This window comes from Oncorhynchus nerka, linkage group LG2 (genome assembly GCF_034236695.1).
Source record: "Oncorhynchus nerka isolate Pitt River linkage group LG2, Oner_Uvic_2.0, whole genome shotgun sequence".
NCBI lineage: Eukaryota > Metazoa > Chordata > Actinopteri > Salmoniformes > Salmonidae > Oncorhynchus > Oncorhynchus nerka.
Genome location: NC_088397.1, coordinates 56,523,346 through 56,595,434, shown reverse-complemented (window position 1 = coordinate 56,595,434; position 72,089 = coordinate 56,523,346).

Below are 72,089 nucleotides of genomic sequence, written 5' to 3'. Positions count from 1 at the left end.
TGGGATAGTTCACTCGACTAACTTATGGTGCTTTCAAGACAATTGTGAACTCTGAAAAATTCTAGGTAAAATCATGATGTCAATGATCTTCAGGTCGGAAAGTCGGAGCTAGAGGAAGAGGCCCAAGTTCCCGAGTTGGATGACCATTAAAAAACGATTTTTTCCCATTCTGAGCTAATTTTTTCCAGAGTTCCCAGTTGTCTTGAACTCACAGAAGTCAGAAGTCGTACATTTCCCAGTCCCCAGTTTTTTTTTTTACGAGGCATCAGATTGTAACTTTGGTACCTCAGGGTTGCCAGTTCAGACCCCCTTTCCAGGGGTTTTATTTTTATTTAGCGTATAAACTTCTCTTGTTTGCCCCCCCATTTCCTAATAAATCCCCCAACATAGTAATATTTCCTGCATCATATCCCCCCACGATAACATCCCCCATTTCTACCCCCCATGGACTTGAAAACCCCCAACAAATTAAATGAACTCTCCCACAAACCCACCTAAAATGGTTTCATCCCTGTTTAGCTTTTGCGCTACATTTAGGCTAGGCTGTAGGCTTGTATTTTGTGTGATGATCTGTGGGGTGAAAACATTTTATTTGTGATTAGTCAAAAAACGACTTGTCAAATCATGTGCTGCGGTTCTTTTATACACGGTAACAAGTACATCAACGATTTGTAATATGCTGAAAAGTGGCTGAACTAATTGAATATTTTTCAGGCAATGACCTTGTCTTATAGTGATTGGCATTCTGGGATTAGGGAGTTTTCACCAAGTCAAACAAACAAACATGGCTGCCATCATGAAGAATTTATCTGCTGTTAGTTTAGCTGACACTCATTTATTTTATAAACAACATTACATTAGTCTCTTAGTGCTCACCAGAGATGTGGTACATTGTAAACTAGTCTAGCTGTTAGATCGATGAAGTTTGCATTTATCTTTTACAATGAAAGGTACAATTGAGGAATACATTTTAAGTCCTTTATTTTCCATCAGTACAAAAAGGTTTTACAGTAGATGCTGTTCAGACAACAATTCTGCTTAGACGTGTTTGTTGCGTCATACGTTCTGTTGCTACTATTCCAATCACATATTTGAGATTGTACACTGCAGGGACCACTCAACAATGATCACAAATACGTGATTGTATGCGTCAAAGGGTTAAGAAGCGCAGTTTGGCGTGTCATTTTCCGGAGGAAGCATGACTCGACCTTCACCTCTCCCTAGCACGTTGGGAATAGCTTGGAATTTGGCAGTAATAACGACATTTGGCAGTAATAATTTAAAAAAAGAAATATGCAAGATATTACCGTTGAAACTGCAAAATGTTTTATCCGCTCCATGGTAAAATGTGTAGTATTGCATGTAATCAACACTGAACACACTAAAATGTAATGCCTGCGAGGTGGGATGCCCATAAGGCGATGTCCAAAAGGCTAGAGGCGGCACTGCTTGAGTGTATGTGAGAAGGCTGTGTCAAGGTCACCTTAGCCTGTAATGATGTTTACAGCAGACAAAACCAGACCTCGCTGACAATAGCCAACACAATGGCCATCAGCTAGACTCACTGTTTGTTAGTGTCACTCTAGATACCTCTTTCTATCTCTATGCATTTTCTCTAAAAAGTAAGTAGTAAGTAGTTGAAAAGTTGGCAATTAGCTCAAATGCTAAAGTTGTCCGTGATGATGTTTGAACTCCCGTGATGAGCCTTTGGGTTGCTAGACATTCGTGTTATATGCCACCCACCCTTTTTTATTTTTTGCTTTAGGTAAACATCTGTCTTATGTAACCATACTAAATGGTTTGTCTCTGACTTATGTACAGCATAATAAGAAATGCTCTGAGACCAGTTTGCTCTCTCTTTCTCTCTCTCCGTCTCTACCACTCTACCTCACTCTCCATTCCTGACTCGGCCTGACACTCTGTCTGTCTCTGTTGGATTATTGACAGAGAGATAATGGGATAAGGGCCACAGATTGCACATTCTCAATACAATTATTTCCAATACAAATAATGTTCTTTTGGGCAGAGAACAGGGGTATTACAGTAACGGGCACTCACAGTGGCAAATCAGAGGAAATCTGATACTGTCCTCAGTTACACAACCGAAAGAGACTAGCTGCAGGCTTGTTTTTGAACAGATGGGGCTTAAAGGCTGCCTACCTGAACATCAAATGAAAACTGAAAGTATCTACAGTATGTGTAAAGCCTACTAGTTACACATGGTTTAGTTTTAAAACAATTGTTGATTGAGTACATACAGTATTATTAGTTCAATCATCTACAAATACTGAAAACCTATTTGGTAAAAATCCTCTACCTAGACAAAATACCCCTGCTCTCATTGCATGTGCTGGGAGAGTGTTAAAAAGGTTATTTTTAGTGAGGTTTTTTTAGGTGATGGAAATTTCTATGGAAAATCTGAATTCCTGCTGGAGTTGGAGAAAAAGCTTTAAGTCATGATTTAAGTGCTGCAGCCATTAATGCATGAACCACCTATTTGACACCAGAGCCAAGTTTAATCCCCTTTTACTTAAAAGTGGTGATTTTAATAACTACACTTTAAAACATATTCTTGATACAGATGATGAACTTGGAGGGCTTTACATTTTTTATAAGGGAGGTTTAGAGGGGATTTTTTTTATTCTTAATGAGCACCAATGGATTAAAGAGAATCCTTCAGAGATCCATTTGGAATAATGGTGCAATACGTGTTGAAATTACCTGCCATAAAGTTGTCATGCATTCTCATCTAAGAATCCAGTATGGTGAAAAAGACGAACATTCCCCACATTCCCCACAGCTCAAACTTTTCCATTAGGTAAAACTAGAAATGAAATTATGATTCAGAAATAATAACATCCGAGTGAAGTAAAACGAGCCATTGAATGTCCCCAAGGATGTTCTTTAGCTCTTTCCTGAATGCATCATGTCACAGAATGATGTCTATACATTATTCCTACTTCAAAAAGCTTTGCCAAGAAATAACACAATGGAAAGTGATTTTGAATCTGATCATATTCTCAAATGGGAAGTGAGAGCATTTGCATTACAGTCAGGGATCACTTGCACCCATTAATTTAGAGGGGGCACAAAGTAAATTGATGGGGGAAGGCTGGGCTGGAGGGGGGACGGTAAATTCAGAGAATTTAGCATTTTTCAAACACCTGAAACAGCTTTTTCCTGCAATCCAGAGCAATAATCATTATGCCTAATTACAATAACAATATGTACATTTCCTGCATAGGTTATCTAAGCATACCTCTTTACCTGTTCAGTTGTCATTTTAATTAATGATGTACATTGATTCTTTAATAACTTTTTGCCATAGGAGTGTAGTACAACTGCCACACTGGTATACACGCAGTGGCCAGTTTATTAGGTACACTACCCCATTCACAAAAATCATTCGCTCCTACAGGCAGTGAGTCACGTGACAGTGGCTTGCTACAGTGCATTCGGAAAGTATTCAGACCCCTTGATTATTTCCCAGTTTGTTATGTTACAGCCTTATTCTTAAATGGATTACAACATTTTTTTTATCAACAATCTACACACAACACCCCATAATGACAAAGAAAAAAAAGTACCTCCAGGCTCTGATCAGGCCCTACACCCAAACAAGGGCACTGCGTTCATCCACCTCTGGCCTGCTCGCCTCCCTACCACTGAGGAAGTACAGTTCCCGCTCAGCCCAGTCAAAACTGTTCGCTGCTCTGGCCCCCCAATGGTGGAACAAACTCCCTCACGACGCCAGGACAGCGGAGTCAATCACCACCTTCCGGAGACACCTGAAACCCCACCTCTTTAAGGAATACCTAGGATAGGATAAAGTAATCCCTCTCACCCCCCCCCCCTTAAAAGATTTAGATGCACTACTGTTCCACTGGATGTCATAAGGTGAATGCACCAATTTGTAAGTCGCTCTGGATAAGAGCGTCTGCTAAATGACTTAAATGTAAATGTAAAAAAACGTTTTTTTTTAATGTAGGCAATTGTTGTTTAACTGAAATATCATATTTACATAATTATACAAGCCCTTTACTCAGTACTTAGTTGAAGCACCTTTGATAGTGATTACAGCCTCAAGTCTTCTTGGGTATAACGCTACAAGCTTGGCACACCTGTATTTGGGGAGTTTCTTCCATTCTTCTATGCAAATCCTCTCAAGCTCTGTCAGGTTGGATGGGGAGCGTCGCTGCACAGATATTTTCTGGTCTCTCCATATATGTTCGATCGGGTTCAAATCTGGGCTCTGGCTGGGCCACTCAAGGACATTCAGAAACTTGTCCCGAAGCCACTCCTGAGTTTTCTTGGCTGTGTGCTTAGGGTCATTGTCCTGTTGGAAGGTGAACATTCACCCCAGTCTGAGGTCCTGAGGACTCTGGACCAGGTTTTCATCAAGGATCTCTCTGTACTTTGCTCCGTTCATCTTTCTCTCGACCCTGACTAGTCTCCCAGTCACTGCCACTTAAAAACATCCCCACAGCATGATGCTGCACTCACTATGCTTCACCTTAGGGATGGTGCCAGGTTTCTTCCAGATTTGATACTTGGTAGTCAAGCCAAAGAGTTCAATCTTGGTTTCATTAGACCAGATAATCTAGTTTCACATAGTCTGAGAGTCTTTAGGTGTCTTTTGGCAAACTCCAAGCAGGCTGTTATGTGCCTTTTACTGAGGAGTGGCTTCCGTCTGGCCACTCCACCATAAAGGCCTGAGATGGTTGTCCTTCCGGAAGTTTCTCCCATCTCCACAGAGGAACTATGGAGCTCTGTCAGAGTGACCATCGGGTTCTTGGTCACCTCCCTGACCAAGGCCCTTCTCCCCCGATTGCTCAGTTTGGCCGGGCGGCCAGCTCTAGGAAGAGTCTTGGTGGTTCCAAACTTCTTTCATTTAAGAATAATGGAGGCCACTGTGTTCTTGGACCTTCAATGCTGCGGAAATGTTTTGGTATCCTTCCCCAGATCTGTGCCTCAACCAAATGTTGTTTTGGAGCTCAACGGACAATTCCTTCAACCTCATGACCTGGTTTTTGCTCTGACATGCACTGTCAACTGTGGGACCTTATATAGACAGGTGTGTGCCTTTCCAAATCATGTCCAATCAATTGAATTGACTACAAGTGGACTCCAATCAAGTTGTAGAAACCTCTCAAGGATGATCAATGGAAACAGGATGCACCTGAGCTCAATTCCGAGTCTCATAGCAAAGGGTCTGAATACTTATGTAAATAAGTTATTTTTGTTTAATTTTTATTTATTTATTTGCAAACATGTAAAAAAAACGGTTTTCACTTTGTCATTATGGGGTACTGTGTGTAGATTGATGAAGATTTGTATTTATTTAATCCATTTTACAATAAGGATGTAAAGTAACAAAATGTGGAAAAAGTCAATGCATCTCAATACTTTCTGAATGCACTGTATATAAAACAGGCTGACAGGAATCGAGGCATTCCGTTACTGTTCGATTGAATGATAGAATGGGCAAAACAAGTGACCTAAGTGACTTTGAGCGTGGTACGATCGTCGGTGTGAGGCGTGCCTGTTCCAGTATCTCAGAAACGGCAAGCCTCCTGGGCTTTTCACGCACGACAGTGTCTAGCGTTTACAGAGAATGGTGTGAAATACAAAAAACATCCAGTCAGCAGCAGTCCTGTGGGCAAAAACAGCTCTTTGATGAGAGGTCGAAGGAGAATGGCAAGAACCGTGCAAGCTAACAGTACAACAGTAGCGTGCAGAATAGAATCTTGGAATGCACAACTAATCTGTCCTTCTCGCAAATGGGCTAGTGCAGCAGACGACCACACCAGGTTCCACTCATATCAGCTTAAAACAAGAAGAAGTGGCTCCGGTGGGCATGTGATCACCAACACTGGACAATTGAGTAGCGGAAAAACATTGCCTGATCCAACGAATCCCAGTTCCTGTTGCATCATGCTGATGGCAGAGTCAGTATTTGGCATAAGCAGCATGAGTCCATGGCCCATCCTGCCTGGTGCCAAAGGTACAGGCTGGTGCTGTTGGTGTAATGGTGTGTGGAATGTTTTCCTAGCACACATTAGGTCCCTTTGTACCAATTGAGCAATGTTTCCATGCCCTGGAGGACTTTTCCGGAGGCAAATGGGTGTATCTAGTAAACTGGCCACTGAGTGTATAGTATCATAACCCAAAATAAAGGAATGTTTGTATTTTCTAAAGTCTAGTAACCTTCCTAGTAGGCATGCTAGCTAAGATAGTTAGACAAGCCACTCTAACTTGATTGATAACCTGAAATGGCTTGGTAGCTAGTTGAGGTTGGGAGATTGGGAACTTATCTAGCTGGCTAGTTAAATCTAACTTCAAAAAATTGCTAGGTGGCTAGTATTACAGAGAAAGAACAAATTATTGTGTTTTATTTATTTATCAAGAAGGAATCAATAGGCTACACAGCGTGATCCAATTTCCTCAAGCAAGTCCTGCCCATCACTCGACACTGTCTCTCCTCCTCCACTCAGGATCCTTTCTACACACGTCTTTTCTCCGTGGTGCACCTTGGAAGGAACAACTTATAGGGAGAATGAGGGGGGGTCTCTGTGCCTGGTCCAATTAGTGTACCCTCCTCCTCAAAATACCACTGACAGATCTTTTTATAAATGATAATGATAAAACATGGGCTTAAAAATTAGATGAATACTTCAGGATTTTAGCAATTAAGCTCTTTATCTACTTCCCCAGGGTCAGATGAACTTATGGATACAATTTTTATGTCACTGCGTGCAATTGCTAACCAGCGTTAGCACAATGACTCGAAGTCTATGGCAGCACGGTAGTTGATTCTATAGACTTCCAGTCATTGTGCTAATGCTAGCTTGCATTGGCTCACGAAACTAATGCTAGTTTGCATTGGCAATTTCTCGCATGGAATAGCCTTCATTTCTCAGAACAAGAATAGACTGATGAGTTTCAAAAGGAAGTCCTTTATTCTGGCCATTTTGAGCTTGTAATCAAACCCAGAAATGCTGATGCTCCAGATACTTAACTAGTCTAAAGAAGGCCAGTTGTATTGGTTCTTTCATCAGGACAACAGTTTTCAGCTGCGCTAACATAATTGCAAAAGGGTTTTCTAATGTTAAAATGATAAACTTGGATTAGCTAACACAATGTGTCATTGGAACACAGGAGTGGTGGTTCCATTAAAAATCAGCCGTTTCCAGATACAATAGTCATTTACAACATTAACAATGTCTGCACTGTATTTCTGATCAATTTGTTGTTATTTCAATGGACAAAAAATGTGATTTTCATTCAATAACAGGGACATTTCGAAGTGACCCCAAACTTTTGAATGGTGGTGTATATTAGTGTTTTATTTTTCATGATTTTTTCTTTTACAAATGTTAGAATTTTCTTTGAGTGGTGTGAATTCTTTCTGAGGCACTCTACTATTACTGATGTGGAATTCTCTTGAGCCGAATACTGTTGGTACAATCCAGGAATAAATGGCAGATTGTGTCAACGTAACCTGTTGGAACAATCAAACAGAACAATGGTGCACTGAGGCTGTTGTCTAAGAGGTTATTCAAGAGGGCAAAATCCCCCCAGGATTCCCAGGCGTGGGAGTTGCATTAGTCTGGCACATCCGCCAGGGATGAGTAATTACCCAGACATGGCGGAGGAAAATGATTAATATTCCCATTGGAGAATAGACCGGATCCACACAGTATCCCCATCATCTCAGGAATAAAGGCGGGACGGGAGCAGCCCATTCCGGTCAACACACACAGAGAGAAACACACATGCAACACACATGTCACACACTCCAGCAACTAATAATAAGTTAACATTCTAAATCTAGGAGATATATAACAAATTCATTAGTATTCACTTTAGTCTCTGACGGATTGCATTGGTTAATAATAGCTTTGGACAATGTCATCTTTCTCAATGCAAGTTTCTGTCAATAGACAGAGAGCAGCTCTCCACAGGGGGATGTACTGTAGACTAATCAAAATGAGTCAGGCCGCATTGGTGGTCCTTGGGTAAATTATAGATTAATTTACAGTATGAGGTATGACAATTTAGGATTATTATTTGAGCTCCTGAATGGGAGATAGGGAAGCGATTTCTACAGACATTCCAACACATATGGGCGAACATGTCTTAATCCAAATCTCTATATATTAACCCCCGCTTCACATTCTGCTAAAAATAATTTTAAAAAACTGCTGCCTGTGTGAAACAAACAGTGCTGGTTGACAATCTGGAAAAGTGTAATTCATGACTATAAAACTCCTAAATATTACAGTGATAATTCAATGTTTCCCAGAAAGGCATGAAAACATGATGCCAATTATGATTTCAAAATGCACTAAGTGGGTGATAATCACCCCTGTTAGGGCCCTTGCAGTAAACATTTCGAGAGCCCTCAAAATGTATAACAATAATCAGTGGTTAGTAAAACAGTTTTTTTTTTTTACAATTTTTAATTAGTTCTGCTGTGCAAAACACAACCTACAAGACCTGATCGTGTGCACATAACTCTGACTACATTAATGACAATGGCCAATTTGTTAAAATTTCTCATGGACTAAAGGCAGGCAGTTGTAATCAGTAGTTTATTCCTAAGGGTAACAGGCTTGATTTGCCTCAAAACTAGCCGCCTTATGTTTTCATTTGCAGGCCAAGTCAAATAAAACATTGAGGAAGGTTAAGATCCACTGCTACAAGGGGCTGAAGTCCAAATCAAACATCTGTTAACTGGGTCTACCACAGCGCCGTGGCTAGGCCTGGATCCACCAGAGCTAGTTAAAGAAACAGCTCCCTCTGGACAGGCAGGGGATTCGAGACCAGCTGTGCAGTAGTTAGCACTGACCATGGAGAGTGTGGTATAGCACCACCATCATTCAGATGGAGATTGAACATGCTATAGCACCCACCCTATCATACGATTCATTAATACCTTCCAATTTCCTGTTATATGCAACATCAGATATGTATCCACATTTCATCCACGTTTCCTTTGTGAGAGTATGTTATATCAGAGCCTGTTACTAAGATACGAGGCTTGGCAAAACAGCACTGTCACCAGTGAGAGCACCAGCAAATGACAGTAATGCATTCAAACTGTTAAGCGCAAAAGGGCAGTGCTATAGGATATTATGGTTGCCTGGGATGCCTTTTACCTGCCAGGAGGTTAATTCTATGCCATGCGGAGGGAAGACTAATGCTACATAAGACACCATTACAGCCAGGGAGCAGGAGGGAGATATGTCAAAAGAGTTGTTTAACATAAAAAGCAGGTATGCATGTCGATTGGTTTCAATACTGCACACGGTTGGAATCAACAGTGGTTGTGAATGGTCCAGGAAAAGCAGTTGAAGAATGGTTCATTTTTTAATCTCAAGTAGTTAAAAACAAATGTGATTCGATAATGAAAAAGAGAGTATTATTCTCCCTCCTATATACAGTATGTGTTGTGTAACTAATTAAAATAAATAGTTATAATGTAATAAAGAATACTAATAATAACAATGATAATAATAATAATAGATAATAGCAATAATTATTATTATTAATAATAATAACATTAATAAATAACAATAATGACTGAACAGCATGATCATTAAACAGGTGCACCTTGTACTGGGAACAATAAAATGCCACTCTAAAATGTGCAGTTTTGTTACACAACACAATGCCACAGATGTCTCAAGTGTTGAGGGAGAGTGCAATTGGCATGCTGACTGCAGGAATATCTACCAGAGCTCTTGCCAGAGATTTGAATGTTAATTTCTCTCAGTGTTTTAGAGATTTAGGCAGTACGTCAAACCGGCCTCACAACCGCAGACCACGTGTAACCACGACCAGCCCAGGACCTCCACATCCGCTTCTTCACCCGTGGAATCGTCTGACACCAGCCACCCGGACAGCTGATGAAACTGTGGGTTTGAACAACCAAATAATTTCTACGCAAACTTTCCAAAATGGTCTCAGGGACGTTCATGTTCATCCTCATCGTCCTCACCAGGGTCTTGGCCTGACTGCGGTTTTGCATCATAACCGACTTCAGTGTGCAAATGCTCACCTTCGATGGTCACGGGACCGCTGGAGAAGTATGCTCTTCACAGATGAATCCCGGTTTCGACTGTACTGGACAGATGGCAGGCATCATCGTTGTGAACAGAGTACCTCATTGTGGCAGTGGGGTTATGGTATGGGCAGGCAAAAGCTACAGACAACGAACACAGTTGCATTTTATCGATTGGAAATTTGAGTGCACAGAAATCCTGCGGCCCATTGTCATGCCATTCATCTGCCACCATCACCTCATGTTTCAGCATTATATTGCACAGTCCCATGACACAAGGATCGGTACACAATTCTTGGAAGCTAAAAATGGCCCAGTTCTTCCATAGCCTACATACTCATCCGACATGTCTCCCATTGAGAATGTTTGGGATGCTCAGGATTGCCGTCTACGACAGTGTGTTCCAGTTCCACCAATATCCAGCGACTTTACACAGCCATTCAAGAGGAGTGGGACAACATTCCACAGGCCTCAATCAACAGAGAGATAACCTGGCCGCACATTTTAATTCATGGGCAATAAAGATAAAACACCAGGCAAAAACCTAGGTGTTACTTTAGATTCTGAACAAAATTTCAAATCACTCATTAGGAATGTGACCAAAATAACTTTTTATGACCTGAGGAACACTGACAAGGTGCGGACGTTTCTCTGTCAGGCTGATACAGAGACACTCATACATGCTTTTATTACAATCGGGCTTGATTACTGTAATGCTCTCCTGTCAGTTCTACCCAAAAAAGCCATTGGTCAAATGCAAAACATACAGAATGCTGCAGCACGGGTACTGACCGAGACCATATGGAGAGCACATATTACACTGGTTTTAAGGTAGCTGAAATGGCTGCCTGTGAGTTTTAGAATTATTGGTTTTTAATCAATCCACAATTGTGCAACCCAATACATGTAAGATATGCCTTAAGTTATGTACCCAGTAGGTCCCTCAGGTTCTCATGCACTGGCTTTTTAACTATCCCAAAGCCTAGGACCAAAAGGTATGGAGAGGAAGTCTTTAGTTATTATGTCCCCCAGCCTCTGGAATAGCCTGCCAGAGAACCCGAGGGACTGAAACTGTGGACATATTTATTAGAGATATTAAAACATGTTTTTAGCTTTGCTTTTCCTTAGGGTGCTTTTTAGTGTTTCAGTTTTTGTCATTATTTTGTTTTCTATCTTATTTTTCATGTGTAGTAAATATTTCAGCTTTTTTTGTATAGTTTTGTATGTTTTTTCCTGTGAAGCACATTGTGTTGCATTCCATGTCTGAAATGTGCTGTATAATTAAAGCTAGGTTTGATTTGAACAGCCTGATCAACTCTATGCGAAGGAGATGAGTCATGCTTCATGAGGAAAATAATGGTCACACTAGATAGTGACTAATCCATAGATTAGGGTTAGATTAGAATTCATTTATTTAAAACTGACCTACCCAGTCAAATCTTTGAAATTCTTGCATTTTGCGTTTGTATTTTTTTCAGTGTAAATAATTTGGTAGGAGATTTGTCCTATTTCACACATACAATTATAAACAATGAATGTTTTATATAAAAAGTAACACAATAAAAGAACAACAACGAGGCTATATGGAGGGGGTACTGGTACTGAGTCAAGGGACCTAAAATAGAGCTTTTCTGAGTTAAGAGAAAATTCATTAGTTAAATTTCAATAGTTAAAGCTTACAGAGGAACTGATGGAGAAACATGACATAACTAGCTGGGACATCACAGGGTCCCGAGAAAGATGGCTGCCCACTGTGATGACCACTAGTTTGGGGAAAGCTAAACATGTGAAGAATGGCGATGACCTCAGACACATGGATTGACATCCAGGACAGACACCCAGTTCCAGAAGGATTCATCTGGAAGATGGAGAGCAGCAGTGGTCAGGCAGTGATGTAGTGCTATTATTTTAGGTGAGGGAGTGTGCAAAACAATATGTCATAATTTCCTCAATCAAAGTGTGTAGCCAATTGAACCTATCATTACAGAATACGTCCACACATACTCTTTCAATAAAAAATCACTCAAACACCAAGTTAGACATAGGCTACCTAATTTCTAAATAGGCCATCATCACTGTCAATCATGAACGATAATTTTTCATGTTTTACCGGGGAAATGTCCGAAATGCATCTCCATGCCAATCATTTGATTGATCTCAATGAGTTACATGGGAATATACATTTAGATCTTCTTGAATTACTGTTTTGTGAGTGAATTAGAGCAGATGGTGTTAACAAACTATTAGCCTTTCTTGTATTTTGTCTCTATCAAAGAATATATCCTGCCCAGTGGTACGCTCTGTTGAGTTTTGGTGCATGAGGGAAAAAAGTGGGACTATTTAGCTTCAGTTCACTATCCTAAAATCTCATTAGAAATGAGGAGTTGTTTTTTGTGTACTAAGAACTATCTACTATTCTATGCTATTTTATTTGTTTCTGTTAAGTAAAATGCTAATGAATCATTGTGATCTTACGAGACATTGATTCAGCTTTGATCTTACTTTACTAAACAAGCACCTCTGTGAAAAGTGATAAACTTCTATTTGTAATAATAGTAATGTCACACTGATCTGTTTCACCGGTCTTTGTGATTGTCTCCACCCCCATCCAGGTGCGGCCCATTTCCCCCATTATGCCCTGTGTATTTATACCTGTGATATCTGTTTGTCTGTTGCCAGTTCATCTGGTTTGTCAAGTCAACCAGCGTTTTTGTTTCAGCTTCTGCTTTTCCCAGTCTCTCTTTTTCTCACCCTGCTGGTTTTGACCCTTGCCTGTCCTGATTCTGAGCCCGCCTGCTTGACCACTCTGCCTGCCCATGACTCTGAGCCTGCCTGTCGACCTGTACCTTTGCCCCACCTCTAGATTATTGACCTCTGCCTACCCTGACCCTGAGCCTGCCTGCCATCCGGTACCGTTGCCCCACCTCCGGTTTACTGACCCCTGCCTGCCTTGACGTGTCTATTGCCTGCCCCGGTTGGATAACTAAACCATTGCTGATTCAACGTTGGCTGCGTCTTACCTTCATGCCTGATAGTACGAGCTGGCCTTGACTGACCCAGCAGACCCGGGTCAGCTGCGCAATGCCACCTCCTCCCAAGGAGCCTCTATTGGTTGGCACAAGGAATTGCTTTGTGGTGTTATGGAGGGGGTCCAAACGTTGGCTGAGCTTCATGACCGGGTGTTGAACATGCTGCTGGAGCAATTTTGCGGGTTGTCTGGGGGGCAGCTTGCCCCGGTGGTAACCCCACTGCCCCTCAGTAACTTGCTGGTTAGCAGAGTCACCCCACCGGCCACTCCACCTTCCCGGGAGCCCTGTTTACCTCCCCCGGAATGCTTTAATGGAGAGCCGCGCACCTGTCGGTCGTTTTTAGCTTAGTGTGCCCTCATTTTCGATCTTCAGCCATCCTCCAACTCCTCGGATTCCTCCAAGATAGCCTACCTCATCACGCTAATGTCTGGGAGGGCTTTCACCTGGGCTACCACCGTATGGGAACAACAGCCGGTCATGTGCGTGAGCCTGGAGGGGTTCGTGGGAGAGGTGAGGAAAGCTTTTGATGCCCCGTTCTCTCAGAGAGAAGCTGCCCGGAAGCAAATTCAGCTCCGGCAGGACGCCCGCAGAGTGGCCGACTCTGCAGTGGATTTCCACAAGTTGGCAGCGGAGAGTGCATGGAACCAAGAAGCACTGTTCGACATGTTCCTGCAAGGCGTCTCAGAGGAGGTTAAGGATGAGCTTGCTGCTCGGGAGTTACCCACGGATCTGGACTCCCTCATCGCTTTGACCTTCCACATCGATGGGCGATTGCGGGAATGATGGATGGGAAGGAATTTCGATTTTGCTCGCACGTCCAGGATTCCACCTCTTCTCCGAGTCATTCCGGAAGTCCCCGATGGTCCCGTTGTCGAGAGCACCCGAGGTTTACCGACCTTCCTCGAGAGTCACTGAAGACGGCCGAGGCATTGTTTCCCGAGCCTATTCAATTAGGTCAAGCTGGGCTGTCGCCAGTGGAACGGCAACACAGGAACAACACAAGGAGCTGTCTGTATTGCAGGATTGTTGGTCATTTTGTGTCCTCTTGCCCGGTAAAAGACCAGGATCACTAGTAGGAGCGAGTACTCTGGTGGGCCATATGGAGAACTTTTCTGCTTCCCTTACTCACACCCCTTTTCATGTCATTCTGCTGTGGGAAACCAGTCCAAATCTCTCCAGGTCCTCATTGACTTTGGGGCCGATGAGAGCTTTTTGGACGCCACACTGGCTTCCGAGCTGAACTTCCCCACTCAGCCCTCTCCATTCCCATGGAGTTTAGAGCGCTGGATGGGCGCTCTATAGGTCGGGTCACCCATAACACCACTCCCATCAACCTACAAGTGTCAGGAAATAAATAAGTGATGAGTATGACTATCAAAGGCTACAGATCATGATGAGATGTCATTTTTAGCAATTGGAGCGCCCTTAGTGGTGCTGAAAGGACAGCATTGATTGAAGAAAGTGAACCAACTTGTGGTGCTGAAGAATAAATGAAGAATAGCTCTGCCATTTGGCCAGTTAAGGAACAAACAACAATCATTTACAGTACGCCTATAGCCTATAGCTTAATGTATATACAAGTACATATAGCTTAATATCATTGCACTGTTTGTGAGAAGAGCTTAATTGAGAGTAGGCATTTCATTGTGTATTGTGTATCATAAATAAACTCTCATTTGATAAGCTTGTACTCATGATTACAATACACCCTATTACAGAATAAAAGAAAACAGAGAGAAAATATGGAAAATACGGAGGTTTTGGTAATTTTCTCTAGTTGCGCCATGATTAGCTCAGTGTTCTGTCACTCGTGGGGACACTACATCACCGCCAAGTCTAAGGGTAGACCTCGAAAATTCAAGCCCCTTGGGTGCTGCCATAGAGTTACATTAGAAGTGCCCATCCAAGAAGGCTCAAGGTCATTGGCCAGATAAAATGATGCCCAATCACGTTATATCTACAGTAGCTTTGATTGGACTGATACTTTTGTAACGATCTTCGTCTTCATCGGATGAGGAGTAGGAAGCATCAGACCAAAACGCAGCGTGGTAAGTGTCCATGATATTTATTATAACAGAACATGAAAATACTTAATAACAAAGTGAATGTAAGAAATGAACACCGAAACAGTCCTGAAAGGTGAAAACACAAAACAGGAAACAACTACCCACAAACACCAGGTGGGAAAGGCTACCTAAGTATGGTTCTCAATCAGAGACAACGATAGACAGCTGCCTCTGATTGGGAACCATACCAGGCCAAACACATAGAAAAGAAAACATAGAAAAACTCACGCCCCGACCAAACCAAAATAGAGACATAAAAAAGTCAGGGCGTGACAACCTTCAAAATCTTAGCTAGCATTCATCATCATGAATCATGTCGACAATCTACTGGCAAATCATTTTTAATCCTTGTCATATGAAGAGAAATAATGAAAATAAATTATAGATCAAACATATCTGTGCTCTTTGGCCATTAGACATAAACATAACACAACAAGTTGGAAATTGCTAATTCAACAATGAGTGGTTTGGAAGGAATCAGTGACAGTGGCTAACTGCAATCATTGCTAGAAATCACAAGCCTGATGTCAATGAAGCATTATTTGTGCCGCACTCAAAACAACTGTTAACTCAGAACTGCGAAAACTTGACTTCAGTAAGTTCAAGACCACTGGGAATTCCGGAAAAAAACGACCTTTGAACTCGGAAATATGTTTTGAATGGTCATCCAACTCAGAATTATAAGTAGGGAGCTTGGGTATCTTTCTAGAGCTACGACCTGATGATCATTGACGTCATCATGATTCGACCTTGTTTTTTTCAGAGTTCCCAGTTGTCTTGAAAGCACCATAAATCAAGATGAATGGCAGATGTTGATGAGCACAGCAAGGTGAGTTCAAAAATGTATTGTATGCTGTTGCATAAATTATGTAACATGCCAGGGAGATATGTATACTGTAGCTAAGAAAGTAATACTGGGTGTATGTTGTGTAGTATGCTGTTATGTGCCTCACCCTAATAATTTGGCCTATTTACCCCTTTTAATTTTGTCTACTGTTCTGACTTGGTGGTGCACATGTAGCCTATAACCTGTTTCAGGGAAATTGAATCATCAAATTTTGGAAGAGCTTTCATTGTCTGCTTATATGCCCCCTCCCTATATTTATCCTATGGTTGTGACTTGGTGTACAGAGAGAACACGGCCCATGTTCTGAATCCTGTCACTGTACATTTCAAAAGTGCTAAACAAATACTTATATTGACTACGTCCGTCCTAGCTCGCTCATTAATGTCTTCATCGAAATTACGAAGGACCTCTCATTCGCTTGTCGTCTCCTTATGCCATAGTTTGTACATCTCAATTGTCATTAGAAACCACATTTGTTTAATATCAGCTATGTTTTTTTAAGGCAGTAAATGAGGCTGAATGAACTGATTCGCTGCAAGACAAGGTTCCACTGATAGCCAGGTGTAGCAGCGGTAGGATGTTGGGACTGCTGTTGGGACAGCTTTATGTAGGCCCTAACAGTTTGTGGGCACCAATTGTCACCGTTATAGTGCAATTAATGTATTGCTTAGTGTTGCGTTGTGTCGTGGCTTTGCTGGAATTCATCCCACTTATTGATTATTTTTTGCCCCACCAAGATGTACATGCTAAAATCGCCACTTGTCTCAACCAATGGCCAATGTTGGCTAAATATTCCAACCAGGACTACAGCAACTTCCAGAGAGTGTCAGGCTCCTTGGGCTTTGAGGTGGCCACTCTGGTTTGGGTGTCCTTGGCAGAACGGTGTTGCCGTAAACAAGTGGTCACATACAGTATATCGTTCTGGATTCCACTACGCAAGAGGGGTTCTGTATTGTTTCATGAACATCCAGGCAGACACAAGGTGAATTTGGATCCCACTTTGGCCAAATTGATTGTAGCCTATAGTTTGTCATCATTCTCGCACTGCCAGAGAGAAGACAAGGAAGAAACCCAGCCAGGTCACTTGTGATACAAGTCAGTATTCGACATCCATCCATGTCTGAGAATGTCGGGAGATTATGTGGAAACCGGCCACTACGGGCAACAGCAAGCACTGTTATCTTCAAGTAGATTTAATTTGTAATAGGTCATCATGGACGGAGATGGCAGTTGGGCACAAGAATCTGCTTCTGATTCCAAATGTTGCAAGTTTGAATCCAGTGATGTTTTTGTTTTAAGCCTATCCCAAACCAAGACAAAGGAGATGATTGTGGACTACAGGAAAAAGAGGACCGAGCATGCGCCCATTCTCATTGACGTGACTGCGGTGGAGCAGGTGAGAGCATCAAGTTCCTTGGTGTCCACATCACCAACAAACTAACATGGTCCAAGCACACCTTGACAGTCTTGAAGTGGGCACGACAAAACCTATACCCCTCAGGAGACAGAAAATATTTGTCATGGGTGCTCAGATCTACAGATCTGTTCTACAGCTGCACCATCGAGAGCATCTTGACTGGTTGCATCACTGCCTGGTATGGCAACTGCTTGGCCTCCGACTGCAAGGCACTACAGAGGGTAGTACGAATGGCCCAGTACATCACTGGGGCCAAGCTTCCTGCCATGCAGTACCTCTATACCAGGCGGTGTCAGAGGAAGGCCCTAAAAATGGTCAAAGACTCCAGCCACCCTAGTCATAGACTGTTCTCTCCTCTGTTCTCTCCGTACCCAGGGGGCCAAGTCTAGGTCCAAGAGGCTTCTAAACAGCTTCTACCCCCAAGCCATAAGACTCCTGAACATCTAGTCAAATGGCTACTCAGACTATTTGCATTGCCCCCCCCCCCTCCACATCACTGCCACTCTGTTGTCATCTATGCATAGTCACTTTAATTAACTCTACCTACATGTACATACTACCTCAACTAACCGGTAAATATTGTTATTTTTTACTGCTGCTCTCTAATAATTTGTTACTTTCCTCTTATTCATATTTTTTGTGCAACTGCACTGTTGGTTAGGGATTCGTAAGTAAGCATTTCACTGTAAGGTCTACAACTCTTGTATTCGGCACATGTGACTAATGAAATTTGATTTGATTTGAAACTGTATGCCTAACCTTAAGACTTTGGAGTTAACCTCTTAAGTCGACCCTCTACTTTTTTGAACATTTTGTTAAAAATCGCGCAACATTTCAGCGCCCTGCTACTCATGCCAGGAATATAGTACGTTCATATGGTTAGAATGTGTGGATAGGAAACCCTCGGACGTTTTTAAAACTGGTTAAATCACGACTGTGGCTATAACATAACGTGCGTTACATCGGAAAGCGCAGGAAAACCTGATCACAGAAAATGGAAATAAATATCCTTGCGCCACTTCCAGCAATTGTTAACAGTGAGCCGAATTAGATAAGACCGAGCATTCAACTCCCACAGCATCCCCATGTTGTCTAGAGTCTTGTGAATTGAATCATCTTTGATTCTTGGTTGAACCGAAACAGGGGCACCACTTACCTCCGGTCTCCGCCCAGATCATTCCGGAAGAGCTCTCTCGTGAAATTTTTTCCAAGACGACAGCTAATGATTTTTACATCGCCTAAGGATGATTTTTATCGCTTATTAACGTTTACTAATACCTAAAGTAGCATTACAAACGTATTTCGAAGTGTTTTGTGAAAGTTTATCGTCTACTTTTTGAATTTTAAAAAATGACGTTACGTTGTGAAATCGCTGTTTTTTTCGTTTATCACACAGTCTACATATAACGATATCTTGGCTTTATATGGCCCGATTTAATCGAAATAAAGACCCAATAGTGTTTATGGGACATCTAGGAGTGCCAACAAAGAAGATGGTGAAAGGTAATGACTGTTTTCTATTTTATTGTGCGGTTTGTGTAACGCCGAAATGCTAATTATTTTGTTTACGTCCCCTGCTGTGCTTTTGTGTTGTAGTGTATTGGTGCATGCTATCAGATAATAGCTTCTCATGCTGTCGCCGAAAAGCATTTTAAAAATCTGACTTGTTGCCTGGATTCACAACGAGTGTAGCTTTAATTTGATACCCTGCATGTGTATTTTAATGAACTTTTAATTTTTAACTAATACTATTAGCATTTAGCGTAGCGCATTTGCATTTCCAGAGCTCTAGTTGGGACGCAAGCGTCCCAAGTAGAAGCAAGAGGTTAATGCCTGAACTTAACCTTAACCTTAAAATTTTGGATGGCAATGCCTAAATGTAACCTTAAACACTGAGAAATCTGACTTTTGGAACAACTTCTAAATTTTACTTTTGAGAAAAATGTATGAACGTCTAATTCTGAAGTGAGACTGTGCGAACTGGTAGCAGCAAACATCTTCTAAACTGCTATTCATATTTATTTGGTTCATCATTCTATTGTTTTTCATTGAATTTTAGTGGAAATTAAATATAATTTATTTAGAGATTATCAGAATCCATTTTCCAGAAATAGATTAATAAACTCTGTGTATTCTCAAATTGAAAAAAGTGGAAAAAAACTACACCCCTGCTGCCAGGGCCTAGGACTTTGGCACTAAAATAATCACTGTTGGCCCCATGTGATTACTATCATATCTCTGTTGAGCATTCTGAATTAACTGTGTTTATTCAGCAACTGCATCAGAAAATGGGGGTAGGTCAGTGATAGTGGAATTCTAAATTCCTTTATGTTTTATTGCCAAAACCAATTTGCACTAATTTCTAATTCATTAATGAATTGTAAGTTCATTAATTATGCATGAAGTAGATTGAGACCAGTCTTAAAAGCCAAAAGTAACAGCGTTTATTACAAGAGAGTACTGACCCAAAATACAAAGAACATTACATTTTAAAGAAAGAGAACATAAAATGACGTCATCAGTTTCACACCCTCTCCCAGCCTTACAATAGCGTAGTATTCAGTCCTAGAGATTTATTTTCTCCCCTCATAAAACTACATTCCAACCTGTCTAAAAGATATACTTCTCTCCACTAATGGAATCCAACCAAAACATTCTTATCTGTCTGAAAAACTATCTTATCCCTCCGCCTTAAACTCCCCAGGAGGCACAGACAATTAATTCGTTCTGCTTACATTTTCAGTAACAGGTCAAACAAAAACTCATACTTTTCATATCATAACATAATAGTATTAGAATAAATGGTTCTAATCAATAATGTATACATAATTAATCATTTCAACTATAATTTCCTCGAACAATCCTCCCTTTGATCAAATATTATACATTCAATTCTACATCTAGTTTTATTTAATCATAAAAAATAAAAGTATAAACGAACTTAACTAACCTTTTTATAGAGGTTTATCAGATTCTTCACACATCATTAATCAAATCTAACCTTAACATGTTATAAAGGTCTACAGCAATCGTGAGGGCGAACAGACACACACACGTTGTTCAATCCATCCTGAGGGAAAGAGAGAGAAACTTCACAGCGCGCATTGGGTAAACTTTTTTTTTGCATGACCGAGACCTTTCGGCACGCTGAACGTCTCGTGAGCGCGCGATTCTCACAGTTATACGCCTCATCGAAAGCGGGCTTCGCGCTGAAGACGTAGAAACTGTTTCCATGGTTATAACTGCTTGGTAAGTGTGTATACGATGACGTCAAAGTGGTGGCAACTTTTTCCATTACAAGAGAGACTTTGGGAGAATGCATGCCCTGACACTTCTGCTTTACATAGAGACAAAATTTAAACGGTTTTAGAAGCTTTAGAGTGTTTCCTATTCGATAATATTTTTTATATGCATATATTAGCAACTTTTGACAAAAATGTATCATGTTTTATATGGGTACCGAATTCCTCCAGAAGGGGCAGTATTCAGGGCTAGCCCCAACAGGTTAAAACCTCTTGGGGCTACTAGTTCCCATTTGGGAACCCCCCCCCACCCCCCCTGAGCTGTAATGTGGCGCAGGGAACGCAAGAAATAATCCTAAAAATATTTAACCTCCACAGATTAGCAAGAAAAATGGCTCAAATGAAAGATAAACAAGTTGTTTATCTACCCAGCAAGTCAGATTTCTAAAATGTTTTTTACGGCGAAAACATAGCACATATTTATGTCCAACCACCACTGCAGACATACCTCATTAGCATAGCCAAGTAGGAAAAAATATGCAATCAACAAACGCAGGATTAAAAGAAAAATCATTTCACTAACCTTTTGAAATCTTCATCAGATGACAGTAATATAACATGTTACACAGTACATTCATTTTTTTTCAATAATCTGCAATATATATCCATAAATCTCTGTTTACAATTATGCATCGTTCAAAAAATGCTACTGCAATGTCAGGAGAAATAAAATAGCTCCGGCAGATAACGTCAGCTAACAAGGAATACACATCATAAACTTTGACTAAATATGCATGTTTTACATATGTATGGCAAGATAAACTTCTTCTAAATGCAATCGCTGTGTTACATTTATTTTTAACGTTCCATTTTGCGTTCACTAGGCTATAATAGGGATTAGGCGCTCCCATTTAGCATAATGACTCCTCTATCTTGGAGTCGACAGAAACCCAAAATGAACACATAAATATTCCCTTACCGTTGCTGTTCTTCCATCAGAAGACCTGGAAGGGTTAATACTCACCAAGTTAGCGTTCAGTTTTCAAGTCTGTGTCTTTCGGTTCTCAAACTAGCCACATTTCGGTCGAAATGTATGCAAATTTCAAGTGGATGCGCACCAAAACGTCGAAAGTATACATTATATGTCGAGTAAACTTGTCAAACTATGTTTATAATTAAGCCTTAACTCCAACTGGTTTTAAACCTACATCAGAATCATAACTCCTTTTTCAGGATTTTTGCCACAATCTTTATTAAAAAACAGTTTAATCATTGAAACAAATTACAATCTAATTCACCTTCATCTCAACACTATTCTCATCAAACATAAATTCCCCACAAATGACAGATCCAGATTCATCCACTTCCTCTGTAGACATGCCTTCAGTCCTCCACGGGTCAGAACCTGGAATCGGCCCATAACGCACCATCTGTAGTGTCATTGATCTCTCCAGAGTCCTGGAAACAATAACTTTCATACATACACGCAATCAACCACGTACGTACAAAACTAACACAGTCATACAGGTGAAAAAAGCCCATAACACCACATTTTTCCATAAATACTGTCAACCCAATTTAGTTCAGAGAAGTATCCACCCCAGAGTTTCTGCCAACCCGTGAGCCAGGGTGGTCAAAACAGCTGAGGCTTCGGACACTGATTCGTCCGGAGCTGTGCTACCTGGGATGTAAGACATGGTCCCGATTACCACGCCCACTTCCTCCTTTTATCCAATGCAATTCTATTCTGTCAGGTCTTCCAGCTGGTTGCTTCAGTCTGTTCTACAAAACCTTTAATAACACTTCTGGTAACTATAATTAATCCAGTCTACATTCTTATTGAGAGTAGACCACCAGAAAATGCTTGACTCCAATCCTGCTAGTATCTGATTTCTTGCCTTGAACTCATCCGGCACACCTCGTGGAACCCCAATGTTATCAATATATACTCTGTCGTCAAAAGACCCAGATGGAGCTTCTCTTCTCTCTCGTTTGTCTAACTTCATGTCTTGGTGTTGTATGAGTGTAAAAGGCATTCCTAACCAGTCCAATCAGTCGGCAATACTGGCCACAAACTCATTCCCCCACACAACCACCAGATGGCGACACTGGCCCATTTTATTTTATTGAAATCCCCAGAGTTCAACCAGCCTGTCAATTCAGACATGGTCTCGTCAGTGGTCATATTCTCTGTACTAACTTGGTTCCTGGGGATATAAATAGTGCAAATCAATACAACTGTCATTATCTGGCATTCCTGCTTTCATGAACAGCTTTACCATACATGCCATTCCCTTAGGGGAATTAATTCCGTTCAGTGGGAAAGGGATAGTTGTTAACTGGGGTTTAGCGTTCGCACAGGCATAACATTCTTCTTTAGCCACTGATCTGGCCATATATTGAATCCATTCCAACCATAAGTTGGACTCCCCAAACCCAGTCTCCACCTCTATAACTTCTTTAACTGCCTTGCAGAACAACAGATTTTTGTCAGCTCAGGGATTCAATCCAGCAACCTTTTGGTTACTGGCCCAACACTCTAACCACTAGGCTACCTGCCACCACCATTGAGTGGGACTGGTTAACTTCTTGGATATAGGGGGCGCTATTTTAATTTTTGGATGAAAAACGTTCCCGTTTTAAACAACATATTTTGTCACGAAAAGATGCTCGACTATGCATATAATTGACAGCTTTGGAAAGAAAACACTCTGACGTTTCCAAAACTCCAAATATATTGTCTGTGAGTGCCACAGAACTGATGTTATAGAAAAAACCCAGATAAACATCCAATCCGGAAGTGCCGCATTTTTTGAAACCGCCTCATGCCAATGACTCCTTATATGGCTGTGAAGGAGCTAAGAGTCAGCTTACTTTTTCCACGTTTTCCCCAAGATGTCTGCAGCATTGTGACGTATTTGTAGGCATATCATTGGAAGATTGACTATAAGAGACTACATCTACCAGGTGGTCGCTTGGTGTCCTCCGTCGCAATTATTGCGTAATCTCCAGCTGCAGTATTTTTCCGTTCGCTTCTGATGAGAAGCCAACTGCCACCACTGATAGATTATCGAATAGATATGTGAAAAACACCTTGAGGATTGATTCTAAACAACGTTTGCCATGTTTCTGTCGATATTATGGAGCTAATTTGGAAAAAAGTTTGGCGTTGTAAGTGACTGCATTTTCCGGTATTTTTCTTAGCCAAACGTGATGAACAAAATGGAGCTATTTCGTCTACACAAATAATCTTTTGGGAAAAAATGAACATTCTCTATCTAACTAAGAGTCTCGTCATTGAAAACATCCGAAGTTCTTCAAAGGTAAATTATTTTATTTGAATGCTTTTCTTGTTTTTGTGAAAATGTTGCTTGCTGAATGCTAAGCTTAATGCTATGCTAGGCTATCAATACTCTTACACAAATGCTTGTGTAGCTTTGGTTGAAAAGCATATTTTGAAAATCTGAGATGACAGTGTTGTTAACAAAAGGCTAAGCTTGTGTTTGAATATATTTATTTCATTTCATTTGAGATTTTCATGAATAGGAAACGTTGCGTTATGGTAATGAGCATGTTGGCTATGATTACGCTCCCGGATGCGGGATTGCTCGACGCAAGTTAACCGTGATGTCATTGAGGCCCCAGTAGTCGAGCGCAGAGTTTTGTACTTCTTCTCCACAAAGAAGAACCCTGCGCTGGCGGAAGAGGCAGAAGGATGGATACCCACTGCAGCCAGGGAGTCCTCGACGTACGTTTACATAACTTTGGTCTCCAGACCCGACAGTGAATGCAGCTGTACCCGGGGTGATGTAGTGCCTAGGAGACGGTCGATCTCGTGGTCAAAGAGTCGATGCAGAGAAAGTGACGTGGCCTGGGCCTTGCTGAAAACCTCTTAGAGATCCTGGTACTCCGCGGGAACGGCGGAAAGGTCCAAGGCTTCTTCCGAGCCCACAGGAAGACGTCCCATGGGCAGGCTGCGCCGACTTCAGGCAATGGGCGTGGCAAAACGAGCTCCAGCCCATGATAGTATTAGCAGTCCAGTTGATAAGAGGATTGTGGCACTGGAGCCAAGAAAACACAATACCATGGGAACCTGTCGAGACTTGGTGAGCATAAACTATATAGACTGTGGTTTCCGGACACTTGCAGGTGGATATCAGTAGTATTGTGGGTAACCCTGCATATAGAGCGCCCATCCAGTGCTCTAACTTCCAGGGGACTGGAGAGGGGCTGAGTGGGTATGCCCAGCTCAGACACCAGGGTCGCGTCCATTAATCTCTCGTCGGCCCCAGAGTCAATGAGAACCCGGAGAGATTTAGACTGGTCGCTCCACAGCAGGATGGCATGGAGAGGGGTGCGAGTAAGGAGCCAAGTTGCATCGGCTCCGAAAAAGGCGAGTCAGCAGACTTCGGAGACTCTCCGGACGTAAACGCCGGGGACTTCCGGAGTTCCTCGGAGGCAAGGTGGGATCCTTGGGCGATCAATTGGGACCGGAATCAGACCTTCTCTCCCTTTTAAGTTCCTGTAGCTGCCCATCAATCCTGATGGCCAAGGAGATGAGCGAATCGAGATCCGTAGGCAGCTCCTGAGCTCGTCCTTTACCTCCTCCGATAATACACAAAGGAATGTGTCGAACAGGGATTCCGGGTTCCAGGCAATCTCCACAGCCAACGTGCGGAAATTAACTGCATAGTCCCCAACACCGCGGGAGTCTTGGCGAAGCTGGAGTAACTTCTGGCAGCCTCACAGATAATCCGCGGAATTGCTCCAAGCAATGTATTCAAGGCACAGTCATGCCGTTCTGCCAAGGTCTGGAATCCGTAAGACTTCGAAGTAGCTCCTTGTGTCTCCCAACGGTGGCTCCTTGGGAGGAAATGACGTTGCGGAGCCGGTCCGAGTCTTCTAGGTCAGTTCATTCTAGCAGACCCTAGGATAAGACCCAGATGCAGACAGTTCAAAGTAACAAGAGTGTATTACAAAAACAGGGAACAGGCAAACGACAGGTCAAGGGCAGGCAGAGGTCAGTAATCCAAGTTACCGAATGGCAGGCAGGCTCAGGGTAAGGGCAGGCAGAATTGTCAAAACCGGGAAAACTAGAAAACAGGGACTAGAGACAAAAAGAGCGCCCCCTATATCCAAGAAGTTAAGAACCGCTACCCGCTACCATTGATCGCCTCGGCTTTCGAGCAGCTCCAGGGGGCACTATCTTCTCTAACTTAGACCTGCGGAACGCCTACCACCTGGAACGGATACGGACGGTGACGAGTTGAAGACAGCCTTCAACACTGCTAGCGGACACTATGAATACCTGGTGATGCCATTCGTTTTGACCAATGCTCTTGCTCTGTTCCAGGCCCTGGTTAACTTCTTGGTGACAGGGGGCAGTATTTTCAAGTCCGGAAGAAATGCATGCCCAAATTCAACTGCCTGCTACTCATCCCCAGAAGATAAGATATGCATATTATTAGTAGATTTGGACACTCTGAAGTGTTTGAATTATGTCTGTGAGTATAACAGAACTTATTTAGCAGGTGAAACCACGATGACAAACCATTCAGATTTTTTTTTGAGGTCACTCTCTTTTCAATGGGCTTTCATTGGAAATCCAGATTTCTAAGGGAACTTCTTGCAGTTCCTATCGCTTCCACTGGATGTCAACCGTCTTTAGAAATTGGTTTAGGATTTTCCTTTGTGTAATGAAGAAGTACGGCCATCTTGAATGAGGGTAACTTGAAGTGTACTGTTAGATAGAGGAGCGTGACCAGAAAGCTAGCTACAGTTTGTTTTCCTCCTGTATTGAACACAGATCATCCCGTCTTCAATTTTATCGATTATTTACATTAAAAAAATACCTAAAGTTGTATTACAAAAGTAGTTTGAAATGTAATGGCAAAGTTTACAGGTAACTTTTGAGATATTTTGTAGTTACATTGCGCAAGTTGGAACCGGTGTTTTTCTGGATCAAACGTGCCAAATAAATTGACATTTTGGATATACATCGACGGAATTAATCGAACAAAAGGACCATTTGTGATGTTTATGGGACATATTGGAGTGCCAACAAAAGAAGCTCGTCAAAGGCATGAATTATATTTTTATTTCTACGTTTTGTGTCGCGCCTGCATGGTTGAAATATGCTTCTCTCGCATTTTCAATGGCTTTTGTCCAGATTTTGACGAATGCTCCTGCTGTGTTCCAGGCCCTGGTTAACTTCGTATGGTATAGGGGACGCTTGCGTCCCACTTGGCCAAAAACCAGGGAAAATGCAGCGCCGCAAATTCAAAAAATGTAATTCAAATTCAAAAACTTTCATTAAGTCACACATGTAAGATACTCAATTAAAGCTACACTCGTTGTGAATCCAGCCAACATGTCAGATTTTAAAAAGGCTTTTCAGCGAAAGCATAAGAAGCTATTATCTGATGATAGCACAACAGTAAACAAAGAGGGTAGCATATTTCAATCCTGCAGGCGCTACACAAAACGCAGAAATAAAATATAAAACATGCCTTACCTTTGACAAGCTTATTTTGTTGGTACTCCAATATGTCCCATAAACATCACAATTGGTCCTTTTGTTCGATTAATTCTGTCCATATATATCCAAAATGTTAATTTATTTGAAAAAACTGCTTCCAAAATGCGCAACATCACTACAAAATATTTCAAAAGTTGCCTATAAACTTTGCCAAAATATTTCAAACTACTTTTGTAATACAACTTTAGGTATTTTTAAGCGTTAATAATCGATCAAATTGAAGACGGGTCTATTTGTTTTCAATAGAGGACGAGAGGAAACTAACGCTACTTTTCAAGTCTTGGCCATCTCTCAACAGCGTTACCCTTTTCCAGGATGGCCCTACTTCTTCATTGCACAAATGAATAACCTCAACCAAATTCCAAAGACTGGTGACCTCCAGTGGAAGCGGTAGGAACTGGAAAAAAGTTCCTAAGTTCCTAAGAAATATCATTTGCCAATGAGAACAGTGAACATTGAAAAGAACAGTGAACAGACAGAGACCTAAAAAGAAAATCTGAACAGTTTGTCCTCGGGGTTTTGCCTGCTACATAAGTTCTGTTATACTCACAGACATGATTCAAACGGTTTTAGAAACTTCAGAGTGTCTTCTATCCAAATCTACTAATCATATGCATATCTTATATTCTTGGCATGAGTAGAAGGAAGTTGAAATTATTTGTCTACCTCGACAACATCCTCATATTTTCCCGCTCGGCTCAAAAACAAATTCTCCAAGTCCTCCAGCATCTCCTGGAGAACCAGCTGTCTGTCACAGGCCGAAAAATGTGAGTTCCATTGCCCCACCATCTCCTTCCTTGGATACGTCATCGCTGCTGGGAATGCCCAGATGGATCCAGGAAAGATGAGAGTGGTGGTGGATTGGCCCCAACTCACGCCCAGAGAGCAGATGCAGTTTCTTAGGATTTGCCCATTTCTTTTGCCCCCAGCTGCTGACATTTCTGGACCTTAAGCACTGCTTGACCACAGCTCCCATATTGATCCATCCGGGCCCGTTCTGTCAGTTCGTGGTGGAGGTAGACGCTTCGGATGTTGTAGTGGTAGCCATCCTCTCCCAGCATTCTGCCCTGGACCTTAAGCTGCATCCCTGCGCGGCCTTCTCCCATTGCCTTAATGCCACGGAGAGGAATTATGTTGTGGGGAATTGAGAACTACTTCTGATGAAAATGGCCTTGGAGGAGTGGAGACACTGGTTAGAGGGGGCTGTACTTCCATTCATGGTGTGAATGGATCACAAGAACCTGGAATATCTCCGCACATCAAAGCGTCTCAACTCCAGGCAAGCTCAATGGGCCCTGTTGTTCACCTGTTTCAACTTCACCATCTCCTATCTCCTAGGGTCTAACAATGTTAAGCCGGAGACAATGTCACAACGCTTTTGCAACGATTCTACACCTCCCTGGGGGGGCTCAACTAACCAGATGTTTGTCCCAGACGCTACCTGCTCCCCGGTCCTGGAATGGGCTCATTCCGCAAGGCTTGCCTGCCAACCTGGCTCCTGTCGTAACCCATTTGTGCGACAACGCTTTTGGTGGCCCGCCATGGTTCCGGACATCTCCACATTCGTCACCGCCTGCAATGTCTATGCTTAGAAGAAGACTCCTTGCAATCTCCGGCTGGCCTGTTTCAACCTTTTCCTGTCCCTCACCGTCCCTGGTCACATATATCTCTGGACTTCGTCACTGGTCTCCCTTTGTCTGATGTCAACACCACTATCCTCACGTGGTGGACAGGTTTTCCAAAGCCACCCATTTCATTCCCCTCCCAACTCATGGTGCAGCATGTCTTCCGGATCCATGGACTTCCGGTGAATATGGTTTCTAACCGTGGTACTCAGTTCTCGTCCCAGTTATGGAAGGTGTTCTGCACACTCATTGGGCCGTCGGGCCAGCCTGTCCTCCGTGTTTCATCCCCAAGCTAACAGCCAGTTGGAGCATGCCAATCAGGACCTGGAGACGACTCTCAGTGCCTCGTTTCTGCCAACCCCACCACCTGGAGCCAGCAACTTGTGTGGGTGGAGTGTGCCCGGAACACTCTTCCCTGCTCAGCCACTGGGCTCTCACCCTTAGAATGCTCCATGGGTTATCAGCCCCCACTCCCAGAGCAAGAGGTCAACATACCCTCTGCCCAGATGTTTGTCCGTCGCTGTTGGCGTACCTGGAAAAGAGCTCGGTCCGCTCTTCTCAAGACCACCTCCAGGTATCGCCGACAGGCGGACCACCTCCGAACCCTGGCTCCCCGCTATCGTCTTGGGCAGAGGGTATGGCTGGCTACTAGGATCTGTATCTCCGGGTAGAGTCCTACAAACCTTCCCCCGTTTTATTGTCTCTTTCCCAATTTCCAAGATCCTTAGCCCCTCTGCTGTTCGTCTTCTGTTGCCCCACACCATCCGTATACATCCCACGTTTCATGTATCAAGGAGTACACCTCTGTCTCCTCTTTCCTCTTTTCTCTCGAGTCTCTGTTTTCTAATTTTCTTGGTTTTGACCATTCTGATCGCCCTGACTATGAGCCTGCCTGCCGTTCTGTACCTTTCGGACTCTGCTCTAGATTAAAGACCTCCGCTTGCTCTTGACCTGTTGTTTGCCTGCTCCCAGTTTTTGTAATACACTTTTGTTACTTCAAACTGTCTGCATCTGAGTCTTATCCTGAGGTCTGATATGTTGTGTATTTCATTATGTTTGTTTAATGTCTGACTTTTGTCAACGGTGTTGTTATAAGCAGTTGTGTAGTTGTACACTTGTGTTGCCTACTTGGCAATAATAATGTGCATGTTTGTGAAGAAACAAATGTGGTGTTTTCTGGTCACATTTATTCTGTGTTATCTGTTAAATGATGCAACATGATTCCACAAATTTTCACTTAAATATGTAGGGATATTTTTGCAGTATTATTGCAGAAAAATGTTGGCCCAGCCACTTTTACTTATAACCAGCCACACAGCCATTTCTGCCTACGCCGCTACAGAGACGATGACCAGAGAGACATTGAACAGAGCAAACAACCTCTTGGCTGAACCTGTCTAGACCAGTGTCCTCTACATGCAGTCATCAGCAAGAGAACAAGACAACAGTAGCAACACAAATGTTGCTGTTTGCTTTATCTGTAACCAACCTGCTTACATCCCCTGAAGAAAGACAGAGGGAGGAAAATCAATGCTCCAGGCCAATTATATTGTCAAAGAGATGCAATAAATGTACTTACCTTCAACCTCGCTGGCTTCTCACGATCCCAGGGTCTGGTAATTGGAGAAAGGAGGGATGGAAGGAGGGATTAAAGGAGGAGAAGATGACAAGATGATGAGTTTCATTACAAAAGGACATGACAGCATAGGTTGAATTATATGAGTTCCTTTGTTACCTCACCAACTCAAAGATGCCTGTAATCAAACACATTGGCCGTCGGGTGGGATACTGCAGATCTGAATATAATGTTAGATATATGTGAGCAGAAACACAGAGGTTGTCAGTCTGTTATAATACTGCTACAATACTGCTTCTTCTCAATAAGGGACATAGGACTTGGGTCCATGAATGTATGCTTTACTGTCAATGTATTATTTGTTCTGGTATTGATTGAAACACCTCTAAATAAAGATGTTTCAAAGTAAATTGAAACGTTATCGTAATGACTACAAAATACAAACAAAAAACTAACATACATAGCTATTTTTAGACAACTCGTGGTGCAATGTTTGAGTGTAATCCCGAATGATTGCCATGAAAAATTAAAATAGGATTTGGTTCAGCAGTTGGGCAAATAAAATATTTACTCTCACCTACTATAATGTTTTTATAATTCACAATGCATCATGATTAATTTATTGTTTTGAGGTTCTATACGACATATCAAAGCATAAAGGCCTTGGATAAAAGCTAACCATTTTGGAAAGGAAATGTTGAGGAATAGAAAGATAATCTTGGAATAACACTATTTGCTTAGCCCTTTAAACTTGTACATGTATACAGGTTAAAAATGGCAGATTTGGGCACTGATAAGTGCCTAAAATGGAACGTAGTGGCTGTACAGTAGCATGCTAAAAATTTCCTCAGAGCTTAGGCTTCATAGTGCTGTATGTGTTTTGACTGACAGACAAAGCATGAAATTGCCCCCATCTCTCCCGCTAATTGGTAATTGGGCAACTTTTGCATGTTTTTTGTTGTCTGACGTGAGGGAAATGCTGTACATTAAGAGGACTATGTATTCTGAAAGATTAAACATTGAAGATTATAATAAATACCACTTTGATGTCATACAAGCAAGCCAAACACCCATGAGTCCAAATGTGCACTTCACATTTCCATATCATAAAACTCATGTTAGTCAAAATTTATGGCCACTATGATGACATGGCGTCGTAGAGAATGTTCTGAACAGAATGAGCCTATATTTGTCTATTGTGAAGAGAATTCACAGCGGAACACGCACCTGAATGCACGGACCTGAATGCACACGTTAATACTTTCCATGCGCACCAAACTTACCATATGTTTCTCTGAATTGCCATGTGAAAGCCTAACAATAAGATCGTATTTTATAACTAAGCTACTAATGTTGGCAGTAGAACAAACGTTCAATTGATGCCCACCTGACCCAGACTGTGATTTATTATGGGTAATTGTGTGATGACAGGGACTCAAAACAACTACAAGGGTGCTTGCTCTAGTTCCTCAAAAGAGCTCAAAAAAGCACCTTATAGGTGAAGACTCTTCGTTGAGTCATAAAGGTGCATTTAAATTACTTAGGAACTGTGCACACTTTGAAGAGGTGTGTGGCCACTTGAAGACACCAGTTAGTCCTCTCTCTCAAACCGTTGTAATTGTTGTTGTCTTATGTTGCACCTAGTGCAAGAATATTCTTATAAAGTTACTGAATGTATCCAGAGCATTTTCAGATTTACTTATCAAACAAATGTGGCGAAAAGTACAGTAAAAGTAAAATGCACATAAAATCACCAGTGTAATGTTTGGATCCAGTAGTGTGTCAGGTGAACTGTGTCCTCAACTTTGACCTAATAATTTCCCCATGATTTCCAAACTATTCAATTTCAATTGATATAAGAAATCCCGCTACACCCTCCGACGAACCATCAAACAAGCAAAGCGTCAACACAGGACACAAGATCGAATTCTACTACACTGGCTCTGACGCTCATCAAATGTGGCAGGGCTTACAAACTATCATGGATTACAAAGGGAACCCCAGCAGAGAGCTGTGACGTGAACCTACCAGACGAGCTAAATGCATTCTATGCTCACTTTGAAGGAAGCAACACTGAACCATGCACGAGAGCACCAGCTGTTCCGGACGACTGTGCGATCACGCTCTCTGTAGCCCATGTGAGTAACACCTAACAGGTTAACATTCACAAGGCCGCAGGGCAAGATGGATTGCCAGGACGCGTACTCAGAGAATGCACTGACCCGCTGGCAAGTGTCTTCACTGACATTTTGAACCTCTCCCTGACTCAGTCTCTAATATCTATGTGTTTCAAGCAGACCACCATAATCCCTGTGCTCAAGAACGCCAAGGTAATGTGTCTAATTGACTACCGCCCTGTAGCACTCACATCTGTAGTCATGAACTGCAAATGAAAGGCTGGTCATGGCTCACATTAACACCATCATCCCAGAAACCCTAGACCCACTCCAATTCGCATATCACCCAATCAGATCCACAGCTGGTGAAATTTCTATTTTCCTGACCATGCTGTTCATAGACTACAGATCAGAGTTCAACACTATAGTGCCCTCCAAGCTCATCACTAAGCTCATCACTGAACAACTCCCTCTGCAACACATCCGCCAACACATGACCCTCAACACAGGGGCCACTCTAGGGTGCGTGCTTAGTCCCATCCTGTCCTCCCTGTTCACCCACGACTGCGTGGCCTCGTACAACTCCAACACCATCATCAAGTTTGCTGATGACACGACGGTGGCGGGCCTGATCACCAATGACAATGAGAGGAGGTCAGAGACCTGACAGTGTGGTGCCATCCCTATCAAGCTGCACCATTGAGAGCATATTGACTGGCTGCATGACCGCTTGGTATGGCAGCTGCTCAGCATCAGACAGCAAGTGCTTACAACCCAGTACATCATTGGGGCTGAACTCCCTGCCATCCAGGACCTCTATTTTATTTTTGTTTTATTTCACCTTTATTTAACTAGGCAAGTCAGTTAAGAAGAAATTCTTATTTACAATGACTGCCTACCCCAGCCAAACCCTCCCCTAATCCAGACAACGCTGAGCCAATTGTGCGCCACCCTATGGGACTTCCGATCACGGCCGGTTGTGCACTGAGATGCAGTGCCTTAGACCGCTGTGCCAGTCGGTGTCAGAAGAAGGCCCTAAGTCATAGACTGTTCTCTCTGCTACCGTTCTCTCTGGGACCAAAAGGCTCCTGAACAGCTTCTACCCCCAAGCCATAAGACTGCTAAATAGTTAGTGTGTAGTTAACCAATAGCTAGCCGGACTATCTGCATTGACCTTTTTTCATTAACTCTTTTTGAATCTATGCACACACATTGGACTCTACCAACACACTCACACATAATTACACTGACACTCAAATACATATACACACACACACATTACACAAACTCACAGGCACGCAATCACCACACACACACTTCCACATTCATCCCATATACTGCTGCTATTGTCTATTATCTATCCTATTGCCTCGTTACTTTACCCCCAACCTACAGTATAAGTACATATCTACCTAAATTTCTCATACCCATGCACATCGAATGGGCAATGGTACCCCATGTATATAGCCAAGCAACAGTACCATTGATCATTGTGTATTTATTCCTCGTGCTACAATGCTTATTTTTATATTATTATTATATTTTGTTATTGGTTTCTGCATTGTTGGTAAGCATTTCACAATAGCCCATGTCTACCTGGAATAATGATCAGAGGGAATGGAAAGAAATGACGATGATAGAAAGGAAAATACATGTCAAATAAAGCCATTGATCCGCAAAATAAATTGTAAACTAGTTAGGTGATGTGACCTTTCCCTGGATGCCTGGACCCTATTTCTCTTCCTGTCTCTCAAACTCAGAGTACATTTTTTGTGAAAGGGACGACGAATGCTTCTTTTACCGTGTAAAGGACTAATCATATTGGGGGAGTGTTGATTGAACACATGCCCAAATACCCTCAGTCTCTCCTCTACTTAAAGAGGACACAGTTGAGCTAAAGCGAATATCCATTTATCACGACATCTATGTAGCCGCCCGGCGGGCAGTGAGAGATGAGAGCTGGCAATACAGCTGACGGACTGGCAAAGGCCTGCTATTACCCAAGAACAGGCCCCTGTCTCCCCAATGAGCTTCCCCCTGCCTTCCCTTGCCTTGCTTTGCCTTCTCAAGCTGATTGTCGCATAGGTGACAATGAGGCGCAGGGCGACTGATAGTGACGGTAATTAAAAGGGTTGATTAAATTGACGGAAGGAGGGCACCCAGGGAAAGAACAACATTCAGCAGAGAGAGGGAGGGATAGAGAGGCAGAGTGGTAAAAGCAGGAATCATGTCAGATCACCCCTCAAGTTAATGGGAGAGCCAGATAAATACTTTTTCCTCAAGTCACTTCAATTGGGGCAAAATCTTTAGAGGGCTGCCATCACAGAAGACCTAGAAAACTGTAAATCTGCGGGAATGTTGGTTGCCCATTCCATTCAATGCCCACAAGGTAGTAACAATGTAAATCTGAACATTTGAGGGTGATGCTTTCCAAGTGTCTATTGCATTTGACAACTCAACAACTTGAATTTAAATCAATTGCAAAGCCAATATTAGCCCTAATTAAAAGTGATGCGTTTGTTTTTGGCTTCCGTTTTCAGAAGCTGGACAGATCTTAGAGTTAAATTAATTTGACATTGTGTCTTTTATGTCCAAATACAAACTGACACTACCGTTACAATTTTTTTCAGTTCTATTTATTCATTCATTACACCCATACAGAACATCTGATGTGATAACTCAAAATGAAAATATATTGTTGATTCTTCTGCTTGTAGTAAATAAATTAGATCAAGGGAAGTGCCAGTCGCTGTATGCTTGTAGTATTATACCAATGACAGTAAGTGCTTTGTGAGAGTCCTTTTGGCACACAAAGCACTATGGTACATTTCCATACTAATCTCTCTGTACATATGCCCCGGCATACACAATGTTAGCACAGCAGCTTTTAACCCTTTTTTTTACAGATGGAAGGAGAAGAAACAGCAGGATAACTTTTAGACTAGTACCAACAAAACTCAACCCAAACCAGCATAAGTCACACTGGACAGTGGGTCACCTTGATCCAACTTCCAGTCACATAAATGATGTGATGTCAAACTTAAGAACTTCTGTCAAAGATTATTTCAGGCCCGGTACCATCGCTGGGCCGCTTCTGTGAAAGATTCAGCAGGCTACTGGCATTACATACTTGGCTAACACACTACTGTAGCTCTGCTGGCATAACATGTATTGGTCACTTTTAAACCTTTTGGAAGATGCTCTACAGGAATGACGGAGTCCATCCAAATCATCTTAGCTCCTGGACCTTGTCCGCACATTTCAAGGCTGTGGTGAGACAATGACCCAAGCCCTGCTCAGATGATCACTACCATTGTGTCACTGAGTTGTCATAGTGCTGCTGGAAATGTACATTGTCCCAGGGTCATTGGCAGTTATAATGTAAGCAACCTCATTTATGTCCCTCTAACATGCCTGAATACCTCTGAAGGTTGTACAGCTATTGTATGCAATAATAATAACAAACGTGAGTTATACTGTTAGCCCTGAGGCAGTTTGTCCTAGTAGGAAGTCTACTGTGTGCTGCTCACCCTCCACTATCATCTCAAACACAAATACCTCTATCATGTCTACTTCTGATAATCCTCCCAGTAAAGCAATAAAAATCCCAAATGCAGCCTAAGAAACAAGGTTCATGAAATCGATAACTTGCTAGTAAGAGATAACATTCATTCATATATATATATAAATATAAGGACTATCTCTGAAACTCACTTAGATAATACCTTTGATGATACAAAATCCTGTAAAGCTTGGAGAGGATATCATGTCAAATGCTGTTGAAGTAATATGGCTACAGGTACACCTGCCTCACCTTAAGCCCATTCTTCTGGGAAGCTGCTATAGACAGAAAGGCCTTTCATCAAGCTGCCTACTCAAGAAAAAATGTCAAATTGTAACCAGTGCCTGCAACCTGGTTCAGGATGTCAGTCAACCTACCAGGATATTTACAAACATCACAGGAATTAAATCATCCACATGTATTGATCTTTACTAATGCTGCAGAAATCTGCTCTAAAGCAGTATCCAAATCAATTGGATGTAGTGATCATAATATTGTAGCCATATCTAAGAAAACCAAAGTTCCAAAGGCTGGGCCTAAAAAAGGGTATCGGAGGTCGTATAATACGTTTTCTAGTGTTTCTACGTTGAAGATGTAAAATGTGCTGGTCTGTGGTGTGTAATGAGGAGCAACCAGACACTGCACTTGACACATTTATGAAATTGCTTATTCCAGTTATTAATAAGCATGCTCCCATGAAGAAAATGACTCTAAAGACTGTTAAATCCCTGTGGATTGATGTTGAATTGAACATTTGTTTGGTTGAGAGGGATGAGTCAAAAGGAATGGCAAATATATCTCCCTGCACAGCCGATTGCCAAGCATACTGTAAATTGAGAGATATCATGTGACTAAACTGAACAAAAAAGAAAACAACGTGCTCTGAAAGAAAGATTAATTATGTAAAGAATGATAGTAAAAAGCTTTGGAGCCTCTTAAATTACATATTGGGCAAAAAGGCAAACTCGACTTCATCGTTCATTGAATCAGATGGCTCATTTATCACAAAACCCACTGATTTTTCCAACTACTTTGATTATTTTTGTCATTGGCAAGGTTAGCCAACTTGGACATGACGTGGTAAAAACAAACTCAGAACCTTCCAAATTGTGTCATTTTGAATTCTGTAAAGTGAGTGTGGAATAGGTGAAACCATTATTGTTGTCTATCAACAATGACAAGCCACCTGGGTCTGAAAACTTAAATGGAAAATTAGTGAGGATAATAGCAGATGATATTGCCACTCCTATTTGCCATCTCTTCAGTCTAAGCCTACAGGAAAGTGTGTGCCCTCAGGCCAAGAATAGCAAAGCAGCCGCACTGTCTCAAACAACCGACCATCACCCTATAACTAACCTTTAGTAAACTTTTAGAAAAAATTGTGTTTGAACAGATACAATGCTATTTCACAGTAAACAAATTATCAACAGATTTTCAGCACGCATATTTTTTTATTTTATTTTACTAGGCAAGTCAGTTAAGAACAAATTCTTATTTTCAATGACGGCATAGGAACGGGTGGGTTAACTGCCTGTTCAGGGGCAGAACGACAGATTTGTACCTTGTCAGCTCAGGGATTTGAACTTGCAACCTTTCGGTTACTAGTCCAACGCTCTAACCACTAGGCTACCCTGCCTAGGGAAGGGCATTCAACATGTATGACACTTGCACAAATGACTAATGATTGGCTGAGAGAAGTTGATAATAAAAATATTGTGGAAGCTGTTTTATTAGATTTCAGTGCAGCTTTTGACATTATCGATCATAATCTGCTGATGGAAAAACGTATGTGTTATGGCTTTACATCCTCTATGATATTGTGGATCGAGAGTTAACTGTCTAACAGAACACAGGGTGTTCTTTAATGGAAGCCTCTCCAACATAATTCAGGTAGAGTCAGACATTCCCCAGGGCAGCTGTCTAAGCCCCTTACTTTTTTCAATCTTTACTAATGACCTGCCATTGGCTCTGAGTAAAGCCTGTGTGTCTACAAGGTACTAATCTGTCGTTCTGCCCCTGAAAAGGCAGTTAACCCACTGTTCCTAGGCCGTCATTGAAAATAAGAATTTGTTCTTAACTGACTTGCCTGGTTAAATAAAGGTAAAAATTAAAAAATGACTCATCTCATATGTATACACTGTACTCCATACCCATCTACTACATCTTGCCTATGGCAATCGCTCATCCATATATTTATATGTACATATTGTTATTCATTCCTTTACACTTGTGTGTATAAGAGTCTCTGAAATTGTTAGATTACTTGTTAGATATTACTGCATGGTCGGAACTATAAGCACAAGCATTTCGCTACACTCGCATTAACATCTCCTAACCATGTGTGTATGTGACCAATAAAATTGGATTTGATTTGATTTATTAGCGCGCACTCCACTAACTGGCAAGCCATTTCACACCGGTTACACATACCCCTCAAGACATGCCACCAGAAGTCACTTCACAGTCCAGAAGAGACTATGGGAGGTGCACAATACTACAGAGAGCCATGACTACATGGAACTCTATCCACATCAACTAACTCATGCAAGCAATAAAATCTGATTAAAAGAAACAGATCAAAATACATGTTATGGAACAGCAGGGACTGTGAAGAGACACACGCAGGCACAGACACATGCATACACACACACGATAACATATGCACTATACACACATGTACATATGGATTTTGTGTTGTAGATGTGTGGTAGTAGAATAGTGGCCTAAGGCCACATACTTAACATGTTGTGGAATCTGTTGTGAAATGTATTGTAATGTTTAAAAATTGTATATCTGCCTTAATTCTGCTGGACCCCAGAAAGAGTAGCTGCTGTCTTGGTAGTAACTAATGGGGGTCCATAATAAATACAAATACAGTCATTATTGCTCATCCTTATGAAGGGTGTCAATAATTTCAGACCCCACTGTTTATCAGTGTGTGACGGCATTCCTCCTCCTCTTCTGAGTAGCACCGAATCGCAGCGTGGTAAGTGTCCATAACGTTTATTTACAGACATAAACTGAACACTACAAAACAATAAATGTGAACCGAACGAAACCGAAACAGTACCGTGTGGCAACCAACACTCACACGGAAACAAACACCCACAACTCAAAAGTGAAACTCAGGCTACCTATGTATGATTCTCAATCAGAGACAACTAACGACACCTGCCTCTAATTGAGAACCATACTAGGCTGAACTCAAAACCCCAACATAGAAAAACACACATAGACTGCCCACCCCAACTCACGCCCTGACCATACTAAATAAAGACAAAACAAAGGAAATAAAGGACAGAACGTGACACAGTGCATTCGTTACAACTTAACCATTACAAAATGTATATTCAATCAAATAAGCCTCACGAAGCAAATTAGCAATAGAACATTTTGTTGGCCAATCTTGACGCTCTCTCATTGACCATACAAAAATTCCTAAATGGTCTAATTTTCAAGGACAGATTTTGGGCAGAGTAAACCCTCTCCCTTTGCCTCTTTCTCTCTGCTTCTATAGATGAAGGTTGTTTGAAAACTTGTTCCTCTACATTATAGAGTCTACAAGCTGTGAATGGCAATCTACACATTCCAAGTAGTAGGGCACAAGTCTGGGGACAGTCAAATGTGTTGTGTCATTTACTTCAAAGCTACTGTAGACCTATCCATACCCCATCAGAAAGAAAGGCTGTAAATTCAAAGCGTAGTGGTGATAATTCTGTATGATCTACTTGCATTATAATCCAATTAATCGAAAACTGTATTCTGGCTCTTCTCCATGTGACCAAATATAAGTAATGAGTACATGTTAAGAAATGCAATTAGATATGCTCCATTGCATATATAGCCTCCAGTTACCCATTCCTGACCTGATATGAAGAAATGTAGCATTTACTGGGGCCAAAATGTCCTATCATTGTTTACAATGCCATGCATTCTCACCAGCTGCTAAAGATACTGCACAAATATAATAATAGATCAACTCCCCGCCATATGTTAAAACATAAAACGGACGGGCTAAGCTAGGAAGTTGCGTTGGACTGAGACACCAAGGCATAGAACATAGTTGAGGTAGGAGAGGCAGAGTGAGATACATGCCTAGAGCAATACAACCTTAATATATACAGTTGAAGTCGGAAGTTTACATACACTTAGGTTGGAGTCAATAAAACTCGTTTTTCAACCACTCCACAAATTTCTTGTTAACAAACTATAGTTTTGCCAAGTCGGTTAGGACATCTACTTTCTGCATGACACAAGTCATTTTTCCAAAAATTGTTTACGGAGAGATTATTTCATTTATAATTCACTGTATCACAATTTCAGTGGGTCAGAAGTTAACATACACTAAGTTGACTATGCCTATAAACAGCTTGGAAAATTCCAGAAAATTATGTCATGGCCTGAAGGTACCACGTTAATCTATACAAACAATAGTGTGCAAGTATAAACACCATGGGACCACGCAGCTGTCATACCACTCAGGCAGGAGAAGCGTTCTGTCTCCTAGAGATGAACGTACTTTGGTGTGAAAAGCGCAAATCAAACCCAGAACAACAGCAAAGGACATGTGAAGATGCTGGAGGAAACAGGTACAAAAGTATCTATATCCACAGTAAAATAGTCCTATATCGACATAACCTGAATGGCCGCTCAGCAAGGAAAAGCCACTGCTCCAAAATCACCATAAAAAAGCCAGACTAAGGGTTGCAACTGCACATGGGGACAAAGATCGTACTTTTTGGAGAAATGGTCTGTTGAAACAAAATAGAACTGTTTGACCATAATGACCATCGATATGTTTGGAGGAAAAAGGGGGAGGCTGGCAAGCCGAAGAACACCATCCCAACCGTGAAGCATGGGGGTAGCAGCATCATGTTATGGGGGTGCTTTGCTGTAGGATGGACTGTTGCACTTCACAAAATAGATGGCTTCATGAGGGGGGAAATTATGTGGATATATTGAATCAACATCTCGAGACATCAGTCAGGAAGTTAAAGCTTGGTCGCAAATGGGTCTTTCAAATGGACAATGACCCCAAGCATACTTCCAAAGTTGTGGCAAAATGGCTTAAGGACAACAAAGTCAAGGTATTGGAGTGGCCATCACAAAGCCCTGACCTCAATCCTATGGAACATCTGTGGCCAGAACTGAAAAAGCGTGTGCGAGCAAGGAGGCCTACAAACCTGACTCAGTTACACCAGCTCTGTCAGGAGGAATTGGCCAAAATTCCCCCAATTTATTGTGGGAAGCTTGTGGAAGGCTATTCAGAACGTTTGACCCAAGTTAAACAATTTAAAGGCAATGCTACCAAATCCTAATTGAGTGTATGTAAACTTCTCACCCACTGGGAATGTGATGAAAGAAATAAAAGCTGAAATAAATCATAAATCTGACATTTCACATTCTTAAAATAAAGTGGTGATCCTAACTGACCTAAAACAGGGAATTTGTATTAGGATTAAATGTCAGGAATTGGGAAAAACTGAGTTTAAATGTAATTGGCTAAGGTGTATGTAGACTTCTGACTTCAACTGTAGTTTCTAAATTGGTTGTCATAAATGTCATTGTTTCTTTCTTAATGTCTTGTAAACCAAAACTGACATTTGAGCTATAGGCTTGCGGACTTTACTTTGAAACCTGGGCTAGTGGGCTTCATATTGTACATTTACAGACCACGGTAAATTTCAGTCACCTCATGTCAAAGAGGTTAGGCTTACCATGGCCTTTTCACAACTGGATATTCTCAATTCCTTTTTCCTCTCTCATCTGTCCTCTCTGGTCTTCTTTTGAAAAAGGTCAAATGGAATCGAGGAGCGGAAAAGTGGACAAACATGTGCTTGTATAAAATCCTTCTCTAATCGTGCGTCATCAGGTAAATTATATTTACAGAGTGGAAACCCAAAACAAATATATAAAGTGATAAAACTCCTCTTAAGGAGACCTCTGTATGTGTGTAAACACCTGTTTTGAGTGTTGTGCCCTTCAGACACTATCAGAAGGCGGGAAACCGCCTATGCTCAGACTCCTCCTGTCTGGGCCCCACCTGGCTATCTAAGGTTCTGAGAATAGAACTGGTTTTCTGATAACACAAGGCTGCCACAGGCCTGATGAAAACAGCCACCTGTCAGAAGATGCTTAGACTCGTTCACCTTGTTATGACACTATACTTGTGATGAAAGGTCAAGTTTTGGTCAAACCCACTTCTGAGCTTTTAATTGCTGACAAGATGGTTGCTGCTGTCAGGGAGAGGTTAGATTTATTAAAATGTTGTTGCCAGGGAAAGTCACGCAAGGAGGACTGGGGAGGCTATATGAGTAACAGGGTGTCTTAGACATTTTGTAGAACCTGGGGAGAGCTGTCATATACTGTACTCTGTACCATCTTCTGCCTACAATTGTATTACTAACGGATAATTTTGATACTTAAACAAAGAGTCTGTGTTTCCTTTCTACTACTAATATACGGTATATATATATAAGTTTGATAATGATATAGACCTGATCATCTGTTGAAGAAATTGACTAACAGAGTCAGGAAGCAGATGCAGAAGGTCAGTTTAATATGTAACAGATACAAAAGACTAGGTGGGTCTAATAATGGGGTGCAGGTGTGAGTAATGATTGGTTACCAGGATGGTAGTTAGTAGACTGGCGACGTCGAATGCCGGAGCGGGGTAGCGAGAGCAGACGTGACAAAAACCAAATGAAGCTAGTTGGTTCCCCTTTTGCCGCCGTTCCAATTCATCCCAAAGGTGTTTGTTGGTGTTGAGGTCAGGGCTCTGTGCAGTTTTTCCACACCGATCTCGACAAACCATTTCTGTATGGACCATGCTTTGTGCATAGGGGCATTGTCATGCGGAAACAGGAAAGGGCCTTCCCCAAACTGTTACCACAAAGTTGGAAGCACAGAATCATGTAGAATGTAGTTTGTTGTGTCTGGACTATCATTAAATGTGAAGATTTATTTTAACAAATCAATTCTCTACGTGTAATTATTAGTATGCGATTAAACTAATCATGTAAACTTTAATTAACTAGGAAGTAGGGGCACCACGGGACAATGTTTATATAATCTCTATTTCCCGAATCAACTCTTCAGATATTTTCATATCTTATTGATTAGTCATCTACTAATGTATCATTATTAAATCATCAGTTCTCATTTCGGAACGTTGCAACCCCTTGGATAACTGCATGAACCCTAGCCTAAATGATGAATCAGCGATATATAAACTGACTTAATTATTTATTATCACTACTCTGGACGGTTCTGACTATGTATATGTGGACAACTACAAATACCTAGGTGTCTGGTTAGACTGTAATCTCTCCTTCCAGACTCACATTAAACATCTCCAATTCAAATTAAATCTAGAATCGGCTTCCTATTTCGTAACAAAGCATCCTTCACTCTTGCTGCTGAAACATATCCTCGTAAAACTGACCATCCTACCGATCCTCAACTTTGGCGATGTCATTTACAAAATAGCTTCCAACCCTTTACTCAACAAATTGGATGCAGTCTATCACAGTGCCATCCGTTTTGTCACCAAAGTCCCATATCCTACCCACCACAGCGACCTGTATGCTCTCGTTGGCTGGCCCTCGCTTCATACTCGTTGCCAAACCCACTGGCTCCAGGTCATCTACAAGTCTCTGCTAGGTAAAGCTCCGCCTTTTCTCAGCTCTCTGGTCACCATAACAACACCCAGCAGGTATATCTCACTGGTCACTCCCAAAGCCAATTCTTCCTTTGGCCGCCTCTCCTTCCAGTTCTCTACTGCCAATGATTGGAACAAACTGCAAAAATCTCTGAAGCTGGAGACTCTTACCTCCCTCACTAGCTTTAAGCACCAGCTGTCAGAGCAGCTCACAGATCACTGCACCTGTATATAGCTCATCTGTAAATAGCCCATCCAATCTACCTCATCCCCATACTGTATTTATTTATTTATCTATTTATCTTGCTCTTTTGCACCCCAGTATATCAACTTGCACATTCATCTTCTGCACATCCTACTTTTCCAGTGTTTAATTGCTATATTTTAATTAATTTGCCACCATAGCGTTTTTATTGCCTTACCTCTCTTATCCTAACTCATTTGCACATGCAGTACATAGAATCAATAATACAGTAGAAAATCTATGTTTTTTTATGCCATGTGTAACTCTGTTGTTGTATGTGTCGAACTGTTTTACTTTATCTTGGCCAGGTTGTAGTTGCAAATGAGAACTTATTCTCAACTAGCCTACCTGGTTAAATAAAGATGAAATAAATAAATGAAATTTACTAACTAACTAAATAATCACAGAAATACATAACCAACAAACAGTCACGATGGCGCCAGAGGGGAGATCTGCCGTCTTATCGGCTCTCAACCAACCATGCTAATTTGTTAGTTTTTTTGCGTTGTTCATAACTTGTTTTGTACTTAATGTTGTTGCTACCATCTCTTATGACCGAAAAGAGCTTCTGGACATCAGAACTGCAATTGCTCACCTCAAACTGGACAAAGAGTTCTTCTTCAATGAGTCGGACGAGAGGGATATACTACTACAGACATCCGACCAGGCCCAGATCATCGTGATTAGCTGGGGAAGGAAACTGAGATTTCGTGGGAAAAGATGTGGGTGCTTGTGAGGATCAGGCGACGAGTGGCTAATCTGCCCATGCCTTCCATCCTGCTAGCTAATGTTCAATCGCTGGAAAATAAATGGGACGGGCTGAAAGCATGTATGTCCAAACCAACGGGACATTAAAAACAGCCTCTGGTAAGACACGGGGCGGGGGCTTATGCATATATGTGAACAACAGCTGGTGCATGATATCTAAAGAAATCTCAAGGTTTTGCTCGCCTGAGATAGAGTATTTCGTAGCTGTCTACATACCACCGCAGACCGATGCTGGCACTAAAACAGTGCTCAATAAGAGGTGTACCACCATAAGAAAACAGGAAAGCGCTCATCCAGAGGCGGCGCTCCAAGTGGCCGGGGACTTTAATGCAGGGAATCTTTAATCAATTTTACCTCAAATCTATCAGCATGATAATTTGCATCCAGAGGAAAAGCAATTCTAGACCACCTTTACTCCACACACAGAGACGCATACAAAGCTCACCCTTGCCCTCCATTTGGCAAATCTGAGTATAATTCTATCCTCCTGATTCCTGCTTACATGCAAAAATGAAAGCAGGAAGTACCAGTGACTTCAGATGAAACTGATGCTAAACTACAGGACTGCTTTGCTAGCACATACTGGAATATGTCCCGGGATTCTTCCGATAGCATTGAGGAGTACATCAGTCACTGGCTTTGTCAAATAGTGCATTGAGAACGTTGTCCCCACAGTGACTGTACGTACATACCCCAACCAGAAGCCATGGATTACAGGCAACATTGAGCTAAATGGTGGAGCTGCCACCCACTCCAATTTGCATACCGCACCAACAGATCCACAGATGATGCAATCTCTATTGCACTCCACACTGCCCATTCACACCTGAACAAAAGGAACACCTTTGTGAGAATGCTCTTCATTGACTACAGCTCAGCGTTCAACACCATAGTGACCTCAAAGCTCATCACTAAGCTAAGGACCCTGGGACTAAACACCTCCTTTGCAACTGGATCCTGGACTTCCTGACGGGCCAAACCCCAGTTGGTAAGGATAGGTAATAACACATCCACCACACTGATCCTCAACATGGGGGACCCTGAGGGGTGCCTTGTCAGCCCTCTCCTGTACTCCCTGTTCACTCATGACTGCACGGCCAGGCACGACTCCAACACCATCATTAAATTTGCTGATGACACAACAGTGGTAGGTCTGATCTCTGACAACGAGACAGCATATAGGGAGGAGATCAGAGACCTGACCATGTGGTGCAAGGACAACAACCTCTCCCTCGATGTGATCAAGACAAAGGATATTATTGTGGACTATAGAAAGAGGAGGACTGAGCACACCCCCATTGTCATCGACGGGGCTGTAGGGGAGCAGGTTGAGAGCTTCCAAGTTCCTTGGTGTCCACATCCCCAACAAACTAACATGGTCCAAGCACACCAAGACAGTCATGAAGAGGGCACAACAAAACCTATTCCCCCTCAGGAGACTGAAAAGAGTTGTCATGGGTCCTCAGGTCCTCAAAAGGTTTTACAGCTGTACCATCGAGAGCATCCTGACGGATTGCATCACTGCCTGGTATGGCAACTGCTCGGCCTCCGACCACAAGGCCTACATAGGGTAGTGCGTACGGCCCAGTACATCACCGGAGCCAAGCTCCCTGCCATCCAGGACCTCTATACCAGGCGGTATCAGAGGAAGGCCCTAAAAATTGTCAAAAGACCCAAGCGACCCTAATGATAGACTGTTCTCCCTGCTACCACACGGCAAGTGGTACCGGAGCGCCAAGTCTATGTCCAAGAGGCTCCTAAGTAACTTCTACCCCCAAGCCATAAGACTCCTGAGCAGCTAATCAAATGGCTACCCAGACCCCCCCCCCCCCCAATCAGGAATGCTGATGCTACTCTTTGTTTTTATCTATGCTTGGTCACTTTAATAACTCCACCTACATGTACATATTACCTCAATTACCTCTGATCCTGGGTATTTTCTTAAAATTGCATTGTTGGTTAAGGGCTTGTGAGTAAGCATTTCACTATAAAGTGTTGTATTCATCGCATGTGACAAATAATATTGGATTTTATTTGATTTGATATTTATTGGTTACTAACACAATGCATTGATAGATCCTTAGTGGGATAAACCTTAGTAGATGAAGAAAAGGGGGTGTGGACCGCTCAAGAGCAGGGAACTCATAGCTTATAACTAAACTCATAGGCATTGCTAATACTATACATGAACGGCCGATCAATGCAATTTACATATTTACGAGTGTATGTCTTGTTGTTTCACTCTGTGGTCGGCGGTCCGTCTGCTGGAGAGTCAATCGACAAAAAGTCTCTGGTTGTGTTCATAATGGATATATGTCAGGCGTACCCATGGTTATCGTATAGAATAGATGTTTCGGCGGTTGCCAGTATTCTTGTCCTAGGTTTCGTACATTTCCAGCTGCAGACTAGTTGTCACGCCTGCTCCCACTCTTCCCACCTGGCACTCGAGGGCACCAGGCTCTCCAGCATTGCACACTCCTGCCATCATTACGCACACCTACCTTCCCCCCCATCACACGCATCAGCGATTATTGGACTCACCTGGACTCAATCACCTCTGTCATTACCTTCCCTATATCTGTCTGGTTCCCTGCTCTGTTCCATGCTTCTGCATTAATGTTCAAATGTCCACTAATGTCCACATGTATACCTGTGTGCTGACGCTGTTTCTGTCCTGTTACCTGTATGTTCCTTTTAATAAATGTTTGACTCCCAGTACCTGCGTCTCATCCCCAAAGTCGGTTTTTACACTGGTAGTTCGACGGCCTAGGATTTCTTACTTCTTTTTTTTTTAAATTTTTATTTATTTTTTATTTTACCCCCTTTTTTCTCTCCAATTTCGTGGTATCCAATTGTTGTAGTAGCTACTATCTTGTCTCATCGCTACAACTCATCGTACGGGCTCAGGAGAGACAAAGGTTGAAAGTCATGCGTCCTCCGATACACAACCCAACCAGCCGTACTGCTTCTTAACACAGCACGTATCCAACCCGGAAGCCAGCCGCACCAATGTGTCGGAGGGTACACTGTGCACCTGGCAACCTTGGTTAGCGCGCACTGCCCCCGGCCCGCCACAGGAGTCGCTGGTGCGCGAAGAGACAAGGACATCCCTACCGACCAAGCCCTCCCTAACCCGGACGACGCTAGGCCAATTGTGCGTCGCCCCACGGACCTCCCGGCCGCGGCCGGTTACGACAGAGCCTGGGCGCGGACCCAGGGACTCTGATGGCACAGCTGGCGCTGCAGTACAGCGCCCTTAACCACTGCGCCACCCGGGAGGCCTGGATTTCTTACTTCTGTAGTGAATCGATAGTCTCAGAGTTGAACAATTTCCAGCTTTTGGAGCCAATGCTTCACGCTGTATGGTCTAGTACTTTGGTGGAGTTGTAGTTCTTAGCCATTTCAACATGTAGCGTCAGCTCCATATTTTCTGGTCTAATGGCCTATAGAATTGTAGCCATTCCAACGTGGGGAATCCATCCCAGCGTTCTCCAATTTAATGTAAATATTGTAGGAAGTTGGTTTTATACTCTGTGGAAGAAAGGGCAGTTCTATGATGCCTAATGTGATGTCTGGGCTCACAGAGGTGTGGCCACTGACTAGTTAAACTTTATATGAAAATCCATAATCTCATTTAGAAGGTTAACCTCACATTACATCTTTTCACAAATAGTTTCATGTTTAATCACATATGTTTCACAACATTTAGATGTAAACCTGACAGCTGGGAAATGTACACATTAGAGATAGTTATGTGTGTTTTCTGTCCTTCATGAGATCACCAAATGAAACACACTCGACATGACTGTCCCTTAAGTGTCCAGGGACCATTCCCACATTCTCAAAAATGTAAACATTGTTTAACTATTCAAACTTTTGATCTCCAAAGGTCTCTCTGTGTTCCACAGTTTACATTCCATTCTCGAACACTACAGAGCACAGGGGAAGAGTATTTTATGACCGACCATAAAACAGCTGACTTCCCGCTCTCCCCCTCCACGAGAAAGAGCATGCCGTAGATCCTTCAGATCATCACGGTAGAGTTATGACACATTGTATGCTGCAGCGCTAAGATTTCCCTTTAATGGAACTAAGGGGCCTAGCCAGAACCATGAAAAATATCCCCAGACCATTATTCCTCCTCCACCAAACTTAACAGGCACTATGCATTGGGGCAGGTAGCGTTCTCCTGGTATACGCCAAACCCAGATTCGTCCATCTGACTGCCAGATGGGGAAACGTGATTCATTACTGGCGTCCAATGACAGTTGACAGGGGCAGCTCTAGCAGGGCAGAAATTTGACGAACTGACTTATTGGAAAGGTGGCATCCTATGACGGTGCCACGTTGAAAGTCACTGAGCTCTTCAGTAAGGCCAATCTATTGAGATTGCATGACTGTGTGCTCGATGTTGTGCCTGAAATAGCCAAATCCACTAATTTGAAGGGGTGTCCACATACTTTTGTATATATAGTGTACTTACCACACCATCGCGGTGTTGTTGCCATTCATACCTTTCCCATTGAGAAAAATGTATGAAGGTGACATCTAGATGGTTATCAATATTTGTTATTTCTTGTATGGGTTGTCCCCCTGCTTTAAATAAAATAATGGGAATTTAAAAAATGCCATGTTAGCTACCACCGGCAACACAGCTGCCTAGTGGGAAGCACCATAGTTGGCAGGCACCTCAATACAACACTGGTGACATGGTCGCTGTTTTAATTACTGTTGGCAACACCCTGATAACATAAATAGACGGAACACCTCAAGTCGGCAAGCATCTCCATAAAACAATGCACTAGTCATTCGCACTGGCTTATCGACTCATCGTGCAGCCTTATCAATCAGGCAAAACTGTATTGATTGTCAACAAAATGTCACACCCTGATCTGTTTTACCTGTCTTTGTGCTTCTCTCCACCCCCCTCCAGGTATCACCAATCTTCCCCATTATCGCCAGTGTACTTATACCTGTGTTCTCTGTTTGTTGCCAGTTCGTTTGTTTCGTCAAGCCTACCAGCGGTTTTCCCGTGCTCCTGTCTTTCTCTAGTTCCTGTTTCTAGCTTTCCCGGTTTTGACCATTCTGCCTGCCCTAACCCTGAGCCTGCCTGCCTTTCTGTACCTTTCAGACTCTGCTCTGGATTACTGACCTCTGCCTGCCCTGACCCTGATCCTGCCTGCCGTTCGGTACCTTTCAGACTGTGCTCTGGACTACTGACCTCTGCCTGCCCTTGACCTGTTGTTTGCCTCCCCCCCCATTTCTGCAAAAAACTTGTGTTACTTCACAACTGTCTGCATCTGGGTCTTCTCCTGAGCCTTGATACAAAAAGGCTACTACATGATACCATTTTTTTCCCTAGACCCATAATGAGGTTGTTACAACCTAGCTTATGAATGACAGTTTACAATGTAGGTGCACGCAGGTCGAGAGACAAATTTGAGGTGACAGACAGTGACACATGGCCTGCCTCTACCTGATATAGGGTACAACATTTTGGACAAATTCATGAGATTGGACAAATTCATGTATGTCTTTCCCCGTTTTGTTCCATTTTTCAACAGAATCAGAGGAATGAATACACTTCTGACCTTGAGTAAGCAGAGTTCACTTTCATAGCATCCACGTTGTATTCCTTCTCACATCTATGTGCTCTCCTCCTCTCACCTTGTCCCTTTGCTTGTGGACTTCAATGCACAATACATCAGCTATATGTGACCAGGCGAAAAAACCTTTCCAAGCCAAACCACTACACACATCCCACATCATTGTCACCATATTAGCTAAAGTAACGTCATAGTCAGCATAGCTAATGGAACTAAAGCGTTAGTAAACCCACTACAATCATGCAGTGACGTTACAGTGTACAGTCAGTAAGCAGTTACACCAGCAGGCCCCGGTGGCAATACATTTATAAAACTAAAAGCTTACCTTGACTTGGAAGAGTTCCAGTGTTGTGTTGGAAAGTCATAGCCAGCTAGCTAACATAGCATCCCTCTGAGCAGGGTGTTTCAGTAGGCTAACGGCATTTGAAAGCTAAGTAATTGAAACTGAAAGTGAAAGAAAATGACAATCTCTCCTCTATTTCTCTCTTGCTTCTCCTTCATTTTGGAAGAAATTAATTTGTTCAAAACTGTTCAACTACTGTCTTTCTCTCTCTTTGAGTCAACTACTCACCACATTTTATGCACTGCAGTGCTAGCTAGCTGTAGCTAATGCTTTCAGTACTCGATTAATTATCTGGTCCTTTGATTGGGTGGACAACATTTCAGTTCATGCTGCAAGAGGTTGAAGGATGTCCTCTGGAAGTTGTCATAATTACTGTGTAAGTCTATGGAAGGGTTGTGAGAACCATGAGCTTCCTAAGTTTTGTAATGAAGTCAAATTACACAGAGGATTACCAGCTACACAATGGTGCTACCCTACAGAGTGTTGTTGAGGCTACTGTAGACCTTCATTGCAAAATAGTGTTTTAATAACATTTTTGGTTACGTGATTATATTCAGTATAGTTATCTAAAAATTATCCACAAAAATACGTATATTTTTAATGAAATTCACTGAGGAGGATGGTTCTCCCCTTTCTCCTCTGAGGAGCCTCCACTAACCTCAATGTAATGAGCCAGGTGTGGGAGAACAACTACAGCGCTGAGCAATATCGACAACGCAAAACCAGCTAGTACACTTTTTCCGGCTATGAACCCAGCGTGACCCAATAGTAATTCATCCGTTGGTTGTTGTATTGCCTCACCTGAACAGGGGAACACAACTAAACATATTTGACAAGCAAAGACACTTTGGCTCAGTGTCAAAAACTCAGTGTTGTCAAACTTCACATAATGTAGTCTATCATACATGTCTGTTACCTTACTTCTCATCCGAAACATCTAAGCCCACTGACTTAAATACCTTCTGTCTGTAAGCCTGCAAAAGTCGAATATATTATCCATAAAGCAAAGTGGTGTCAGGTAAGTAGCCCGGTAGTCTATATTATCCCCACTTTTCTCTTAAAATGTCATGTTAGCACAAAACGACTCAATATATGAATGTTTGCCTGACAAACGGCAACAGGTAAGTAAACAAGAAAGGAAAACATTATTATAAACACTATTATGACAACTATTCCAAAAAATGTACTCCCCCACCTCAACTGACATTGGATCAAGTGCTCCCTGAGCATGCACACGTCTAGGCAACTCTGGGGATATGGCTGAAGCATGAAAAAGCCAACTGCTCAGATGTTGCATACATCAACCGATGGTTGCATGCCAGGTCATCGGCTGTTCATCGACTGACAGATTGCTAGAACATGATGTGATTAATGGCCAAATGTACTCTTAAATCTCCATATGCAGCTTAGTCTTGTGTAGCCATACCTTCAAAAACGTTGTTGTCACGCCTCCCTTTTCCCATAATATGGAAGCCTGGGGAGAATCTCAATTGCGTACTCCTCACATCCTCTCTCTTCGCCTCCTTTTCAAAACACATTGGAGAAGGTCAGAGGGGAGGGACCTCTGGCTTTCTCATGCAATAGGTTTTGAGAAGGACATAAGGAGAGATGAGAGAGGACGCGAGGAGTATGCAATTGAGATCTTCCCCAAGTTATCGACAAGGCTAGGGGAGATTCTCAATTGGTTTGCTCAACTCCCCTGTCCTCCATCCTCTCCTCGCCTCCTTTTAAAAGGTCAATGGTAACCGAGGGTAGGAGGGGAAGAGAGGAAATCTGGAAATAAATGTGCTTGTATGAAATGACATTCTCCTTCACTCGCACATCGTCATTTATAGGGGTGGAATTGTACATTAAATGTGTTAAGTAGTAAAAAGATATGTAACTAGTTGTGCTAAACATTTTATATACAATGATAAGTAGCATATAATTTCTAAATGCTGCATGTGCATGCTTTTCTAAACAACAGCTGATATAAAAGGGGTGTGTTAGGATACTCTTGTGCTTCAGACTATCGAGGAGGCAAGGACACTCCTCCTGTTCGCCTAGTAACAAATTGACACTACCTGACCACTTATCAGTTTCCGGGTCACGGAGAAGAGAGGACGGAGGAGTTGAGGAGAGGACGTTTTCTTGCCCAAATTAAAATCTCCCTCTGTACATCCAGAGGACAATTATAAGCCTCACAATTATAAACTCACATTCTAAATTCTGGGTTGAAATCTCAAAAAGGAACCTTCAAATAATCAAAGTGGTGTCACGGGAGCCTGGTTCCGCTCTGGGTTTCTTCATAGGTCCCTGCCTTCTAGGGAGGTTTTCCTAGCCACTGTGCTTCTGCATCTGCATTGCTTGCTCTTTTTGATTGAAGAGAGGATAAAAGAGATTGAACAGTGAAATTAGAAAGTGAAATTGAATACATTTCCCATTTCTGGAATGGTGATCCTTTTACTTAGTGGTAAGACAAATAACAGATCGAACAGTGGCTGAAACATCTCCAGAATTCAGTTGTACATGATTTAAAGGATTGAGCAACAACTTCGTATCCCCAGGCAAGACAACTAACAAAAAAACAAGGAACCCCATCATTGCTAAGACAGTCTATTTGAATTGATAAACTCTTATTCTGCTATACCTCTTTCTCTCCCTCCATATTATGTATTTCCACATCATCTTTCCTGTCTATTTCTCCCCATCCTATTCACCCTCCTCAATTTTTTTAATTTTCCCCCTCTCCCCCAAATCAGATATTACAAATGATCTTTTGTTGTTGTTCCCAATGCGATAAAGTTAAATTGTTGCTCGTATTGATTAAGAGTGAAAGAGACTGAGGAGATGCCAAATGGTTAATGTGATTGGGAATGACGGCCTTTCTCTACAATCGGATTAACAGCAGAAATACAGAGTGGAGATAAATGACTGTCATACACTGGGACACTATGGGTTGGAGCTTCGCTCCTTTGTTGCTCTGCCATTGACCTTGACGTACACAAAGTCCCATGCTGAGACTTGATCAGAAACAACAGTAACAGGATAGTCAGTGTTGAAGGGATTTGTAAGTCGCTCTGGATAAGAGCGTCTGCTAAATGACTTAAATGTAAATGTAAATGAAGGGCATCACAATAAGCACGGGGAATGATACATTTAAAGGCCTCTACCATGCAGCGGCACATTTATTTACATATAATTATCAAAAGTTCATGAATGACTTGACTTATCCTCATTTCATTTTTTATGTCATTGAGTACATGTCACCATCCTAATTCATTTATAGACACAGCTAAATGTATTGCAAATTTAGATAACATATGTCCTTTCCCTCTGCACTACAGGCTGTCTAAGAGTTTAGTCAGATACTGTACACAGTGTGCTTGACTTGTTTATTAATCATACCCATCTTTAAGTGAACCTGGGCTGACTGGATGGACTGTGAACTCCTCTCTGATATTCTCCTTCGCTTTTCTTTACCTGCCAGTGGCAAAGACCAGGACGGACGTGAGGCTCCATGTAAATGGAAGAGAAATGCAAGAAGAGGTGGAGAGTTGATATTCTGCTGAGGGTCTGGGCACCTTCCACCGCACTATGGTAGTGACCTTACGACCTCGCCTTGAAAATCATTCTGCAGCCTCACACACACACAGCCTGACCTCAGAGATCACACACATACACACACACACATACCACCATACATACACACCCACACAGTGACAGAATTAGAACTGAGGAGCCATTGGTTCTGTTAGCTTCACCACTCTCTCTATTCCTCCTGCTCTCCTTTCGGGACTCAAGGAACAGGCAGAGATGACTGGATAAACTCAGTGTGTATTTATTGCTTTATTTTTAGGTCACTTGACTTTCAAAGTGGGAGAACACTGACCTGAATACAGGGTTGCTTTGGAAGAAAATTTGATTTTTGTTATGACTTTAAGAAGTGAGAGTGCTGCTATTTCATATCTCAGTTCCAGAACTAGATTGTGTAACACTCATATGATGGTAAATTAATGGCAATGAGGATAGGAATATAACATTTACATTGGAGTATGGCTAAGTCATTTTCAAAACCTAATTATAACTTAAATAGATATAGGCCTGTGCATTCTCAATATGAGTTAAGTGCTTCACGTGGGATCTGTGTGTGTCAGTGGCGTTCGATGCCGTTTAAGATGAGGGAGGATTCTTATTTTTTAAATATGAGCATGGCCTTACTTCTATGACAGCGTATTGGATGACTGTCATTCATATTCCATTCACCCAGCTCATTGTAACATTGATTTAGGCTACTAAATGATAGTCAAACTTTCCTTTAACAACCTAGCCTATGAATTACATTTTACAACGTATGTGCACAGGTCAAGAGAACGTTAAGTAATCAAAGTGACGGACAGTGACGGACTCATTCAATACCACCATGAACACTCTTGCCTGCATCTAGCGTGTAATCATTAGTCCAACACTTGCAAATGAGAGTCTCTATTGGACAAATTCAGGTATGTTTATCCCCATTTTGTTCTGTTTGCTTCTTTTTTACAACAGAATCGGCATAATGACTACACCCCTGATCACACGCTAACACAGTTCACTTTCATAGCAGCCACATAAAAAGTGCATGATCACTTTGCTCGTTGTATATATAATTCCTTCTCGCAACTACCTATGTGCTCTCCTCTCACTTTTTACATTCAGTGCACAAGACATCAGTTGTCTGTGACCAGGCGAAAAACCTTTCTAAGCCAAATCTTCATATCATGACCGATAACCGCTACACACAGCTTACATCTTTGTCACGTTGTAGTTAAAATAGCTACTAGAACTAACGTGTTAGTAAACTTGCTACAATCATGCGTTACAGTGTACAGTCAGCGACCAGTTTAGCAGTTACACGGGCGGGCCCTGGTGGCAATAAATTAATAAAACCAAATTGCTTACCTTGACTTGGAAGAGTTCCAGTGTTGGATAGCTATAGCCAGCTTGCTAAAATAGCATCCCTCTCTATATGAGCTGGGTGTTTTAGTAGGCTAAACTAGCTAGCTGCATTCGCTAGCTAAAATAAGTTTTTTTTAAATACAACCAAATATCTCTCTCTCTTACTTAATTTTGGAAGAAATGTATTTGTTAAAAACTGTTAAACTATTGTCTTTCTCTCTCTTTGAGTCAACTACTCACCACATTGTATGCACTGCAGTGCTAGCTAGCTGTAGCTTATGCTTTCAGTACTAGATTAATTCATCTGATCCTTTGATTGGGTGTCAGTTTATGCTGCAAGAGCTATGATAGGTTGGAGGACATCCTCTGGAAGTTGTAATAATTTCTGTCAGTTTATGCTGCAAGAGCTATGATAGGTTGGAGGACATCCTCTGGAAGTTGTAATAATTTCTGTTTAAGTCTATGGAAGTGGGTGAGAACCATGAGTCTCCTAGGTTTTTTATTGAAGTCAATGTGCCCAGAGGAGGACAGAAGGTAGCTGTCCTCTGGCTACACCATGGTGCTACCATACAGAGTGCTGCTGAGGCTATTGTAGACCTTCATTGGAAAACAGTGTGTTTTAATCAATTATTTAATGACGTGAATATATTTTTAATGTTTCAGTATTTTTATTTTTATGAAATTCACTGAGCAGGATGGATGGTCTTCCCCTTCCTCTGAGTAGCCTCCACTGGTGTGCGTAATGATGCACACAACACACTAAACAACACAATACATGGTGGTCATGCTGGGGAAATACAGGGATAGAGAAATGAACAAAGGTCTATAGCTGTTTAATTATACATGAAGCAAATAAAATAAAAATCAATTAGGTATTGCTGTGGCAGGAATAAATGGTGCATAATTGATGTCAGTCCGCTTGAATTATGCATCACTGTCCACAAATCTCCACATGAAGTTTGGAACCAGGGAAAGCTGAGGACAAGTATGATACATTCATATATTCATCCCCACTGGTTGTACTGTATGTTAATATGTGTGACTGTGTAGACACACTGTACATAGAGGGATGTATGGATGGCCAAGAAGATCAAAATATGCTTACGGAGAAGGGATTGAAAATATAGAAGACTTCAGTAGCATGTATCATTACTGAGTTGTCTTGTAATTAAGGTGGGTGAAGTGTGTGAACTGTATAATTCACCTAGAATGATTCAAACCAAGCACACACACATCTGGGAGAGCACCTGGCACATACTGCCATGGACCTTTTTCCCACGTCGGCTTTGGGTTAGGGTTCAAATAAACAGGTTTGCAGCTCCAAGTATGTGTACTGTTTAGTTTAGCAGGGGTTCACAGGAGTAGGTGTCCCATATGTGCTGGAGAGGAAGATTTCTCTCTTTATTTACTGATCTATTTTTGCTGAGGAGACAGACGGTCCCCATTACAAAGAAGAACCACGTGACATCCCTGAACAGCACCACTGAGAACCAGATAATTAAAATGTATTTAATCAAATTTGGGTAATTAAAAAATCCAGCTGGTCACTTCTGGACTCCCACTGTCTGAGAAGACTAACAGAAGGTCAAAGGGTGGAACAGGAAGACTGTCTAAAGAGTCCATACATTCAGATGCTACATATAGTAGTCAATAGAAAGAGTTTACATTAAGCTGTTATAGCTGCTGTTATAGCTGTTCATGAATTACATAAGAAATTGTGTAAACAAACTCATAATAAGCTCAGTGGTGCATCTCTGACTTATCCTATCAAACAGTGATTCAACATACTTGATTGATCTTTATTGCCAATCTAATGTTTGCACTAAATATTAATTTATTAACTTCTTATGGCTTGAATCCCGCTAACAGGATCGATATGACAACAGCCAGTGAAAGTGCAGGGCACCAAATTCAAAACAACAGAAATCTAATAATTAAAATTCCTCAAACATGGAAGTATTTTACACCATTTTAAGGATAAACTTCTTTTTAATCCCACCACCGTGTCCGATTTAAAAAAAGGCTTTACGACGAAAGCATAGAGATCAAATTTATCACTAACCTTTGATGATCTTCATCAGATGACACTCATAGGACTTCATGTTACACAATACATGTATGTTTTGTTCAATAAAGTTCAAATTTATATACAAACATCAGAGTTTACATTGGCGCTTTACGTTTAGTAGTTCCAAAACATCCAGTGATTTTACAGAGAGCCACATCAATTTACAGAAATACTCATAATAAACATTAATAAAAGATACAACTATTATGCATGAAATTATAGATAGACTTCTCCTTAACCTGTTGCTTCTACTCGGGACGCTTGCGTCCCAACTAGAGCTCTGGAAATGCAAATGCGCTACGCTAAATGCTAATAGTATTAGTTAAAACTCAAAAGTTCATTAAAATAAACATGCAGGGTATCGAATTAAAGCTACACTCGTTGTGAATCCAGGCAACAAGTCAGATTTTTAAAATGCTTTTCGGCGAAAGCATGAGAAGCTATTATCTGATAGCATGCAACACCCCAAAAGACCCACAGGGGACGTAAACAAAATAATTAGCATTTCGGCGTTACACAAACCGCACAATAAAATAGAAAACATTCATTACCTTTCACCATCTTCTTTGATGGCACTCCTAGATGTCCCATAAACACTATTTGGGTCTTTATTTCGATTAAATCGGTCCATATAAAGCCTAGATATCGTTATATGTAGACTGTGTGATAAACGAAAAAAACATTGTTTCAAAACGTAACGTCATTTTTTAAAATTCAAAAAGTCGACGATAAACTTTCACAAAACACTTCGAAATACGTTTGTAATGCAACTTTAGGTATTAGTAAACGTTAATACGCGATAAAATTCATCAGGAGGCGATGTAAAGATCATTAGCTGTCCGTCTGGAAAAATGTCCGGCTAGAAACTCAACGAAAATATCCGGTCCTAGACCGGATTAGATACGGTGTCCTGCATGTGTTTGACCAAGAAAAAACTCGAAGGGAAATGACAAGACTCTAGACACCGTGTGGAAGCTGTAGGTACTGCAACCTCAGTCAATTAATTGTGGTTCACCTTTATCAATGGGATCAAGTAGCGCATGGATATATTTTCCCATTTTCAGTGATCAGTTTTTCCTGTGCTTTTCGATGTAAATGCCGTTCTGGTAAAGCCACAGCAGTGATTTAACCAGTTTTTTAAACGTCTGAGTGTTTTCTATCCACACAGACTAAGCAAATGCATATACTATATTCCTGGCATGAGTAGCAGGGCGCTGAAATGTTGCGCGATTTTTAACAGAATGTTCAAAAAAGTAGAGGGTCGACTGAAGAGGTTAATGCAACTGCTGTGTCAGATTTTAAAAAAGCTTTACCGAAAAAGCACACCATGCAATAATCTGAGTACAGCGCTCAGACAACAAATCAAGCCATACAGATATCTGCCATGTTGTGGAGTCAACAGAAGTCAGAAATAACGTTAGAAATATTTACTTACCTTTGATGACCTTCATCAGAATGCACTCCCAGGAATCCCAGTTACACAATAAATGTTTGATTTGTTCGATAAAGTCCATCATTTATGTCCAAATACCTCCTTTTTGTTTGCGCGTTTAGCCCAGTAAACCAAATTCATGACGCGCAGGCCAGACTAAAAGTCAAAAAGTTCTGTTACAGTCAGTAGAAACATGTCAAATTAAGTATAGAATCAATCTTTAGGATGTTTTTAACAGAAAACTTCAATAATGTTCCAACCGGAGAATTCCTTTGTCTTCAGAAATGCAATGGAATGCAAGCTAACTCTCACGTGAATGCGCGTGACCAGCTCATGCCACTCTGCCAGACCACTGACTCATTCAGCTCCCATTCCCCCCTCCTTCACAGTAGAAGCATCAAACAAGGTTCTTAAGACTGTTGACATCTAGTGGAAGCATTAGGAAGTGCAATTTGACCCCATAGACACTGTATATTCAATAGGCAAATAGTTGAAAAACTACAAACCTCAGATTTCCCACTTCCTGGTTGGATTTTTTCTCGGGTTATTGCCTGGCATATAAATTCTGTTATACTCACAGACATCATTCAAACAGTTTTAGAAACATCAGAGTGTTTTCCATCCAAATCTACTAATAATATGCATATATTAGCAACTGGGCCTGAGTATCAGGCAGTTTACTCTGGGCACCTTATTGAACCCAGCTACTCAAAATTGCCCCCAGCCATAAGAAGTTTTAAGACACTGAAAACAGGTTTAAGTTGTAATAGGCCTAACTACTTGCACTGTGATAGAACTAGGGATCAGGGAAAAATCGATACAGGAGAGTATTGCAATATTATTTTTGCAGATTTTATATCGATACTGTGACTCCAAGTACTGTGTGGATTTGTAATTATTATTATATACAGTTTGGGGTCACTTAGAAATGTCCTTTTTTTTCTTCTTTTTTTTTGTCCACTAAAATAACAGCAAATTGATCAGAAATACAGTGTAGACATTGTTAATGTTGTAAATGACTATTGTAGCTATAAACTGCATAATGTTTTATTTAATATCTAAATAGGCGTACAGAGGTCCATTATCAGCAACCATCACTGCTGTGTTCCAATGGCACATTGTGTTAGCTAATCCATCTAATTTATCATTTTAAAAGGCTAGTTGATCATTAGAAAAGCCTTTTGCAATTATGTTAGCACAGCTGAAAACTGGCCTTCTTTAGACTAGTTGAGTATCTGAAGCATCAGCATTTGTGGGTTCGATTACAGGCTCAAAATGGCCAGAAACAAATAACTTTCTTCTGAAACTCGTCAGTCTATTATTGTTCTTGGAAATGAAGGCTATTCCATGCGAGAAATTGCCAAGATCTGGTACAATGCAGTGTACTACTCCCTTCACAGACAGAATAAACTGGCTCCAACCAGAATAGAAAGAGGAGTGGGAGGCCCCGGTGCACAACTGAGCAAGAGGACAAGTACATTAGAGTGTCTAGTTTGAGAAACAGACGCCTCACAAGTCCTCAACTGGCAGCATCATTGAATAGTACCCGCAAAACACCCGTCTCAACGTCAACAGTGAAGAGGCGACTCCGGGATGCTGGCCTTCGAGACAGAGTTCCTCTGTCCAGTGTCTGTGTTCTTTTGCCCATCTTAATCTTTTCTTTTTATTGGCCAGTCTGAGATATTACTTTTTCTTAGCAACTCAGCCTAAAAGTCCAGCATCCCGGAGCAGCCTCATAACTCAACTAGTATAAAGGAGGCCAGTTTTATTGCTTCTTTAATCAATACACAAGAGTTTTCAGCTGTGCTAACCTAATTGCAAAAGGGTTTTCTAATGATCAACTAGCATTTCAAAATTATAAACTTGGATTAGCACAACATTCCATCGGAACACAGGCGTGTTATGTAGATATTCCATAAAAAATGTGCTGTTTCCAACTACAATAGTCATTTACAACATTAACGATGTCTACACTGTATTTAATTTTATTTTATTTTAAATTTTACCCCTTTTTCTCCCCAATTTCGTCGTATCCAATTGTTGTAGTAGCTACTATCTTGTCTCATCGCTACAACTCCCGTACGGGCTCGGGAAACACAGTGCACCCGGCCACCTTGGTTAGCGCACACTGCGCCCAGCCCGCCACAGGAGTCGCTGGCGCGCGATGAGACAAGGACACCCCTACCGACCAAGCCCTCCCTAACCCGGGCGACGCTAGGCCAATTGTGCGTCGCCCCACGGACCTCCCGGTCGCGGCCGGTTATGACAGAGCCTGGGCACTAACCCAGGGACTCTGATGGCAGAGCTGGCGCTGCAGTACAGCGCCCTTAACCACTGCGCCACCCGGGAGGCCTCTACACTGTATTTCTGATCAATTTGAGGTTATTTCAATGTCAAATATTTTGCTTTTCTTTCAAAAAAATTAAGTGACCCCAAACTTACTACCTTTCAAAAGTTTGGGGTCAAATGGATTTATTAACAGAGGAAGTTATTTCTGATTTCAGGTTTAAAGCAGGGCCTTAAATTTGGCAGAAGCAATCGGGCCTGGGTAGAGTAGGGCCTGAACATCGCGGGCATGGGTAGGGGTCGGGCTAAAAATGAGTAGCTGTGCGTGGGGAAAATCACTGGGGGAAGCTAAGCACACCCCCTCAAAGAGCCATATTACAATCCACTTACTGTATGTGCTGTGATAATTGCTTTGTTAGCTCTTTAACCTGTTAATTCATATGCCTTGCAACCGTGATATATAGGCCTAAAGGCAGAGACAATAAGAAGACACAGTTAATGTTTCCAACATTTTCGGACCACTAAACAACTATTAATTTAGAACCACAGAGAGTTACCGCAAGTCGCAAAGAAAACAGGAGCTGCCTCCACTATTCCAGCACTATTTCAACTTCAACATTTCAACATCATTAATTAATCTCCTCTGCTTAGTCTAATACAGTCCAATCAACGTAAGCCAAATATGATGTGGCTGTCCATGGTTCTGATTTCTGTGCGAGGGTGTGCGCGTGTGTGTACACGTTGACCCACCCTCTACTTGTAGAGAAACCCCAATGCCATCATCCATTCTATCACGATCCATCACTCTGTCATACAGTACACACTTTTATTTTTTGTTGTCTTAGGCTACCTGGCTAAAATGTTTGCTTGCTACCGTAACTTCAATTCATGAGCAACGTTAGTTAGTTAACCTTAGACTTCTACATCTAGCTACATATGGAAATTCCATCCTCTCAGGCCAGGGGCACAACAATGTATGAATGAATTATCGGATCAGAATCGCTGACATAATCATTGGCCAGTACAGAGAATTAAGTGAAATCAGTAGTCCACATTCCTATCTCCATCCATGGCTAATTTAGGTGAGTGCCAATTTTAGCTAGTTAGGGACTAAACAATTCAAGTAGTTTCTGTCAATGATGTATGCTTGCGAAGCGATTTGATAGGAGTGACACCAAAATCCACACTTTATTTTGTTGCGCCAGGACCACTTACAGTTGAGCTCACTCAATTTAGATCAATGCTGATTGATAAATTTTGTTTACTTTTTTGTCAAGGGAGGCCAAATGCTGGCTTCCATTGCATTCAATGCTACGGACGGCAACAATGTCATACTTGTTTGGAGCACACAGCATCAGATAGATGGCCTACACATAGAGAGACAGAGGTTCGCTGTTTCGCTCATTCAGATGCTTTCTCATGTGAGATACAAGTTATGAAACAGAGAGAAACAAAAGATACATTATTTAAAAAATATGTATACTTTTTCTCGTCCATTTTTTGGTGAAGCCTGGCTTCCCTTGGTATCCATGAATACACACCACTGCTAAAAATGTATGCCCAGGCAGGGCTCTAATATGGCTCTGAGAAATGCGGTGTACTCTGTATTGTCCCATTATCCCAACTGTTACACTGAGAAGATTGAATGACTGCTACCATAAAGAGCTTAAAGGAAAGATTCACTCATTTTGAATGTGATATCGTATTTGTGCATCTCTGAGCGATGTTCTATCGATTCCTGTGGTCATTTCATGTTTGCATGTGTATCTGAGCTATTCGCCATTCAAGCATGCAGAAATACAATACTTGAAATGACCCCGGGAATTGATAGAACATCACTCAGATATGCACAAATACAATATAATATTCAAAATCTTTCCTTTAAGTTATGGCCATTTTTCTGAAAAAGTCGACCAGAAACTATGATATTAATAATGAAGAACTTGGGACTATAAGGTTCTATCTGCAAAATGTATGGTTTTGAGATCATTTAAAAAAATTAAGTCCCAGATCTCAGAACTGTTTTGTGATGATTCATTACTCAATAAGTCAAATCACCTTACATTCAATTATTTTTTTATTGACAACCCAGCATTGTGTGATTGGACTGCAGATAGAACCTTGTAGCACCAAGTTCAGAAGTGTTAACCTAAATACATCACATCAATTCATGAGAAGATTCCTTCTTATAAGCCATATTAAGACTGTTATACAAGAACACTGTCCATATCAGATGTTGCATATTGTTTATGAGTTGGCCCCACATATTTGCTTACCACCCCAATAGGTTCACAGACAACGCAATCGCAATCACACTGCACACTGCCCTAACCCATCTGGACAAGAGGAATACCTATGTGAGAATGCTGTTCATCGACTACAGCTCAGAATTTAACACCATAGTACCCTCCAAACCCTGGGTCTCGACCCCGCCGTGTGCAACTGGGTACTGAACTTCCTGACGGGCCGCCCCCAGGTGGTGAGGGCAGGTAACAACATCTCCACCCCGCTGATCCTCAACACTGGGGCCCCACAAGGGTGCGTTCTGAGCCCTCTCCTGTACTCCCTGTTCACCCATGACTGTGTGGCCATGCACGCCTTCAACTCAATCATCAAGTTTGCGGATGACACTACAGTGGTAGGCTTGATTACCCACAATGACGAGATGGCCTACAGGGAGGAGGTGAGGGCCCTCGGAGTGTGGTGTGAGGAAAATAATCTCACACTCAACGTCAACAAAACAAAGGAGATGATTGTGGACTTCAGGAAACAGCAGAGGGAGCACCCCTCTATCCACATCGACGGGACAGTAGTGGAGAGGGTAGTAAGTTTTAAGTTCCTCGGCGTACACATCACGGACAAAATGAATTTGTCCACCCACACAGACAGCTGAAGAAATTTGGCTCGTCACCAAAAGCACTCGCAAACTTCTACAGATGCGCAATCGAGAGAATCCTGTCGGGCTGTATCACCGCCTGGTACGGCAACTGCTCCGTACGACAACCGTAAGGCTCTCCAGAGGGTAGTGAGGTCTGCACAACGCATCACCGGGGCAAAATACCTGCCCTCCAGGACACCTACACCACCCAATGTCACAGCAACGCCATAAAGATCATCAAGGATAACAACCACCCGAGCCACTGCCTGTTCACCCCGCTATCATCCAGAAGGTGAGGTCAGTACAGGTGCATCAAAGCAGGGACCGAGAGACTAAAAAACAGCTTCTATCTCAAGGCCATCAGACTGTTAAACAGTCACCACTAACATTGAGTTGCTGCTGCCAACATTCTGACTCAACTCCAGCCACTTTAATAATAATGGAAATTGATGTAAAAAAGTATCACTAGCCACTTTAAACAATGCCACTTAATATAATGTTTACATACCCTACATTACTCATCTCATATGTATATACTGTACTCTATATCATCTACTGCATCTTGCCATCTTTATGTATGTTACTTCAAAACGGTCTGCATCTGGGTCTTACCTTGATACCTGATAATAAATGTTAAATTAATTTATGTTTTTGCACTTCCGGGTTGGAGCGAGCGGTCGCATCTGCACTCGGTCCGCAGGTAGTATTACATTTCATTACATTTCATTATAGTACAACGGTTTGATTTGTCTAATCTTATCAAATTCTTCTTAGCTAGCTACACAGCCGTCTTTGTTTCATAGATAATTGCGTAATTATCGTATTTCGTCGTCCTAACGCAGTCTACACTGCCCTGCAGCTAGCCAGCTAGCTAACGTCCACCGTTAGCTAGTCCACCGTCTACCGATTAGCAGCACAACTATTACACTCAACTGAACGACTTGATTAGTGTAGTGTTAGCTAGCTACATAGTTGTCTTTGCTGTCTTCGTACCCAAGATAATTGTGTAGTTTAGAGTGTGTAGTTTTATGTCGTCCTTAACATAGGAGACTCTGCTAGCTAGCCAACAGCTAGCCAACGTCTACCGAACAGAACTTCTGCACTCAACAATCCGGTCGCATTTCGCTTCGCTCCACAGGTAGTATCACATTTTTCATTTCATTTCATTACAGTACAACGGCTTGATTTGTTTGATCGTAGCTAGCTACATAGCTAGCTACACAGCCGTCTTTGTATCAAAGATAATTGTGTAGTCTAGAGCGACTTCCTAGGTTAGTTAGCCAGCTATTGTCGTTCTTTTAACGCAACGTAACGTAATCAACACTGCTAGCTAGCCAGCTAGCCCCGAATAGCAGCACAGTAGAAACTATTACACTCAACGGAACGACTTGATTAGTGTAGTGTCAACAACGCAGCCAATGCCAACTAGCCTACTTAGTCAACAACGCAGCCTCTGCCAGCTAGCCTACTTCAGCAGTACTGTATCATTTTAATCATTTTAGTCAATAAGATTCTTGCTACGTAAGCTTAACTCTCTGAACACTCGTGACGTGTAGTCCACTTGTCATTCCAATCTCCTTTGCATTAGCGTAGCCTCTGTGTAGCCTGTCAACTATGTGTCTGTCTATCCCTGTTCTCTCCTCTCTGCACAGACCATACAAACGCTCCACACCGCGTGGCCGCGGCCACCTAATCTGGTGGTCCCAGCGCGCACGACCCACGTGGAGTTCCAGGTCTTTAGCCTCTGGAACTGCCGATCTGCAGCCAACAAGGCAGAGTTCATCTCCGCCTATGTCTCCCTCCAGTCCCTCGACTTCTTGGCACTGACGGAAACATGGATCACCACAGACAACACTGCTACTCCTACTGCTCTCTCTTCGTCTGCCCACGTGTTCTCGCACACCCCGAGAGCTTCTGGTCAGCGGGGTGGTGGCACCGGGATCCTCATCTCTCCCAAGTGGTCATTCTCTCTTTCTCCCCTTACCCATCTGTCTATCGCCTCCTTTGAATTCCATGCTGTCACAGTTACCAGCCCTTTCAAGCTTAACATCCTTATCATTTATCGCCCTCCAGGTTCCCTCGGAGAGTTCATCAATGAGCTTGATGCCTTGATAAGCTCCTTTCCTGAGGACGGCTCACCTCTCACAGTTCTGGGCGACTTTAACCTCCCCACGCCTACCTTTGACTCATTCCTCTCTGCCTCCTTCTTTCCACTCCTCTCCTCTTTTGACCTCACCCTCTCACCTTCCCCCCTACTCACAAGGCAGGAAATACGCTCGACCTCATCTTTACTAGATGCTGTTCTTCCACTAACCTCGTTGCAACTCCCCTCCAAGTCTCCGACCACTACCTTGTATCCTTTTCCCTCTCGCTCTCATCCAACACTTCCCACACTGCCCCTACTCGGATGGTATCGCGCCGTCCCAACCTTCGCTCTCTCTCCCCCGCTACTCTCTCCTCTTCCATCCTATCATCTCTTCCCTCTGCTCAAACCTTCTCCAACCTATCTCCTGATTCTGCCTCCTCAACCCTCCTCTCCTCCCTTTCTGCATCCTTTGACTCTCTATGTCCCCTATCCTCCAGGGCTCGGTCCTCCCCTCCCGCTCCGTGGCTCGACGACTCATTGCGAGCTCACAGAACAGGGCTCCGGGCAGCCGAGCGGAAATGGAGGAAAACTCGCCTCCCTGCGGACCTGACATCCTTTCACTCCCTCCTCTCTACATTTTCCTCTTCTCTCTCTGCTGCTAAAGCCACTTTCTACCACTCTAAATTCCAAGCATCTGCCTCTAACCCTAGGAAGCTCTTTGCAACCTTCTCCTCCCTCCTGAATCCTCCTCCCCCTCCCCCTCCTCCCTCTCTGCAGATGACTTCGTCAACCATTTTGAAAAGAAGGTCGACGACATCCGATCCTCGTTTGCTAAGTCAAACGACACCGCTGGTTCTGCTCACACTGCCCTACCCTGTGCTCTGACCTCTTTCTCCCCTCTCTCCAGATGAAATCTCGCGTCTTGTGACGGCCGGCCGCCCTACAACCTGCCCGCTTGACCCTATCCCCTCCTCTCTTCTCCAGACCATTTCCGGAGACCTCTCCCTTACCTCACCTCGCTCATCAACTCATCCCTGACCGCTGGCTACGTCCCTTCCGTCTTCAAGAGAGCGAGAGTTGCACCCCTTCTGAAAAAACCTACACTCGATCCCTCCGATGTCAACAACTACAGACCAGTATCCCTTCTTTCTTTTCTCTCCAAAACTCTTGAACGTGCCGTCCTTGGCCAGCTCTCCCGCTATCTCTCCCAGAATGACCTTCTTGATCCAAATCAGTCAGGTTTCAAGACTAGTCATTCAACTGAGACTGCTCTTCTCTGTATCACGGAGGCGCTCCCGCACTGCTAAAGCTAACTCTCTCTCCTCTGCTCTCATCCTTCTAGACCTATCGGCTGCCTTCGATACTGTGAACCATCAGATCCTCCTCTCCACCCTCTCCGAGTTGGGCATCTCCGGCGCGGCCCACGCTGGATTGCGTCCTACCTGACAGGTCGCTCCTACCAGGTGGCGTGGCGAGAATCCGTCTCCACACCACGTGCTCTCACCACTGGTGTCCCCAGGGCTCTGTTCTAGGCCCTCTCCTATTCTCGCTATACACCAAGTCACTTGGCTCTGTCATAACCTCACATGGTCTCTCCTATCATTGCTATGCAGACGACACACAATTAATCTTCTCCTTTCCCCCTTCTGATGACCAGGTGGCGAATCGAATCTCTGCATGTCTGGCAGACATATCCGTGTGGATGACGGATCACCACCTCAAGCTGAACCTCGGCAAGACGGAACTGCTCTTCCTCCCGGGAAGGACTGCCCGTTCCATGATCTCGCCATCACGGTTGACAACTCCATTGTGTCCTCCTCCCAGAGCGCTAAGAACCTTGGCGTGATCCTGGACAACACCCTGTCGTTCTCAACTAACATCAAGGCGGTGGCCCGTTCCTGTAGGTTCATGCTCTACAACATCCGCAGAGTACGACCCTGCCTCACACAGGAAGCGGCGCAGGTCCTAATCCAGGCACTTGTCATCTCCCGTCTGGATTACTGCAACTCGCTGTTGGCTGGGCTCCCTGCCTGTGCCATTAAACCCCTACAACTCATCCAGAACGCCGCAGCCCGTCTGGTGTTCAACCTTCCCAAGTTCTCTCACGTCACCCCGCTCCTCCGCTCCCTCCACTGGCTTCCAGTTGAAGCTCGCATCCGCTACAAGACCATGGTGCTTGCCTACGGAGCTGTGAGGGGAACGGCACCTCAGTACCTCCAGGCTCTGATCAGGCCCTACACCCAAACAAGGGCACTGCGTTCATCCACCTCTGGCCTGCTCGCCTCCCTACCACTGAGGAAGTACAGTTCCCGCTCAGCCCAGTCAAAACTGTTCGCTGCTCTGGCCCCCCAATGGTGGAACAAACTCCCTCACGACGCCAGGACAGCGGAGTCAATCACCACCTTCCGGAGACACCTGAAACCCCACCTCTTTAAGGAATACCTAGGATAGGATAAAGTAATCCCTCTCACCCCCCCTCCCCCTGAAAAGATTTAGATGCACTACTGTTCCACTGGAGGTCATAAGGTGAATGCACCAATTTGTAAGTCGCTCTGGATAAGAGCGTCTGCTAAATGACTTAAATGTAATGTAAATGATGTAATACATGTATCACTAGCCACTTTATGTTTATATACCCTACATTACTCATCTCATATGTATGTACTGTACTCTATACCATCTACTGCATCTTGCCTATGCCGTTCTGTACCATCACTCATTCATATATTTTTATGTACATATTCTTTATCCCTTTACACTTGTGTGTATAAGGTAGTAGTTGTGGAATTGTTAGGTTAGATTACTCGTTGGTTATTACTGCATTGTCGAAACTAGAAGCACAAGCATTTCGCTACACTAACATCTGCTAACCATGTGTATGTGACAAATAACATTTGATTTGATATTTATGAACGGCTTTGCCTGATGTCCGTTGTGGTGGACTACCTCATGAATTGACGTGATGTATTTAGGCGGGCAGGCATCTGGGGCGATTGATTTCTGAGTTGCCCTTCATTCCCCCTCCCATACCTTAGAATTCTGTATCTTTTGGTGACAAATGTATATACAGGTAGACCAGAGGGGTCCCTGATTAGCAGAATCACCTGCTGCTCATCTGTTGCTCTTTACTAATACGGTTTTGAATTAAAGAAAATTGTACCTACACACTGAAGAAGTCTGTAAAGCCAAAACGTCTGTGTACGCTATCCCTGATGCTGTAAAATGTTAAAAACATTGAATAATGATGTAAGCTTTATGCAACATATTTCTGAGTGTGAACCCATTACACCTCTTTGTTTGTCTGAATTTGCGGGTTTTACGTACCAGTCAAGCTTTTAGGAGAATGCGATGGTTCTCTTTTGATCACCACTACAGTTGACGCACACAACTTTATACACGGAAACTACATATTTCTCTGTTCCATGCCTTCCTGCACACTTCCCACAATTTAGAATCTCCCACCTACACACTGCTGCAAAACGACCACCTGAAACACTGCAGTCGGTTCAGCACAAAAGCTCTAACAGGAAAACGAATATAGCCTAACATAAGACACTAATTCAAAACTCAAAAGGACAGTGACTCCTCTACTTCCCCACGCTCACCAGCAGGTCTGCGTCGCACCAAAAGGTGGATGTCAAAAACACAGGGAATCTTCACCTTACATTTCCCCACCTTCCACAGTTAACGCTAGGTCAGAAATCACTCCTTTGTTTTCAATGGCACCCTGTCCTAAGAGCAAAGCAAGAAACTCATCTTGCCCCGAGTTTCGTGACATGGAGCGCCCACTCCCTCCTGGTGGAAGAAACACACACAAATATTACAACTCCACTATGGGTTACCTTCACTGACTCAACTGCACCCAACTCCTTTCCCACCCACCCTGAAACCACAAAAATCTCACCCCTAATGGACCAGATTCTTCTTTATCTTGTCCATAGACACAAGACTCGACTCCGAGCTCTTCACCACACCTTCCACTTAATTCTCCCTCATTCACTTCTATTTCACCTCCAGAATTCAACCTGGCTTAATGCTCACTTTGTTTGCACTTGCCACCAGCCTTCATCACCCCTCATTTCTCTTTCTATTGCCATCTTTATCAAATTCAACCTCAACCTCTGCTTTCCTCATTCTCTTAGATGCCTTATTCCTCTCTTTCCTGTTCCATTCCTCACAGTGGGAACAGTACACTGTCTCCTGCAGCTTAGGTAGAGGCAGTAAGTTCCCACACTCATAACAGACATTTCTGTGGTTCCCACTATTCTCTGTAGCCTTTTTCCACTCGACCGTCCCCACAAAATCCACAACTGTGCCTCATTTCACACCCCTCAACACTGCTTGATTACAATTCTTCAATAAAGACATTCAGGAATACTACAAAAATGTATACCAATGTACCCTTTAAATGTCTTCCTCATTGTATAATATGAAAATGACAGGAGCACTCACCTTCCGGTGATGCAAAATAGTGCGGGAAGTTCCTCTCTAGCATGTTAATGTGACTATAATGTGACTCCTAAGTTCCACAACGAATGTAGCCACATGTGCTCTTATGTAGTTTACATTCTGAGCCTCTAAACGTCATTGATTGACTATAAAATATGTGAAAGTTAATAGTCAATATGCCAACTGAGATTGAGAAGACCTACATTATTTTACTCATTGATTGTTTTACTGGTTCCCAATTGATTGCAGGCTAAATGTATGCAAAGTTTGGACTATGTAAAGGTCTTTCTGTACCTTTTTGAACTGGAAATGAGATGCTGCTGTGATAGGAATGATCCGGATGATAGTTAGATGATTCGCATGATTATTCAAAAGACGTGTATTATTGGAAGACAAGTATGACTGATATCTGATGAAAGTATTTTGTATTCACTGCCATTCATCTCCAGAATTGACATGTTCTGCTTAACACAGTGCATTAACTGGTAAGCAGCAAGGTAGCCTACATTGTAGACTAGAGATAACCAGGGAAGAGACAGTCAATAGAAATTGAATATAGAATGTGACCCAACCCTCAAGTCATATAATTCAACATTACAGCATTATTAATTAAACACTCAGTTAAACAGACAGACCAGGGTGATTTTGGGACAATCTACATGGGTGAGAGAGAGCGTATCAGCAGCTGCAAAATTTACGACGCTTTTTATGTGGATTGTAAATTGGTTCTCAGGAGACGAACAAAACAACTTTTCATTGTCCATCAGATGCCACTCAGCGGAATACTTTTTGTCATAAAAGTCACAGTTTGGTTGAGTCCACTGTGTGCAGTTGATTGAGGAGAAATGTATTGATTTACTGTAGTACAGATGTCAGTGGAAAGATGTCAGGCAGGAATGATTCAACATCTGGGTATGACAGATTGGCACACAGTAAAACTGGTACCCTAGTCGGCCGAGATTGCTGATTCTCCAACCCAACCCACTGGGCACAGATGTCAATTCAACATCTACTTTCGATTTACATTTGGTTGAGTGGTCAACTAACGTGAATTTAATGTGAAATCAACAAAACATTTAGGTTTCATTTAGGTTAAATGTTGTGTGAAAAAAATAAGAATTTCCCTTACAATGATGACTTTTTTCAAATCCAATCAGTTTTCCACATTGATTCAATGTCATCGCATATATTTTGTTCTAAATTACATCAAAACCACCAGTTTTATCCCAGTGGGAAGTGTCATATACTGTTTTTTTTGTTACAGTAA